This window comes from Macrotis lagotis, chromosome 8 (assembly GCF_037893015.1).
Source record: "Macrotis lagotis isolate mMagLag1 chromosome 8, bilby.v1.9.chrom.fasta, whole genome shotgun sequence".
Classification (NCBI taxonomy): Eukaryota; Metazoa; Chordata; class Mammalia; order Peramelemorphia; family Peramelidae; genus Macrotis; species Macrotis lagotis.
This window is the reverse complement of record NC_133665.1, coordinates 86,925,780-86,997,868: the sequence shown is the minus strand read 5'-3', so window position 1 is coordinate 86,997,868 and position 72,089 is coordinate 86,925,780. Positions and strand designations below refer to the sequence as shown.

The window sequence follows — 72,089 nt, the reverse complement described above, 5'->3', positions numbered from 1 at the left end:
TTCTTCAGGGCTTAAATCCTTCATTGAATCAGTCACTCTTTTCACTAGTATAGAAAAATTCAAGCCTGGGTTCCTATTTTATAAGATTCTAGTAATGTTTTACCATAAACCCTCCATAGAAGGTCTCCATATAATGAAGGTCATCCTCTTTGTCTTTTAACATTTCATGACAAAAAGCATGAAAATTTGACAGATTAAGTTGTTAAAATATAATATATTGCACATTGTGAAGACTCAGCTATTTACTCCTGTATTACAAAGAAAAGAGAACTCTGGATCAATGAATTTTAATGTATTGATGTTGAGAGGGATTTCAAAAATCCAACCTAACAGACATTTATTGAGCATCTATTGCACTAAGTTTGGGGAACCAAAAATAAATCAAAATCAAAACAAGCTTTTTTTTTTTCTCAAGGAACTAATATATTCTCAAGGGCCTAGGCTAGGGACAATATGTATACCAAGCATAAGCATAAATGAATATGTACATCTATCTAATAGATCATAAGCTCCTCAAAGGAAGGATTGTTTCATACTTGTCTTTTTGAAGTGCCTTGATTATAAGAAACACATAATAATTGCTTATTGAATTGAATTGGTACAGAAAGAAATGGGGGAAGAGAGTAAGAGGACACTATTCAGTGAAAAGAAAAAAATTTAAAGATTTATGAGAAATTTACTTATATGTTACTGGAGACAGTTGGACTTAGGAGTGGAGTGTGGATAGAATAAGAAGATGGAGTTTGCCTCTTCTAAACTGATGTATTTCCCCAGCCTGCTGTTGGACAGAGACAGATTGAAGAGATATTGTCCTAGAGAGGATTCAAAGAGGAGTTAAACCTTTAGGGTGGCTTAAAGGATTACTAGATTTTTCTTCCAGATGTTCCTTGCATCCTCCTTTCCCAGTCCAGTCTCTCCACATTAGGCTCTCTGCTACCTTATCCCTCTTCACTTTGTTGAGTCTTCATATCATTCCACTTAGGGCTGGATCTTTTGAAAAGAGTGCAAGTTGGATATGTGTAACTTTGAGTGACAGATCCAGCTGTCACTGAGAGTCTCAGACAAGAAGAAATTTTTTGCCCAAAATTAATCTAAGTTGTTGTCTTTGTGAACTTGATATCATCAACTCCACCTCTAATGTGTTTTTTTTATCCTTGACTTGATATGATTTAAGAACTCCATTTTTTTCCCATAGGTAAGATGGCTTGTACTTGTTTATCCATGTCCTTGTAGTCTGGCTAAACTCACATGTTCTGTATGCAGTGGTTGGGCCTTATTATAGTGGCTAACAATAAACTAGTTGGAGAGATCTGTGGTGAGGGGGTAGCCAGGCACTCATATGGCTAAGATCCAAGCAATCTTCTACCCCTTTTGGGAAACTTGTAAACTAACCATCCACCTTGAAATGTTGGATCTATCAAAGAGATTGGCTAGAAAGGGAGATATTAAGTTAGTACCTTTTCCTCTGAGAGAGAGAGAGACAGACATTTATTACCCTCCATCAGCTCAAGAATTTGCCTAGTAAGAAAGAAAGCAAATTCTACAAGGGAGGGGAATATATGGAGAGAAAAGAATAAACCTCCACCACACTCCAATTTTTCATATAATCTATACATAGCAACTACTTTTCAGGGCTGTTGTTAGAAAATCAAATGAGGTAATATTTGTATTATATTAGAAAATATTATATAAATATTAATTCTTTTCCTTTATGAAGGATGTTTTTACAGGAAGAATCAAGGATAGCATAGGCTAATGTTTTGTAATAATTGATAATGAGCCCCTCTCCAGAACTGATCAGCAGAGGAAGGGGTTACATTGTGATTCTGGACTTGGGGAGCAGATAATAAACTCCATGAGCAGATGAAATCTTATCTAAACTTTTTTCCCTCACATGTCTGTTATAGTCCATTCAGAAAAATTCAGCCCAGGCACAAAACTAATTGTTGGCATCTTGGACACTTGATTGGCACCTAGATCATTTGTCAGTCCTGTGTTCTTTCCACTGCTTCACACTTTCTCATAATATAAGCTTTGTTTAAGGAAAGAAGAATCTATCAAATATGAATACAAAGAGAATGGTTCTAGCAAAGAAAAAAGAAAATAAATATATCAAGGGACGTGCAGGAAGATATGTTCTAAGTACAGAAGAATAGTAAGTGAATTTGGATAAATCTCTGAACACATTTCTTTTTTGTAAAATGAGGGATTTGGATCGAATGCTAATCTAAAGTCCCTTCCAGCTCTAGAAATGTAACAATTTAACAATTCTATAACCATTTTTTAAAGTACAGATTCAGTAAAGTTATTCTTGGAATTCTACGTGTGATTGAGACGTCTGATTTTTAGGAGAGAAAACAATTTTTAAAATAACAATAATAATGAGATGATAGTTGGAAAGTATGAAATGTGAGTCAAAGTTAAAACCTTCAATAATGCTGATAAGAGGTAGTGTTATTTAAAATGGAAATAACCTAGGTCAGAAGAACTAGTTAGTCAATTCTGGAATGTCCATCTTAGAACTATGCCCTACCTGGATGGCCCCATCTTCCATTTAAGGAAAATGGCCAGGACAACCCTCTCTTTACTCTGGAATTCCCCATCATGACCCTAGTCAAATACTTTTATCTTCTCCCCTTTTATCATAAGTTCTTTAGGGGCATAGACTGTATTTTTTGCTTGTATTTCTATATTCAACACTTAATAAGGTGGTTGACACATATTAAGTGCTTAATAAATGCTAATTGAATCACTATTTGCTGACTAGTTAGACCACTTAGAAGTTCTATTATCTTGGGCAAGTAATTAACTCCTCTGGGCCTCATTTTTCTCATTTATAAAATAGAGATATTAATATTTTGCATTTCTACCCTGTGAAAACTCATAAGACAAATGGGAAACTATGATGGGTACACAAATAACTTTTCATTCAGTCAACAAATAAAATACTTGCTATGTGCAGACCACTGCATTAGACTCTAGAGGAGATACAAGGTTTAGATCAATAGTTTTTAAACTTTGTGGGGTCATTACCTATTTACATTATTTAAAATTATTAAGGATCCCAAATAGCTTTTGGTTTATTGTTTATGTATTTATTATATTAGAAATTAAATCTGGACATTTAATTTCTCTATTTAAAATATAAGGGCAGCTAGGTGGCACAGTGAATAAAGCACCAACCCTGGAGTCAGGAGTACCTGGGTTCAAATCCGGGCTCAGACACTTAATAATTACCTAGCTGTGTGGCCTTGGGCAAGCCACTTAACCCCATTTGCCTTGCAAAAATAAAAAATAAAATATAAATAACACATTTATTACATGATGACATTAATATTATTTTGTGAAAAATAAGTATATTTTCCAAAATAAAAATAGATAAGGGTAGCATTGTTTCACATATTTTTGCAAATTTCTTTAATGTCTGGCTTAATAGAAGACAGCTGGATTCACATATCTGATTTGTACTCAGTCTGTTTCAATATATGGCTTAGGTCAAAGTATATGAAGAAAAATTGGTCTCATACAGATATGTATTGTGGTTGGAAAAGAAAAGAGTATTTTAAAAGGTGAAAAATGTATTGTTGTGAAAATAATTTATTATAAATAATTTATTTATGAAAATAATTACATATTACCTGAAAGGGTCTCATGAACCTTCTGGGGTCCTCAAATGATACTTTAAGACTCACTGGTTATCATAAAACAAAGTTATTGCTCCCATGGAACTAGTAATGTGATATGACACATACACATGTTACTGTAAAACATTACTATAAAATATTTTGATACATCAACTAGTCAACATTTATTAATGTGTATTAATTATTAATTATTAATGTTTATTAATCTTGGAATGCAAAGAAAAAGTCAAAATGGCCCTTGTCCTCAAAGAGATTTCACTCTAATGGAAGAGATAAAAATATATAAATTAATTGATAGAATGTTTTGGTTGTTTGAATGAAAAGCAGCCCATATAAAATACATAAGAATACCTGAAAGTTACCATAGAAGTGAAGATACCAACAATTAAAGAATGGGAAAGGCCTTTCACAGAAGGTGGTAGATAGATTATTAAGATAATGGAATCCTGGGAGTCCAAGAGACACTGGAATGGTAGACAGGAATACAATCAGAGTGAAGGCAAAGAGATAGGATATAGAAAATTATGGTGGTCATGCTCAAGGAACAGCAAATAGTCTAATACTATGAGCCCCTTGAGAGAAGTACAGAACAAAGTGTTCCATTAAGTCTGAGAAAAAAACTCATCACTGACTGGATGAATCATATATACAACTCAACTATAATTGTTCTGAAGGAAGAGAAAGAGGATAAGATGATGAAGAGGAGTATGGAAATGACCTTATCATTAAAAATCCAAAGAAAACCACCAAGAAAAACATAATCAGCTGAATAATACATCAGAAGGTTGCTATTCTCTATAAACTAAGAGACCATAAATCTTGGTACTACAAATGCAAACCTCCAAATAGGAGTAGGGAACCTCATATATTATTGCAATTTCTGGTTGAATTAATTCCTTCTTATCATGTAGTGACCTTCTTGGTCACATAATGGTTTAAGAGAACTTCCTAGGGTACTATGGAATTGAATAATTCACCTAAAGTATCAAGTATGTGTCTGAATAAGAACTTGAACCCATTCTTCCTCACTCTGAGATCAGGATTCTATTTGCCATATTTTGCTACCTCTGATATCATATATAATAAGCTCTTAAAATACTTTGAATTTATTCATTCATATTATGAATTCTGCCTTTCAGAAGTTATATTTTGGAAACAATAGTAGTTGCCAAGTTAACCATCACCTAGTCCAAGCTCTAACCACTACAAATATCATGGATTTTTCATTGGACCATTAAGAATCTTCTTAAAGGGGCATCTAGGTGGCACAGTGGATAGAGACCCAGTCCTGGAGGCAGGAGTACCTGAGTTCAAATCCGGCCTCAGACACTTAATAACTACCTAGCTGTGTGGCCTTGGGCAAGTCACTTAACCCCATTTGCCTTGAAAAAACCTAAAAAAAAGCATCTTCTTAAGAGAATCATAACTGAAAAATAGAGATGGAGGGGATGGGGAGAGAGAGATAACAAAGAGAAAGAGAGACAGAGAGAAATAGAGACAGAAAGAGACAGACAGAGATAACTAAAATCAAACAACAGAGGCTTTGTCCCCTCAAAACTGAATTTATGGGATACTGGCAGCATTCAACATAGAAAAAAAGATAACTAAAAAAAGGGAACAAGATAACTAAGAAACTAATTAGCAAGAATAGGTAATTAAAATAGGAAGCTATAAAATGTACAGATGGATGACCAGAGTAAACTCCTCTCTGACCCTTATATTTCCCTTATCAACCACTATATGTCCTGAGTATAGTTTGTAATATTTGTCCCAGATTTAAAATTTTCTTTTTTTGCAAGCTCTATGTCTCACTTGCTAAAACTCAGGGATGGTTAAACCTTATCAGTCACATTCTTGAACAACCAACCATTTAAAATTGGGGGCAAGAAGGAGATGAGAGCATGAGGAGAGAGTCAAAGGTGGTCACTGGTAGTCACATACCACGCAGTGCAAGTGACCTGTGATTAGACTAAGCTCACAATCAACCTGAGTAGAACAAGCCCTGTGAACTTTGGAATGGGATCTTCTATGGTTTCTGTCCTAGTTTGGCTATGTCAGCCATCAGCCTCACTACCTGAGCCTTAGCTTCCACAGGGGTCATACAGAATTTAGAGAATTGTAGGCACCTTTACCACTGCTGAGAGTAATTGGGCAATAGCCTCACAGCAGGATAAGGCTCGATGTGTTCCTCAGGAAATTATATACTTTTAACCTCAAAAAAATATATAATTTGGAGGTGAATGTATTTTTCTTCAATAGTTACAGTGGCTTTTATTTCCACTAAAGGACTGAGACTGAAGCATATGTTCCCGCCCATCCATATTTGAGAAGAAACCTACAATAGATTCACCTCCAAATATAAGTTTTTGTGGAGAGACATTAATGACATTTCTGAAAATAAGAATTTTTAGTACATTTCCAATTAAATCAGTTTCTTAAAGGAAATCAATTGTTGCTTTGTAGAGAAATTTAACATTTTGCCAATTTCTCTTCCTCTTTCTTTCCCCCTCTCCCACCCCTTCAATTTGCAAGAAGATAAGATCATCTAAGGTCATAGAGCCAATGGAAAAGTTATCAGTTTTTCTTCTCTAACTTACAGCTCTAAAACCAATGTGCTCCCTGTTGAAGGCAGAAATTCTTTCTTTCTTTCTTTTCTTTCATGGGGGAAGGATGCTGACAAATCCTTTTCCAGTGAATAAAGGCAAAAAGACTTTCCCAGAGTCAGAAGCTTGTAATGTTTCAGGCCAAATCTGAACTCAGATCTCCTGACTCCACCACCAGTGCTCTATCCACAGTGTCACCTAGCTGCCCTGGAATCTTAGCTTTCTTGAAAGTTTATGTCAGATGCCATCTCCTGCATGAGATCTTTTCTAATCTCCAGTCTACCCACCCCTACTGCACAGTTTCAGTGTTTTCTCTTTAACAATAATAATAATAATGATTTATATGTATGTGTGTATGTATGTATTGCTTCATATATTATAAATTTGAAAGGTTAAATGGCTTAGGGATGATAAGGACTAGCTTAAGACCAGGAACACCAGTATCCAAAGTCACTTTTGCTCTTTACACACACAGGTCAGTTTCTTTTCAATATAAATTACTGATCAAATGCTGATCTTCAAGGGTGAATGGAGTTTCCTCACTAGAAATTTGTCTCTCATATGAAATCAAAATTTGGACAAAAAATTTTAAAATAAATATGATTTTTTAATTTAGTTGTCTGTGTAACAATATTATTGCTTCCAATATGTAAATTGACAGTAGGGATAAAACATACATACATATATACATATTTGGACATTTCATCTGATAGCCCCAGAGCCTTTCACAATGTCTTATTTACTCATATGAATTTTAAGTGATTTAAGTACAGATATCCATGAGGATGGTTATTAGACATTCATGAATAAGAGTAACATCATTGAAGTTTATATTCAGGTCTTCACTAAATTTTATCTTATCATGCATTCTTGTGCTGTGCAGTACCTAGTAAAATATTAGAAACCACTGAAGCCATGAGAATGGATAAGTTCTTTGAGGTAACAAGGATAGTGATAGGCCAGAGTTTTAGAGACTTTAGATGCTCTTACTTTATCTTTAAAAGGGCATAAAATCTTAAACATTTATAAGGCTTCTGGGGGAAAAGCTATTGAAGTTGTTATTATAGGGAAAATAACAGAGGGACAAGATTAGAGAAGACTTTGATTGCCACTAATCACAATTTCTCTTTTCAAATGATAAAGTATTAAATCAACTCAAACCATTCTTCAATAAACATTTGAGGAGTCCTCATTCATGAAACTGTCAGTAGTAAATTCTCTTTATTGAAAAGCAATGAAATTCATATGGAAATCCCAGGAGATACCAATTTTAAAGTGTCTTATTACTCTTCTGATTTCACTTTCCACATCATAAGATCCACATCATAACGGTTTAGACTTAGAAGGGCCATTTCTAGTCATTTGTCTATAACTTACTTCAAGGATCTGTTATTTGATCTATTTAGATGTTTCCTTAACTTGTTGTTAGAGAGTTTTATGATTTTTCAATGCCTAAAAGCATTTGTTCTTTGGTGGGGCAACCTGATAATCACCCTTTCTGCCCTTAGCAGGCTGGACCTCAAATAAAGGTATAGACCACTGCCAACATACTCAAAGACTTTCCTATAAGACCTTCAGGAGTCTTCATCTGCTACTATAGACTTTATGTGTGAACCAACAAGAATCAAAGGTCATTTCCATTCTAAGAGCAAGTATCAAAGTAGAATTTGATTTTATGTTTAACAGGACACACTCTTTCTTCCATGTAATAAGCCTCTGGCTATGAGTTTTAAGATCTATTACATCACTTCCAGTCCTCCTTTCTTCACATTAAGATATTTGATAGAAATATGTGTAGGTGGAAAACATATTGCTTCCAATTGAACTTCACTAGCAAGCCTCCAGTAGAAAGTAGTTTAAGATTTAAAAAAAAAAGGATCATTTGGATGCGTGGATGTGAATATGATTTATGGATCACTTCCAGAAACATTATTGTTGCTTATCATTCAAATGGCTGTAAGTAAAGACTGTGGAAAGTCATTCAAGAGGTACATTGCCTATAGAATGAGAAAAATATTAAATCTTAAAGTGGCTGATGCAGCAATTAATATTACAACTTCCATTGCTTATGCAAGGAAGAAAAGAGTAAGATTGCATCGACATCAGATTCCCATAAATAAGTGATTTTCAACTTAGAGGTAAACAACTAATCATATATGAGAAATCTAAATCCCTCTGGCATTAATGGTTTACTTTTTAAAATGCCAGAATTAATCACTAAAGCTCAAATATAACCAAATAATCATAGCCGCACACTCTGTACAGCTTTGTTTCTTCAAAGGTTTCCAAAATAACAACTATGGTTGGCTAAACTGAATATAATAATGCTTGCACTACCTTCCTACCAGGGCTGTTGAGAGGAAAGTTCTTTGTATGCCTTGGAAATAGTAGGTGTTTTTGTTCTACTAGTCTATGAATTCCACAAGGGCACAGATAGTCTCTTATCTAAATTTTGGTTTGTTTGGGGTTTTTTTTAAATCCCCTCCAGAACCTAGAATTGTGCTCACTGGAGCTTAATAGCAAACACTGGCTCTAGAGTCAGAAGTTTTGGATTTATTCGTCTGCTACCTGTTATTCTAGGAATGTATTTTATCATATCTGGGTCTCATTTTCCTTACTACATGACCTCTGAGATCCCTTCCTCTTCTAAAATATATGATCTTATTAAATTGAATTATAGAATGTTTTTCTAGCAAATGACATTCATTCATTCATTCCCTTTGTTCACATGAACTTTTATATTTCAGGAAATCAAGAAATTGTTGTTTACCTATTATATTATTATTGGGGGAAAATCCAAAATTAGGAAAAATCAAGAATTCTCCTCTCAAGGAACTTAAAATCTAGATGAGGAGGTAGAAAACAATAAGAGTCTAAACTCCTTGGAGCTCATTATAAGTACAATAGTATACTTCATGGACAGAAGAAGGGAGTTTAGGGTAGAAGAATCAAAGAAAGCTTCATGAAAAAGACTTAAAGTAGATATAGAAGACTGAATATCATAGGGTACGGATATGTGGAGCAGATGAAGCAGTCCAATTTAGCTAAGATCACAAGAAAAGTGGTGGTATAAGAAGTGAAACCCAGACTTTCTGGAGACTTTGAGTATGCTGATGTTGACCAGGCCTGGTTTTACAACTAGGAATTACACTACCTAATTCAGAGTATGGATTGTCAAATTTTTCTATTCATTCATTTGACAAACATATCTTGAGTACTTACTCTATGCAAAGCGTAACCCCTCTTGTATTTAGTTCCCCTAAAATAGTAATAATAATAATAGAATGCCAGAATCTCAGTGGTATTGATAATAGAAAGTGATAAAATTTACCTTTGCTTTGAGTCATTCTAAGGATGACTGGATCATAACCTAAGTTGTAAGCTGTCCAAGAGGAAGATTTTACTTAGCTAATAAATTTCCTATTGCCCATAGGATTAAGTACAAATTATTTTGTTTGGCATTGAAAGCCCTTTACAGTCTAGTTTTTGCCTATCTTTCCAGTCTACTGCTGGTCCCTCTAAACACTATCATCACTTTTGGTAAGGGTTTGTCAGTTGTTGACCCTAGGACTCCACTCACTGTCCCTGGAGTTCTCAGACCAAAACACCTTAGTATACAAAACTTGTAGACCACAACCACACTGATCTCTGACTCTCAATCTAAGACAGATGACTGTGCTTTGGGAAAACTCCTTGTGAAGTGTAAAGCACAACCAAAATCTGAATCTAAGGATTAAAGATTCAAAATCCCAATTTCAACAGTATAGATCGAGGTCAATGGAACCACTTGAGCCAAGATTACTATTTGAGGCAATAATTCATTCATTCCTTTATCTAATTCATTACCAAATTCCTTCTAAATGCATAATGTTGTTCCTGTGGGCAAATATAGGAAGGTCATATAGAGACATCTTGCCCTCAAGGATTTTACTCACAATATGATGGGTAGGGCAAGACAAGGCACAGACATGTTTGTCATACATTGAAATTCAAGATAAGAATTAAGTAATATTTCAAGGCAACAATATATGAGAGATCACAAGGCTGTAAATGATACATGTAAGTGTCATAAAGGTTTTCAATGCCAATTGTAATACTAGAGTTCAAAGATGGAAGAAAAGTATGTGGGTTAGAGTGATCAATCAATAAAGGCTCCCTGGAAGACATAAAGCTTAAACAGATTTCATATGACTTGTTAAAAATGACATTTCTTGATAATCCCTGTTTCTCCCTTGTTCTAAATATCAGAATTTTTCTACTTAACCTCTTGTGCTCTCCTCCTTTGCTCCAGTTTCTGAAATAAAGTTAGTGAGTCTATTACAAAGTCCAACCCTTCAACTTATGCATTTGATCTCATCTTTTTGCATCCTTGATCGTTTTCTCTTTCTCCTCTTTCCAGAAATTCTTTAGCTACTGTCTTCTTTCCTAACACCTATAAATATGCTCAAATGTTTTAAAATTTTTCACTTGACCTTGTCATTCTCAAAAGCTAAAATTCTATCTTTTTTTCTATCAGAATCTTAGAAAAATAATCTACACTTCATTTTCTTACCTCTATCATAGGTTTCTTTTAATATAATATTTTATTTTCTCCCAATTATATGTTTAAAATGATTTTAAAATATTTTTAAGGTTTTGAGCTCCAAATTCCATTTTTTTCTCTTTTCTTTCTCCCCTCTCTGAGATGGTAAGTAATCTGATATAGTTTATACATGAGCAATCATGTAAAGCATTTCCATATTAGTGATTTTTTACAAGAGGACTCAAAAAAAGAATGAAAGAAACTGAAGCAGCATACTTCAGTACTGCATTCAGACAGTATCACTTCTTTCTCTGGGGGCATGCCTATGTGATACTATTTCATGAGTCCTTTGGGATTATTTTGGTGGATGATTGTATTGCTGAAAATAGCTAAGTCATTCATGGTTCTTTATCATACAATATTGCTATTACTGTGTCCAGTATGCTCCCAGTTCTGCACTTCACTCTGCACCAGTTCATTTAAACTTTTCCAGGTTTTTCTGAAATCATCTTGCTTGTCATTTCTTATAACACAATAATATTCCATCACAATCATATATCACAGCTTGATTAGTCATTCCACATTTGGTGAGCATCTTCTCAATCTCCAAGTCTTAACCACACAACAGAGTAGCTTTAAAAGTTTTTTGTACAAAGACATACTTTTCCCTTTTTTTGTGAATGTCTTTGACATATACACCTAGCAGTGATATTGCTGGATCAAAGGTATTTTATAATCCTTAGGGCATAGTTCCAAATTGCTCTTCAGAATGGTTGGATCAGTTCACAGCTCCATCAACATTGCATTGGTTTCCCAGTTTTCCCATATCCTCTCCAGAATTTATCATTTTTCTTTTTTGTCACAAGAGCCAATCTGATAGGTGTGAGATTATACCTTTCTTTAATAGGCTTCTGATATGATCCTCTCACTAAAACTGTTCTATTCCAAGGTTACCAATAATATTTTAACTACTAAATCCAATTATCTTTTTTTTTCAATTTAAATTCTACTGTTTAATTATAAATACTCTCTCTTTCTGGATTCTTCTGCCTCCCCTGACTTCCATGAGAAGGTGTTCTTCCTATCTTCCTACCTGTTTTATTGCTCCTTCTCAGTCTCCTTTGCTGGATTATCAACCAGTTCCTGCTTCCTACCTTTAGGTTTCTCTCAAGGCTAGCTCTGTCCTGGATTCTCTCCATATACTTTCTTGTATTTCATCAACTTATAATCAATTACCATAATTATTCATAATACCCACAAAACTATCTGTACAGCCTGATATCTCTACCTGAATGTTCCAATAGTATTTCAAATTTAAAATGCCTCAAACAGATTTCCTTATCTTTGCCATTATAATTCCTTCCCCACACTGTCCTTTCTCTATTCAGGAAACCATTGTCATTGCAGTTATCCAGGTCTACAATCTTGAAGACATTCCTGATACTTCCTTCTCCCTAACCCCTCCCCCAAATCAATAAGTTATCAGGTCTTGCCAGTTCTACTTCTGCAAGTCTAATATCTATATTCTCCTATTCACATAACCATTAGTCGAGTTCAAGACTTCTTCATCTCTCCCCTATAAAAATAGTCTCCTAATTGGCCTTCCTTTCTCAGTCATTCCTCTTTCCAACTATTTACCATATAGCTAGCAAATTATTATTCTTAAACTTTGGATTTTACTATGTCACACACTTGCTTAAAAAAAATCTCAGTGGCTCCAATTTTTTTTCTAGAATAAAAGATAGGAAGATCAGAAAAAAAGATAGAGTAAAAGACATTACAACCCAATCTCTGACACAAATACTCCAGCAAAGATCATGAAAAGGCACTGGACTGAGTGATCAGGAAATCTAAGAAAAAGACTATAAAGATAGTCATTTTACTAATCTAGATTGGTATAGGGAGACAGACAGAAACTTCCAGGCACTAAGGATAAAAAAACTACAAAGAAGATTTGTGCAAAAGCCTTCCAGCAATAGGAGCTATAGCAAAATATCCTTAGACCAGGATGACCCTAAAGTTTGGTTGCTCTAAAACTGTGCAGCCTTACAGCTGACTGACAAGGGCTAACATCTATTTCTTGGACTCTAAATAGGGTTGTGTCTAAAGATGAATCACCCAGACTCCAAACTAAAGTTGGGGGCTTGCAAAACTCAGATGTTTATCAGAGCTTTATGATCATCTAAGTTTGCAACTTGTTAACCTGAGCTATCCAGAGGACCCTGAGGTCCTTGAAGATCATAGACCTCATCACTTAGAATAAACCATATAATACAGACTAATCCTGATGCAAAGTTCCATTTAAAGAAATAAGAATGGGGCAATGAGTAAACAAAAGAGGACACTAATGATAAAGATATGGATTCAAAAGCTCCAAAGACACAAATCCAGAAAATGAGAATATTGCTACAACATCAACAAGCAAAACCACACAAAAACATAGCTTGGTCACAAATTCAACTGGAATTTCTGTAGGAAATAAATCAGGGGTTTCAAAGTGATATACTATATTAAATAAGTGCTCCAGAAGAAAAATGTGGAAGGAAAATAAACTGCTTAGTTAAGGAAGTATAAAATTTGACTAAAAATTATAATAGACAAAAGAGAAATAAATTACTCTATATCAACAGCAAATATTAAAATTCAAGAGGGGTAGAAAATTGAGGAATATACTAAAAATATACTTTTAAAAACTGGCTTGAAAACATGCTAAGAGAGAAAAATCTAATCATCATCAGACTATCTGAAAATCATGACCAAAAAGAATCTGGATACTATATTTCCATAAACATAAAAGAAAATGACCTAAACTTTTTGGAACCAGAAGAAAAAGTGAAAATAAACACCTTAGTTTGACATAGAAAACTTTCAAAAACCTGGCTCTCATCCACCTTTCCAAACCTCTTAAAAATTTTACCCATAACTCTACATCCCAACCAAACTGATTATTCCCCAAATTCAACAATCCATCTTCTGTCTTTATTCCCTTATATAGTTCAATCCCTATGGGTTGAATTATACTGCCTCCTTAACTCTTTCTCTTATAGATCTCTTGTTTCTTTTATGGCTAATCTTATATGACATCCTTTCCAGATTTTCCCCTCACCTCCCCAGGTTTAAGTGATCTCTTACTCCTAGTATTGACTTATATTTACATCTGGCTATATGTTCAACTTCCCCATGTTGCTATAAACTCCTTGAAAGAAGAGGCTGTTTTTTATGTATTTTTGTATTTCAAGTATCTTGAACATTTGTTGTAGAGTTCTTTTAGTATTAGATTGCTTTGTGATGCCATTTGGGGGTTTTCTTGCAAAATTACTGGAGTGATTTGCCATTTCTTTCTCCAGCTCATTTTACAGATGAAGAAATTGAAGCAAACTGGGTTCAGTGACTCAACCAAGGTCACATAGCTAATAGGTGTCTGAGTCCAGATTTGAATTTATGAGAATAAGTCTTTCTGATTCCAGTGTTCTATCCATTGCTTCAGCTAGCTGACTTGATCATAGTGAGTACTTAATTTGTGCCTGTTAAATAGAATTGAATTGGGCTGGCTTGAATTGTACAGGTTAACAGAAAATTATGAATATCTGAAACTACTCTTTACTTAACTGAGTTCAAAGTTTCCTCCAGAAACAGCATCACACTTAATTAGGGAAACTTATGAAACAAATCATTAGGGAACAATGAAGTGTTGATATAAATGGTGCTAACTGTGAATGCAAAGTAAGGGAGGAAGTAGACCAAGGTGGGCTAGAGCAATTTTTTATAAAAGGCTTTACAAAGGAGTTAAGTTTGAGCTAAGCCTTGAAGAATGGTTAAGAACTTTCCATTTTTTCCATTTGGTTTTCATTTTAAAAAATTGTATCATTCTATCATTTGAAAAACCAATGAAAAGTTTATATGCTAATCATGATGGGCATCCTTTGATTGCAAAGGACAACTTATTATACTGTCTATAAAATATTATTATACTATGTTATGAAAATGTTTGCTTTATTTTATAAATTTAAATTAAAAAATTTTTTTTAAATAATTTAAAGTCAAGAATAAAAGAATCACTTATTAACAGTTGTGTTTCATTGCAATTTTATTTATTTTGTTGAATATTTCCCAATTACACTTTAATGAGACACATGAATAAGCATTTCTTATTTATTAATATTTATTAAGTACCTACTACACACCAAGAACTGTTCTAAGCACATCTTTATTGACATTCCTTTTAGTTGACTCCTTGAGTCTAATCAACTAGTTTTGAATCCACACACACACACATATATATGTATATTATAGCTTATGCATTTATAAAATTCAACTAGCTCTGAATCCAAGCACCCATGTGTAGCATATAACTATAGCCATGTATGTATAATCTATGTGTATATGTGCATAGGTCACTCAAGTAGTTCTGAATCCACACCTAAATGTAGCATATGCCTATAGTCATATTTGTGAATGTTACTTGTGTGTCTAAATAATTCAACTAGTTTTTAATCCACCACATATATGTATATGTAACACATGCATTACTGTTATTATTCAGACATCCAAACTCTTTGTGACCCCATTTAGGGTTTTGTTGGCAAAAATACTGGAATAATTTGACATTTCCTTCTCCAGATCATGTTATAAATGAGGCAAATAAGGAAAATAGATTAAGTGACTCACCAAGGGTCACACAGCTAGAAAGTATCATAGTCCAGATATGACCTCAGTTCTTTCTGACTCCAGGCCTGGTGCTCTACCTACACACACACACACACACACACACCCCACATACACTCATATGTCACATGACTATAATAAATATAGTATTTAATATTGTTATATTATGATTACATATTTAATACATTTAATAATCAAATGAAAATTATATAATAAACATAAAATATATGAAATCAACTAGTTCTTAATTCACATGACTGTGTGTGTGCACATAAATATATGTATTTACAAGGAAGTGCTGTAATTATTTAACAATCAACAGTCTGATTTTAAAATGCTTGTATAACACTCACTCTTATGTTTAATGTGGATCATTTTGCTCCATCATTTTTTTAAAGTCTTGAAGTCAACAAAACGATAAATACAGATCTAATTTGTAGATTTGTCAATTTCCAAAGTATAATTACTTACACTGAAAATTTAATAATTGGCCCTTACGTGAAGATTCAAGTTGAATCTATCACAGTCCTGCAAACAATCTAGTCTGAATGGGAAGGTAGAAATTACATTGGGCTCAGAAAACAACTTGGTTCACATCCTCACTTATCCAGAAAAATTACTTACCTCCTTCCTTGTCTTAATTTCTTCACTTAATTACTTGACCTATTTCACAGAATTGTTATGACAAAATACTTTATAAACTTTAAAACTCCATATAAAAATGAATTATAGTTACTATCTCATATCTCATGATATCTCATATGATATCTCATAAAGATATTATAAAAAATTATTAAATTTTTTGCTGAAATTCAGATAGACCATGAGTCCCCTTGTCTAATAATCTCAACCAAAACAGTCTGCCAAATCACTTTTTTAAATAAACTCATGCTGTATAAAAATGTATGTATATTAGACTCATAGCTTTAGTGCTGGCTCTTCCTTTGAGATCATCTGATCCATTTTGCATATACAAAAATTGTAGATGGAGAAGGTTGGCACAAAGTCACATAAATAGTAGAGGATAAAAGTGGGATTTGAATCTGCATCCTCTAATTTTATATTTGATCTTCTTTTCACTGTACCATGACTAAATTTTATTAAGTAATGATTTTAACCACTGTTATGAAATATTACCTCCTAATTTTCTCTCAAATAAAGATGTTCCATTTATATTGTTAAATACAGTAAAATAATCCAGGTTGTTTGTAATTACCTTATTCACTGTCTATGTACTCAGAAATTATACCTTTACAATCAATGATCACTACTAATACTGTCCTATAGGTAGAAAATGTATCTTCCTTTTTGGAAAAATGAAAATGAGGTTCTCCATTTTGCTAATGACCACTTCCTTCATGGTCCTATTGACAGATTTGTTATTGTCAATAATAGGTTAGCTTTTTGAACAGTATAGAATAGATGACTAAACTAGGGCAATTATAAAGTGCAATATAACAATTTAGGGAGAGTAGGTTGACCCTACAGTTTCTGCAAGGACTCAGCAGTAGAATATTAGTAAGTTCCTGTCTGTGCACAAAATAAAAAGTACTTCAGCCTACAGAATTCTCAACCCTTTATCCTTGACTGGTACACTGGAGGCTGACATTTAATACCCTAAGGATATAGATGTTTGAAAGCTGGTTATTGTAACAAAGGAAGCCATCCAAACTCTTCAAGACCGAATGGATCAGATAAAGCTGACACAGAGATAAATCTGTTTTACATCTATTCTTGCACAAGTTTTGCTAATCTATGTAGTTATAGCTTTCACACTGAAGAGAAAAAAAAATAACCTACTGCATTTTGGCAAGTCAACATCTTGTCCCTATTTTTAATCTCCAAAGTTACAATATTCTAGGCAAAGACCAGTTTTATGCAGGCTTTTAGATGAATTTCATTAAATATGGACTGAGAGAAATTAGAAAAGAGGAAGAGAGAGAGAGAAAGAAGAGAAAATGGGAAAGGAAAAATTCTTGCATGGCTGCATAAATGTAGATTTGTGTTCAAAAGATTGAATTTTCTGCTTTTGTTGACATAGGCTAGCTTATCTTGCAGTCAGTCAAACAACTAGTCTTCATTAGCCAGTATTTATGCTGCCAGATTGGACTTTCATATGGAAGCCTGAAGCAGGAATGGTCCAGATGGCAGGAAGACTCTCATGAGATTGATGACTATGAAGAAAGATACAGTATTAAGTCAGAAGGTACCCCTGTTAGAGTAGATGATTCCTGGGTGAGTACTCTTTTCTAAAACTATTCTTTTCTTCCCTTATGTTGTTACCACTCCCCACCCAAGGAGTATTTTTTCCTATTCACTTACTTTAATTTCTTTTATGTGTCAACTAATTTTGTCTTGGGCACTTAACCTTGGTTTTAGAAATATGGTTGATATCCTAACTGTGGAAGGGAGTGAAAGAGGAAGAGAGGGAGGAATGAAACCAGTATTTTAGTAAATGTTTCCTTTAACAAAGGCATCAGTAGGAGAAAGTCCAGTGGTAAAAATCTGAATGGTATTTATTTGTTTCAGATTTCAGGGCTTCCTTACATCTGCTGCCTGTCAAAGGCAAACACTGTATTCATAAAACAAGTGGCCTGCCTGAAAAGTTTTCTGGGAGGTTCAGCCTCCAGGGTGCAGAATGGTTGGTTTCCTAAAGGAAATGTTCCTATTAACTGTGAGACTAAGCAGCGTGAGCAGTTCTCTGTATTCAGTGAAGGGGAAGAAGGAGGAGCAAAATACACCTCTCAGAAAGAGAAAATGTGAATCATTTGTGTGTGTGGTAGCTGGCTAAGTAAGTTATTTCAAGGAAAATACCAGTCCTGCTGGCTGATTCCATCTGGCTAGGCATCTTTCATGGGTTCAAAGGAGGGAATTTGGTCCCTCATTCCTCATGATATCATGGCCCCTCATGACAGTAACCTGATGCCACATCAGGAAATGAGAGGAGGTGAAAAGTTCTCTGGCAAGGATGAAACGTGAGAAGGAAATCTTTTCTACTAGATTGAAGGGAGAAACCAAAAGACCCAGCCTAAGAGAAGATGACACAACAGGATTTACAAACAAAAACACAATTGGAGAATTTGATTTTTCAAGCCTGTCATTTATTATCAAGGACAATCTACAAAAAGCGTGCTGTTGAAAACAGAAAGGGGGGATGGGAGGAGTCTACATCAATGCCTCCTTGGTGGAAATTAAAAATTCATTTTGGAATGTGAACACTTAATTAGCCCTGATCCTATTACAAGAACTTCCGGCATGTTAAAACTCTCCAGACAACTCCCCCAAACCTGAAAAACCCTTACAAAACTCAGAACTTCAAATTTCTTAAAGGATTTTGGAAGTGTTTTAATTGAAGAGCATTCCTATTTTTATGTCTATTTGATGTACCATCAACAATTTCTTCCCCACATATATACACAGAGGGACAGCTAGTCCAAATAACTGGTTTAAATCAGTAAATTATAGCGATGCTTCAAGGGAACTTTGAAGGTCGTTTTGTATCTACAGAAAAAGCAGAACTCATCATAAAATTTTTGGAGCTAATCTCATCCTTATATGTCAAATTCATTGCAACAAATGAGCCATGGTGAGGGGCCTGCCGCCCCTCCCGCCTTCTTCTTGTGCTCAGATCTCCAGTTTTAATGACTGCTCAGATAACATGAGGATCATGATTAGTCAATGACAGGGTTCTGTCTCTGAGTTCTTCTTCTGACTCATTTCAGGAAGTCCACGCAGCAAACCAGTCACAATGGGAAGAAAAGGGCATTGCTAAGTACAGTTAATTTCTGAGTTGATTGTATTTATACTCTGGACACTAATCCCCTCCTGCTACTCCTGTGCTTCTTTCTTCTCTTAGATTCTGCCACTGGGACCTCCTCACCACATTTCATTAATTGCCTCAGCTTCAGTAAATTACAATACTTTGAAGCTATTGAGTTTAGCATAAAAAAAAAGAAAGAAAAGAAAAGCAAGAGTTTCTGTACACTGCCCTGGGATAAGGTGTGATGAAAATCCTGTACAAGCTGAACTGTACTTCCTAATCAAATGGGTGTAACAGATGGCTGCTGGAGCAAGCCATCACAATGGAAATATCTGCCGTTCTCATGGTAACGGAATCTGCCAGGTCTGAGGGATTTGCTGTTTTCCAGGACATCTGAGCTGCAATCTCTTTCCGAGCTGTCTAGCAGTCTCAGTCTCACTCTCTCAGCATGATGGAGATAGAGTTGAAAGGTGGAGCTTGATTTCGCATTCCAGCTGTGATTAAAGACACCCGCAGCCCGGGAGCGCGCAGAGGCGCGCACACCCCTACACACACACACACACACACACACACACACACACACACACACACACACCCCAAAGCTGCATATTCATGATGCTATCTAGAACCTCTTTAGCTGTTGGGGCAGAACTGCCAGAAAATTACAATATTCCTTCTCCAGGACAAAGGGAGGGGGAGACCGGCTGGGGAGGGAGAAGAACAACAGAGGAATTAAGATGCATGAGACGTACCTTGTAATAAAGATATGGAGCAATATTAAAACTAGCAGTTGTTTCCATTTCATGGCAGGATGTCAAGATGACTTAACATAGCAGGGTAAAACATCTGGCCTGGAAAAAAAACAGCCCATGATGGTGAATTTCCAAAGTATAATATAGACTATATGGGGGGAAGAAAAAAATAGATAAGCAACTATGTGTCTTAACACTAAGTGAAAGCTTGTGGCAGTTTTCTTTTTTAACTCTGCAATCAGAAAGATGAGCTGTCTCCTAAGGTGTAGGTTAGTATATAGACAGTGAGCTTTAATTATAAATCTAAGCTTTGGGTTTAGACCCATAGGACTACATTAGGAAGGGGTTTTTTTTTCCCTATATTTCCCCATGCTATTCATAACCTTCTGATTTTGTAGCAGTCCTCAAAAAGGGGAAAAAATAATCAGTCACAATTCTATTTTATTAAAGTATTTTCCTCCAAATCCCTATCGATTTAAAGAAATAAGGAAAAGTATACTGTCTTCTTTGCTATAGTACCTGCCAGAAAGCACACAGAGAGTTGATTCACGGCTGCCTATTCTCTTGGGTATTTGAGCTTGAAGATCAGACAACATATAAGAATTCAGCCATGACTCAAAATGGAAACAAAGAGGACCATTCTTAGCAAACTAGGCAAGGAGAAATGAAAAACTACAGGCTGTAGGCAGTCGCCCTCTAGCATGCTGATCCACCACATTGTCCTTGAGGGCACTACTGTTAAATACATATGACAGCCAAAGAGATGAGGAGAATGGTTTCCAGAATAAAATGATTGGATCTCCCTTTTCATGAGGTAGAATAGGCAGGGGCTATGTAAGCCTCCAAAGTACCACTCAAGAACAGGTTCTGTGAGACGCCATTGTCTAGCCCTCATGGGGCCAGTGAAGAACATATTATATTATATAACCTTTTTTTCCCCCTGAAAAAGCTTACCTTGCTTTGGCTGGGGCTCTTGTGCCTTTGAATCAAGTTAATGGCAACTTCTGGGTGACAATTTCATTCTTAACCCTCTGGATTAGTTAGTTTAAATCAATGAACTGAGGCCTTTTATGCTGACATGAGGAAGGGGGGTTGGGAGGGGGAAGTGGGGAAGACCCACATGCTTCCATTTCATGGAAATATGGAGAGGTACATGCTTTAGGGTTTCTTCTGTGTGCCATTGCTCAAAGACATATGGAGGTCTTGGAGGTCAGAGGGTTATTAAAGCTACAGAAGAGGGCTTTCTATTGGACTGATAGCATGCAGCTATAATTATAAAAGGGCAGCCAGCAGGAAACAATGTCAGGAGCTCTGTCTTCCTTGAAACTGTTTTTGATTCTCCCCCCCAATTATGGCTTTAATATTCAGGTAGCAGTTAACTTAATGAGAAGGTTGAGAAATGTCAAGTAACAGGAATCAAATGAATAAAGCCCTCAAATATATAATTGTCTTTTCCCACTTCTCTTCTCCTCCCCAAAAAAAAATTATATTAAGCATGAGGGAAGACGTGTTTGGAAGAAAGCCTTGCATTTTAAAGGGTGATTGTCAGTAGTTATCAAAGTCCAATCATGGCTGACTTTTTAAAAATTTTACTTCACTGATGGAATAAGCTCAGAACATCAAAAAAAAGAGGCACAAAAACCCAACCATTTTATCAGTTTGTCTACAATCCCTCCATAACACAATTAAGAATTTGATTCATAATGAAAGAAATGTTTGATTTTATTTTAAATACTAAGAGAAAAACAGCCCAGGATTAGTGTTTCATAAGAGTACTCACTATATTATATTTGCACAAATAGAAAAGGAAAGAGGGCATAAAAGAAGATAAGAGGAAACAAACAATATTAACAGCCCATAATTGTATATCATGTTAAGCTTTGAAAAGAGCTTTATATATGTATATATATATATATATATGTTTTCTCATTTGATTCTTATAACACCTCTCTGTGATGCTGAGCAAATTGCAAACTTATTTAGTCTTAGTTTCTTCAACTATAAAATTAGATCATAATAAATAATAATACCTGCCTCACTGGTTTGTTGTAAGGTTCAAATGAGATAACATATAAACACTTTGCAAAATTTGGGTCGCTACATAAATGCTGCTTATTATGATTATTCTCAGTTTACAGATTAATAAAAATGAGATTCAAAGTAGTCAAAAGACTTGCTCAGGTTCACATATCTGGAAAGTGTTCAAAGTGTGATTCAAATACAGGTCTTCCTGACTCCAAGTATTAGGCTCCATCTATTGTACCAGGATCCTTCTAACAATAAATGAAAGAAAAAGCAGTGAAAGTTTGAAGATGCAGAAAGAGTGCTAGCTTTGAAGTAGCAGGCCTGAATACAAATCTTATCTGTGCCACTTAGGGTTTTGTGATTTTTTTTTCTATGGATCTTTTACTTCATCTGTAAAATGAAGTTAGAATAAATGACTCCTAAAGTCCCTTTCAGCTATAAAATTCTATGATCCAAAAAGACTCAATAAATAAAAGATGCAAAACATGCATATGTCCCCACCATACACACACACACACACACACACACTCAAAAGTCTCCATCAGCTTTACAAATTATAATTGCCCTACATATGTGTAAAGTTATTATTCCCTTACAAAAAGCCCAAAAACTCCTTGTGAGATGACCTAGGTGGAAGAATTTGATATGTTATTTGGAGGGAATGGTAAGGACACATTTTTAATTCATCATTTGAATATTTGAATACATAACCAGGGCATAGAAAGTCAGAGCACTGTGAGAATTTACTTTCCAAAATGGGTAGTAAATTTATATAATAAAATAGTTCAAAGAGTTTAATTGGGGTAGCTCTTTATTAATTTTTAAAGAAACCATACATAGTTCCCACTGCTCCCTCTCTACCAGTACAAGGGTCAACCAAGTCATTTTGGAAATTTTGATTAATAAACATTATGAACATATTGTTTATAAATCAAAAGAATTAACAGAAACATTGTTTCTGATAACAAATTCACTTTTTTTGGATCTAATCTAATTAGCATTTATTAGGAGCTTATCTGTATAGCACTGAACTAGTTTCTTGGGATACAAAGATAAAACAAAACACAGTCTCTTCCTTCGAGGAGCTTACATTCTACTGGCTTAATTATTCATGAACTGTTATTTTAGACTATGCAACCTCTTGGAGCATCTTAAGTTTACTGCCCATTTTGGAATGTAGATTCTCACCATCTGCTGCTTATGTATTCTAATCCTCAAATGATGAATTGGAAATGTGTTCTCAGTTATTCCCTCCAATAATGCATATCACAACTCACCCATGCCTAATAATTCTATGGATTATTGTTCAAGAACTACCATAAATTTACTGCAGAGCATCCACCAACATACCAGAAATTTTCATCTTTCTCCTATATTGTAAGGATACAAATGGATTATTCAAACTATTAATTATCCCCCATTCCTTTGTATTATTTTTGATTTAATATTTTACTTCCTCCCTATTACACGACAAAACCCACTTTAGAATTTGTTTTTTAAAATTTTGAATTCCAAATTCTCTTCCTTACCACTCCCCCCCATAGAGAAGATAACTCATTTAATTTAGGCTATGTTTGTGTGTATGTGTGTGTGTGTAATTATGCAAAATATATTTCCAAATTAGTCTTGTTGTAAAAATAATAGACAAAAAAACAAGAAAAATAAAGTTTAAAATGTATGCATCAATCTATATTTAGATTCCACGAGTTCTTTCTGTGGAAATGGATAATAGTTTTCATTATAAGAATTGTCTTGGATCACTATATTGCTGACAATAGTTAAGTTCTTACAACTGATCATCTAACAGTACTGATGTTAGTATGTACTATGTTCTCCTGGTTCTACTCAATTATTTTACATAAATTCATCTGAATCGTTCCAAGTTTTTTTCTAAAAGCATTGTGCTCATCAATCCTTAAGACCAACTTTTAGTTTTATTTATTAGTTCAATAGTTTTTTACTTTAAATTTCAATAATTTTCCTTTGATTTTCAGAATTTCTAATTTGATATTTAATTGGAGAGTTTTAGAATTTGTTCTTTTTATAATTTTTATAGATTTATGTTCAAGTCATTGATCTCCTCTTTCTCTATTTTTTTTCATGTATGCATTTAGAGATGTAAAATTTCCACTAATGACTGCTTTGGCTGCATCCCACAAGTTTTGGTATATTGTCTCATTATTGTTATTGCCTTGGACAAAACTGTTGATTATTTTTACAATTTGTTATTTAATCAATTCTTTAAAATTAGGTTACTTCATTTCCAATTAAATTTTAATCTTTTCATGCTCTTTATTAAAGATAATTTTATTGCATTATGATAAGTAATAGATACATTTAATATTTCTGCTTTTCTGCATAGGATTGTGAAGTTTTTATGCCATAAGACATGATCAGTTTTTTGAGAAGGTATATTCCTTTCTATTCTCATTCAGTTTTCTCCAGAGGTCTACAATATCTAACTTTTCTAAAGTTCTATTCACTTCCTTAACTTCCTTCTTGTTTATTTTATAGACAGATTTATCTAATTCTGAGAGAGGGGGTGGAGATCCCCCACTATTATAGTTTTGTTTTCTATGTCTTCCTGTACCTCATTTAGCTTCTCCTCCAACTGGATGCTATGGTACCTTTAAGGAAAATGTCATTTCCTTTCTCATCCCTTTTAATTAGATCTATTTTTGTTTTTGGTTTGTCTAAGGGCAGCATTGCTATCACTGTTTTTTGTATTTCAGCTGAAGCATAATATATTCTGCTACAGCCTTTAACTTTTACTTTGTTCATATCTGTTTCAAGTATGTTTCTTGTAAACAATATATCATAGGATTCTGGTTTTTAATTCACTCTGCTATCCACTTTTGTTTTATGGTAAAGTTCATCCCATTCACATTCATAATTATGACTACTAACCTCTGTATTATTTTCCATTTTATCTTTCCCCTCTTTCTCATTTGTACTTTTCTTTCTCCTTTCTCCTCACCAGGGTTTTGCTTCTGATCACAGATTCCTGCAATTGCCTTCCCTTCTAAGAATTCACCTCTTTTTTCCTTTATTCCCTCCTACTTTTACCTCCTTTCTGTCCTCCCTTCTCTCAGTTCCACCTTCCTTCTATTTTTTCATCTTTCTCCTCCTAAGTCCCTACAATAGGGGTGGGAAATCTTTTTTTCTGCCAAGGATCATTTGGTTATTTATAACATCATTGGCCTGCTGTATTTGGTCAAACATTGAATTAATTTACTCCTCAAAAACTCCTAGATTATTGAATTTCAAGTCCTGTCTGCATTCACTGTGGCAGCAACAGTTTCACGGTTACCTGTGACTTTTGGGTAAGATAAATTACTAAACCCAATTGACTGTATATGTTATTCCCTCTTTGAACCAAATCCAATGAGAGTAAGATTCTAGTGATCCTCACCACCTCCCTTCTTTCATTCAATTGTAATAGATCTTTTGTTCCTCTGCATGTGATATAATTTACCTCTCTCTCTCCTCTTTTTTCTGTATGATCTTTTTTTAATGTCTTATCTTTTTTATATTATCCCATAAAAAGCAATTTAAAACCACACCCTCTGAGTATACTCTTTCTAAAGTTCTCAAGAGTCACAAGAATTATCCTCCCACACAGGGATGCAGCCAGTTTAATCTTATTAAATAACAATTTTTTTTTCTTTTCCACTGTTTACCTTTTACCACTTGAGTCTCATACTTAAGTCTCATATTTAAGATCAAATTTTTAATTCAACTTTGAACTTTTCATCAGGGAAATTTGAAAATCACCCATTTTGTTGAATGCCCATCTTTTCCCCTGAAAGAGTATGTTCAATTTTGCTAGGCAGTTGATTCTTGGCTGTTATTCAAACTTCTTTGCTCTCCAGAATGTCATATTCCAGTCCTTAGATCAATTAATGTTGATGCTGCCAAGTCCTGCATAATCCTGACCATGACTTCTTGGCATTTGAATTATTTCTTTCAGGTTGTTTGTAGCATTTTCTCCTTGATCTGATAACTCTGGAATTTTGCTAGGATATTCTTTGGAGTTTTTATTTTGGGATGTCTTTAAGGAGGTGATTGGTGGATTCTTTCAATTACTATTTTACCCTCTGGTTCTAGGATATTGGGACAGTTTTCCTTGATGATTTCCTGAAAGATGTTGTCCAGTTTCTTTTCTTTATCATGGGTTTCAGGTATTCCAATAGTTCTTAAATTAGTTTTCCTGAATCTATTTTCCAGGTCAGTTGTTTTTCCAATGGAGCACTTTGCATTTTCTTCTAATTTTTTTTCATTTAAAAAATTTTCTTTACTGAGTCTTGATATATCACAGCATCATTAGATTCCACTTGCCCAGTTGTAGTTTTTAAGAAATTATCTTTTTCAGTTAGCATTTTGTATCTGCATTTTCATTTGCCCAATTGTATTTTTAAAGGTGTTGTTTTCTTCAGTCAACTTTTGTGCTTCCTTTTCCCATTTCTCTTGCTTTTCTTTCCTCAATTTTTAAATTTGATTTTAAAAATCCTTTTTGAGCTCTTCCATGAAGTTTTTTGGGCTTGAGATCAATTCATATTCGCTTCTGGGGTCTCACGTGTAATACTTTTTCTGTCAGCCTCTTTTGAGATGGTGTTGTGATCTTCCTTACTAACATAGTAGCTGACTATAGTCAAGACATTTCCCTGACTTTTCTTACTCATTTTGAACTCTGCTACTTGTCACAGGAGATGCTGTCCCAAGTTTCTTTTGTTGGGGGTTGATGGAGTTTTGCTCATTGTGCTCATTGTGTCTAGTCACACTGAGGTTCTAGGACTCTCAACTTGCTGTTTGCATTCATGTTGGAACCCTTGTAGGTGGCCTTGCTGTCACATTGGGTTGCTAATCCAGGACCCAGAGGCTTTGTTTCCCCATCTTTGTAGTGGCTGAGAACCTCCCCACTGGCTTCCTCCATAGCCCACCTGCACTGGGCTCTACTCTCTGACCTGAGCAATGCTCCTCCTCCACCCAAGTAAGACAGACCTTTCCTGAAGTCCCTCCAAGATATCTTTCAGTTGAAAAATGCTCCACTCTGTCTTTTTGTGGGTTCTATCACTCCAGAATACATTTAGAGGCTTGATTAACATTGTTTCTGAGGGAAACTTGGAAGAGCTCAGGGAAGGTCCTAACTACTCTCCACCTTCCAGCACATCATTTCTTATGCCACAATAGTATTCCATAACAATCACATACCATAAATTGTTTAGTCATACCCCAGTTGATAGACATCCCTTCAATTTCCAATTCTTTGCCATCAGAAAAGAATAACTATGTACATCTAAATGTTTTGATTTTTATTTCTTTTTTTATATCCCTCTCTTATCAGTTGATAAGTTCACTTTCTTCTATAAATTTATTTTATGACATCCTTCACATTTCTTCCCCTTTATTATTCTTTGTTTATAATTCATTGCCTTTTGGGTGATCCTCCACTTATATGTTGCAGAGATTGTTGTGTGCCATGATACACTATATATCAAGCCTGGAAAAATAATGTTATTTTAAAAGATGAAGCTTTATTTTTGATGAAGAATTTGAGATCATTCAAGAACTTTGAAATTCCCCAAGGCAATTCATCCTGTTCTATTCTTCACCAACTCATTATCTATTTGCTGAGTCTGCCCAGGAGAGATATAATGGCAGATAAATTGTACATTCAGCTACATGTTACAAACTGGAAAACAAGCCTTCTTGACCTACTTGATTTTTCTGATGTGAGTGGCTAGGCCAACATTTTTAAGTGGTTATGGATCTCCTCTTATAATATTCTAAATATTATATGGTTTTATGTGACACAAACAAAGGAATTAGTAAATAGAAATATCTAGTTAATTTTACTATCCATACAGAATTATTCCTCAATTTGAACTCTGCCATGGATCTTTTCTATGACAGTAACAAACAGCTTTAGTGAACTTTCTTCTTCCCATTTAATGGTTTTTTCCCTACTATTAATTATCAGAGGGTCACTGGAAAAGGTTATCTCAATTGTTATGGCTCTCAAGGAATGTTGGGTAATTTTGATATGTGAGCTCCTCATTATAGGAGCACTTCCAACATAACATTTTGCTTTGCTAAATCCAATGTTTTTTCACCATAGTTGACCAAAAAAATGCACATTAGGATTTTGTATTCTTTTCATTTTTCAATCAATTGTATAATAGTAAAGATGTTATCTACTGTGGAAAATAATCAAGAAAAGATCACCTGTTCATTTACTATTCTATATCAAGGATGGCTTAAATATGTAAAAAGATGTTTTACATTTAAAGTTTGTGTAGATGGGAAAGAAGTCATTCGCTGATCTCTGTTTCATTGCTTCTATTTAGTCATTGCTTTGACAAAAATCTCTGAGATTTTTCTCTGAATCTTTATATCACTTTTTTCAGATACCTTGAAAACTGATTATTGATATCTCCAAAACTGTACTGAATGCAGTACAGACCTCAGTCCAGTTACTTTTCTCACCTTCACCTTACTCCTTCATCACCATTTCTATTTCTTCTACAAGCATATGAAGAAATGCAATGTTACAATCTATATATAGAATGGTAGTTCCATTGTCTTGGATAATGAAAAAAAAGGATAGAAAGTTGTCATCAGAACCCATTTAATGCAACTGAAAAAGTACCCTGATACCATAACATGTGAGAATTTCTCAACCAATGAATCGAAAACTTCATATTAAGTACAATATGTCTCATAAAAACATGGATAGTATTGATAGGAAAAGAGTTGTATTGGGAGACAAAGCAGATAAAACCTGGGTGGGGTCATCATTAAAACAGACTGATGAAAAATAAGAGACAGAGTTTTGGAATCATGAGTGACTTTGGAAACTAAAAGGAAGAAATAGGGATCTCCAGACCAAAACCAGAAAAAATAGTAGCCCAAGTCCAAGCAAAGAGAAATAAGAAGTAAGATAGAGCTGTAACAGAGGGGAAAAATACTAAGTGAACCATCAACCCTACAGGCACCTAGGAGCAGAAGACTCAAGCTCACAATTCTAGTTGTACCTACATCCTCAAGGACTAAGAAAAGTACCAAATATTTACTCTTCCCTCAAACTCCCCTTTCTGCTATTTTTCTACCAATAGACATAGTAAGTCTCTCTCTCTCTCTCTCTCTCTCTCTCTCTCTCTCTCTCTCTCTCTCTCTTTCAGGTTTTTTCAAGGCAAATAGGGTTAAATGGCTTGCCCAAGGCCACACAGCTAGGTAATTATTAAGCGTCTGAGGCTGGATTTGAAATCAGGTACTCCTGACTCCAGGGCCAGTGCTCTATCCACTGTGCCACCTGGCCACCCTATATGTCTGTTTTTTACCTAAATCACAACCACAATGAGGGTAGAGGTTAATTAGTGATAGATATAAATGGCAATTTAAGCCAGTGCCTAGATCTTAGATATTTTCTTTTCTTTCTTTCTTTCTTTCTTTCTTTCTTTCTTTCTTTCTTTCTTCTTCTTCTTCTTCTTCTTCTTCTTCTTCTTCTTCTGCTTTCTTCTTCTTTCGGTTTTTGCAAGGCATTGGGATTAAGTGACGTGCCCAAGGTCACATAGCTAGGTAATTATTAAGTGTCTGAGGCCAGCTTTGAACTCAGGTCCTCCTAGCTCCAGGTTCATTGCTCTATCCCCTGTGCCACCTAGCTAGGGAACTTTTCATCTAATACAAAGTCCCTAAAAGAAACAAAGAGAACCATATGGACATGAGATGTCATTATATTACTATAATCTTAAAATGAGTTTACTATGATAATCGTGTCATACTTACTGTTGACAGTATGCAACAACCCAATATACCCTAACCAGTTTCTTGATGGACTTTTCTTCTTAGACCCACCTTTAGGCTTCTCGTTGGTCTTTAACATTAGGAAAGTGTCAGCTTGCATCTCATAGGTCTATGCTGCTTTGCTCTGTTAGTATACTCCCCAGATCTTGAACTCATCAAATGCTTCAACCCCCTCTCTCAGAGCAAACTCATTCCAAGGTCACCCTGATCTTGACAAAGAAAAGAGAACTTTCCCCAGGGTTCCTGCCAGCTTCTCTGAGACACACTGTGTTACCACATTGTATGTCTCACCACACCAGAGTCAGAGATCTGAACCTAACTCCCTTTTGATTGGCTGAGGACTTCGGAGGTCATAGACAGTCCCTTTGAAATGGTCCTTACCTAGCTCTCAGGAGCAACAACCCATTTTCAACTGCTGTCCATTTCAGCCTTCAAAGCTCTCATTTGAATAATTTATGCTACCACCTGTGATCCTGAGAAATTAATTTAATATAATTCAGCCTCAGTGACCTCATCTGTAAAATAAGGATAACAGTACTTCACGGGTGATTGTGAGAATCAAATGAGAGAACATATAAAAGAGCACTTTGTAAATCCTAACTTTCTATAAAAATCAGCTATTACTGTTGTTGTTCTACAGAGAAGAATAGTAAGAGTTATATGAACTAATTCAAAGTCAAGAAAGCAACTATGTGGAATAGTGAATAGAGCACTATTCATGGAGTCAAAAAAGGCTTGATTTCAAATCCTGATTCAGACACACTTTGTGCAAATCTGGAAAAGTCATTTAAATTCTCTCAGCCTCAGTTTCCAAACTGGTAAAATGAAGGTAATAATATCACCCTTTAGAGTTGTTGTGAGCATTAAATGAGTGCTTTCTAAAACCTAAAGTGCTATATATATATATATATATATATATATATATATATATATATATATATATATATGCTATCTTTTTGTGGAATACAGAAAAGATTGGAAATACTTAGATGAAGTAATTCAAAGAAAATAAAGCAGAGCCAAGAAAAGCAATATTTTCAATAGTTCAAATACTCTAATGGAAATATGATCTCATCAGTTTGGGATTAACTCCAAAGATGCAAATAAAAACTCATGTATGTCTACCAATCCTGTGTACCCTCCTCTAAGTTCATCAGGGCTTCTTCAGTCTCCTGATATTTCAAGGATACCACCAAAGCATTCAGGTTGTCTACTTATAATCCTTCATCATTGTCATATGATCAGTCTTTCTTTTTTTCTATCATACATTTCCTTAATGACATCTTTTGTGCATGTTTTTCTTTGAAAATCCTCATTATTTAGATGCAACAATCTGCTTACACATCTCTTTCTGTTGCCATGTGCAATTTTTTTAATTTTTCAGGCACTGTTGTACTTTATCTCTTGTTGCCATATGATAATACAGATAGGATATTGGTATATTTTAAATAAACATTTGTTAGCCTGGAAAGCTTGGGATCATTAAAGGGTCTTTGGATTTTGCTAAAAACAATCAAACTTGATCTATATGGCTATATGGCTCCTTTTCAACTTCAGGGAGAACTCATTCTCTATTTGTATTTTTGGTTGGATAAACTCTATAAGGCATCCATCCAAATATATGTTGTAATCAGAGAAACAGGCATTCTTCATCCACTTGGCCTTTCATATATAAATTATAAAGTCAAATATGTTTAGGTGGATACAAATATATTTTCTTGTGCTTCTATTTCCCATTTTTCATGGATAATTATTTGTTTAAATAGTTCAAACTCAAGTTGTTCAATGATGTATCATATCTTTTTCTTACTACTATTTATATTTTCTCTTTCCACTATAGATCTTTTTTCTTTATAAATTGTTGATCTAACTTTTCTCAGCCTATTATGGGATTACTCCATCCTCATTAACAAAGCTTTACTTCTCTATTAAGATATAATCTCTTGTCTTTTGTGATGATATCTAATGCTCATCATATCCATTGCTTACCAACTTTTTTCTCAAAAAAAATGTTTATGATATAAAGCTCTTTGTCTTGAAGTTCTTAGTCTTTGTCAAGCTGGTGAATCCTATAGACCCTTCTCTGAATCATGTTTTTAAAAACATAAATGCATGGTATTACAAAGGAAATCAATCATACTGATTTTTTTCCATTTTTAACATTTTACTTAAAGTTTTGCATTCTTAAATTCTATTCTTTTCTTCTCTCCTTTCTTTCCCCTCTCTCCAAGATGGTAAGCAATCAGATATGTATTACATATTAGACATATATAATTAAGTAAACTATTTTATATCAGTCATTTTGTACCAAAAGACTCAAACAAAAGGAGAAAATGAAAGAAACTGAAAAGTAGCATGCTTCAGTCTGTATTCAAGCAATATCAGTTCTTTCTCCGGAGGATGATAATATGTTCCATGATTAATCCTTTGGTGTTGTCTTGGATCACTGTATTGCCGAGAAGAGTTGTCATTCGCAGTTTTTCATCAAACAATATTGATATTATTGTGTATAATATTCTCCTGCTTCTGTTCACTTCACTCTTCATCAGTCCATTTAAGTCTTTCCAGATTTTTCTAAAATCTTCCTGCTTGTCATTTCTTATAACACAATAATATTACAATTCAATCATATGCCACAGCTTATTTAGCCATTCCACAAATAATGGGCATTCCTTCAGTTTCCAGTTCTAGAGTTGTTATAAAAATTTTTTGGTACAAATACTTCCTTTTCACTTTTTTGGATGTCTTTGGGATATAGACCTAGCGCATATTTTTATTAAGATGCAATTTTTACATTTTCTTCTACAGACTCCCAAGAAATCTATCCACAGACCCCCTTGGGGATACATGGACCCCCAGATCAAAAACAGATATAAAGGCATGGTGTTTCTATAAAGTCTATAAGTCATTGGCCCCTCTCATTTCATTTACTTGACCTTTCTTGACATCTTCACCTTTTCCTACCATTGCATTGACATCATCAAGTCTCAAAGGATAGTCTGGTTTAATCATTAAGTTCCTTGAAGAATTTCTCTACCTCTTCATCTTCAGAAACCAATGTTGATACATAATTTGTAGATGTTTTCAGGATGGTCTCTTTGCAGATACTTATTATTAGAACTACAATATAAAAAATATACTATGACATATTTCTTTTTCCCACTGGACATTCAATAAAAGCAAATTTGCAGCCTGCATCCTTTGTTTCTTCAAGGACCTTTGATTCATCCTCCAAATTAGATACATCTTCTTTCTCTCCTCTGGTTTCATTTAGAGTAAAATGTCAAAACTGATATGATTTAGTTCCCTAGGATATTAAATTCATTGGTCACAATTAAAACATCAATAGCTTAATAATTACTTGTAGCCTAAAAACTGTGATTTTTCTGTCCCTTCCCCCCCTGCCACGTTTCCCTATTATGAACCTTTATTTAAGAAGAGAACATAGTTAAATTCCCTTTTTATCTCTTACATGACTTACATTACTGACTTCTCCCTCCTATACCCTTAGTTTTCAGTTTCTTTTTGTATATTGTTTTCTTTCATTAGATTATAAGCTACTTGGATACTGGCTTTTTTTCTGTATTTGAATCCCAAAAGTTAGCACAGTGCCTAGAAAATAAAAGGTGCTAAATTATATTTATTTATGGATAAACTGCCATCATCATACAGAAGCTGAAGTGGATTGTGCATGACCAACAGACATGTTTTGTTTTGCATTGTTTCATGAGTTGCCATAACTAAAGAACTCATCACTCAATGGTCAACCTATTGGTGATGAGATTTTCCATATTTAGCCAAGCTAGTCTTTGGAAAGCAAACATTCTATGGTTGAGACCTCCACTCAAAGTCATTCCAATGTGATAGAATCTGCCAAAGCTTAACTTCCACTGGCATTATCTTTTGAGAATTTTTTGTTACTTCCATAACACATTGAAAGATCAGAGTAGAAAAATGTGGAAGACTTTGCATGTACCTGTCACATAGAATGCTGAAAAAGGATCTTACAAATTTGAAGTGCTTTCCACAAAAGTTGTTAGAACTCAGTTGCTATTTCAGACCTTACCCATGATGTAGACATAATAGATGAAATGGAATAACCTGTCCCTACAGGTGCAGCATTGTGCCCACAGACCTGGACCTGAGAAAGTTCTTTTCTTTCCCTTGTTCTAGGTCATGTAATTGCTATGGGATTGTTTGTTCACCTGTTAAATGAAGAAGTTAAACAGGGTGATTTCTAAGGTTCCTTCCAGTGACAAATAATAATTCTATGAAACAGATTAAGTTGCATATGTAATAAAAGGATTAAATTTGCAGTTAAGGGAGGCAGCTTGGCAGAATGGACATAGTGTTTTACTTGGAACCAGGAATATCTGTGTTCAGATGCTACACCTCTGACCCTTATTAGCTATGTGAACCTAAGCTGTCAATTAGCCTTTCCAAGCTTCAGTTTTCTCATCTGTAAAATTAGAAGATTGAACTGGATGGAAACTAAGGTCTCTTCCAGATCTAAATCTATAATTAATCATATAGTTCTATGACCTGAATTCAAGTCCCAGCCCTTCCATTAATCAGTTAGGTGACCTTGGATGTCCTTTCAACCTCTCTTATATCAAATTCCTTATGTAAAAAATGAAAGTTTTAAACAGGATGATCTCCAAACTCTTGTAGTTTTAATGATCTAATGAGCCATTCAAGCCTCCATTTCCTCATCTGTATAATCATTAAATCCATAAGGTACCTCATAGTTTTAATCTCCTATAAATCTCTGTTATTTCATATTTCAGATGGTTGATTTTAAAATGTAGCTTCATTAAAATCCACTGCTTTATTCCTAAGGTCTATGAGGATTCCCAACAAAAGGCAACAGAAAGAAGTGCCTAAAGCCCCCCAGGAAATTCAGAAATTTTCTCCTCCCCATGAAAGAAAAAAAAAATCATTACCTTTCAAAGACACCAAATGTTAAGGAGTCCAAGCTGCAAGTTGAAAACCATGTCCTATTTTTTTCCTCTCCTTTGTAATAAATAAAAAAAACCTTTCTATTTCAATATTTGGCATTGTGACAGGGCCTAAGAGGAACTGGAGAGATAATTAATAAGGGCAGGAGGGGAAAGTGCAATTAAAAATGGCAAGGACTACTCCATAAATAAGTATTTCATACTGAGCAAGATTATTACAGAGACCTACAGATTTCAAACCTGAAATCAAATCACTCTGAATGGATAATTTGAGCATTATTGGCGGGGGGAAGCCATCATGGTTGCTAGCCCCTAAATTACAGGAAAAACAAGATTTTATTCTGACCTCACCTTTCTGTCAGTTTAAATCAACAGAATAATCATGGCTTAGTCCCAGTAGATCTAACCTTCCATAACCTAAAGATTTAATGTTCTTCATCAGATCTCTTAACCAGAAGAGAATGTAAGAGCTAAGATTGCTGAATGGTCCAGTCCAGAGTCTTTTCCAGGTGTTCTCTTCTACCATCCTAGACAACAGGGCAACATTCTCTGCCTTTTCTTTCTGATTTTTTTCATCTGAATAAGCTTCTTTAAAGGAAGTAGAAACTAGTTTGTGCACGTCTGAAAACTCAAGCCCCACCAGGACTGGAGCTGTCTGCACTTCTGGACCAATTTACCAAGCCCACTAAAGTATTTATGTTTCTTTCCATCTGAAAAGCCGTCCACACGGTTGTCACTCATAGGAGAGCTTTTGGCTCCTGCCAGCTTAAATGGAATGATTCAAAACTGAATCATTTCCTGCAATTTAATTTCATAGCTGAATGCAAAGTATAGAGAGATAAGGTCACAAGGACACAGATCTATCTCCAAAAAGCTATCAACCTCCCCAGGCTGCTTTAAGGGGAGACTTAATTGGACACAGTAGGCTTGGCTATTGTTACCACATGAAAATGAGGATGGCTAGTGACCATCACCAGCTGACCCAGCCCAGTGGTGATAAGTATGCCTGGTTGTCACATATTCATAAGGATGAAAAGGACATGACATACCACTTTCAGCTATTTTGAGTAAGTGGCACTACTCTATGGACAGATAAACAACCAGAGAGAGAGGAAACTACTGAGGGATACCATACTAGGGCATCAAAAAGATACCACTAGATCTGGAAGGGACTTTGGAGATATTAGAGTCTCACCCATTCATTTTACAGAAAGAAAAACTGAGGTCCAAAGAAGGGAAATTTGTTGCCTAAATTTTTTACTTCAGCAATTAACAGAGCCAAGATCTTGGGATTTGTTATCTACTCTGTCTCTTTCAGAAACCCTAACAAAACAAGAGACCCAGGGCTGTTTGTCTTACCCAAGTCAAACAACTAATAAGTGGGATTTAACTCTTTTGCTCTTTCCCTGAGCACAGGACTGGAATCAAGAAGACCTGAGTTCAAATTTAGCCTCAGACTTTTACTAGCCATATGATCCTGGGCAATTCAATTGCTGTCTGTCTCAGTTTCCTCAATTGCAAAATGATATAAATAATAGCATCTACCTTCTAGGGCCATTGTAACAATCAAAGAAAATAATATTTATGAAACACTTAGCACAGTAAGCACATAATCAATGTTTATTTCCTTTCCTTCTTTCCCTCTCTACTCCTTTCCTTCTTTCCTTTCTTCCCTCCTTCCAATGAAAACAAAAGAGCAGATCCTTAACCACAAATATTTGTTTAGCATTTATGACCTACCAGCTTTCAAAGTACATGTTATTTGGAGCTACTGATCTCTTTTGGAAAGTAAAGGCAGAAAAACCTGAATTCTCCAGGAGGGATGCAGACATCATGTTGACCACATCAATGAAACCATAGAATTTTAGAGACTGAAGCACTATTAGGGGATTTTTTTTTCAATAAATGGCAAAAATGAGGTCCAGAGATTGGAACTGATTTGTCCAAGGCCTGGAAGATAGGAAGTGGTAGATCCATGACATTCAAAGAAAGATATTTTGACTGAAAGTGTGATATAATTTAAACTATATCACACCAGCCCTTTAAAGCTGTAGGTAGGATATTGCTCTTGCTTTCAATGGTGCAAAAGCTGAGAACTGTATGTTCTCTGTTCTGAGGGATAAGAAGACATGAAGAAATTACCTTAACCTATAGCCTGAAGGATTTGGTAAGATATAAGGAAACAAATACAAGAGATGTTAAGCACTAATGGCTGGAGAATTTCATTAACTGTCTAAAAATTTTCATAAATCCAGAATGGAAATGAAGAAACTAAAGAATATCAAAGAAGGGCCAATTAATATCCTCAATTGGACCTCTATTTGAATTGGGAATCTATCCATTTTTTTGTTCATTTCAAAAACTAGACCACCTAGCTATTTACCTCCTTCAAGATATTTCTACATCTTTCTATATATAAAAGATTACGTTTGCTTTGAAAACTACATAGATACCGCTTGCCAAAAAAGAAATTAATCCTGCATTAATAACACAAACTACAACTAAATTATTTGGAAAGACAAAAAGGTCTTAGTCTCTGTAGAGTTTTCATTCAATTATGGAAAGAAAGATAAGAAGGGTATTGTATCCCTATTTTAAAGATGGAGAGACACAAAGCTGGAGTTCCATCAGTATACAACTCTGCTGGTGAGGAATTTCCTTGAACTTTTTTTTCTTAGAAAGTTACCTAGAAGTAAACAGAACTGTCCTTTGAATCAGGAATACCTAAATCCACTAAATTATATAGAGAAAAAAATAACTTCTCTAATTCTTCTAAGAGGATGTAAGCTCCTCAGCAGAATTTGTGTTTCTGGAGGACATGTATTTGCATCCCCAAAATCTAGTGCAATGCTTTATACATAGTAAGTCCAAAACAAATGATTGGTGAATTGAATTGAAATCCCCTTCCAGCCTGAATATAAAATCAAATGCAGAAATCAATGCTAGGAAAAGGAAAAGAAGAAAGGAATAAGTATTTATATAGAGTGCCTGCCATGTGCCAGACAAAGTACTAAGCACTTTCAAATATTAGCTAATTTGATTTGCGCAACAACCCTGTGAGATAGATCCTATTATTATCCTATAATTGAGGAAACTGAGGCACATAGAGGTTAAGTGACTTGCCTAGGGTTATCCAACTAATAAATGATTGAATTAGAATGACATGAAATAGAGAATGGGGAATGAAAAAGAGATAATGAGGTAGAGCAAAAGGAACCAATATAAGAAAGCAAGCAGTGAAACAATACGACTCTAAACCTGTCAAAAGGGTGAAGCTTTGGTCCAATGTAGTGTGCCTTTAAAAAGTACCATGTCTACACTGCTGTATTGCTTACTATCTGACGCTAAGCCAGAGGGATGTACATAGTAAGATCTTTGTCTCATTTCAGAGAGGATACAGGATAAAGATTCTGTGCCAGTAATCTTCCTTGGATTAATGGTTTCTCTTTTATCTGCTGTATTTCTGCTCAGATGTCTTTGCTCTGAATGAGTCACTGGAATGCAAATGATGGGTACAGTCACTCTGAAATATTTAAATCTAGCTTTGCAATGCACTGCAGGTTTGAAGAAAAAATATATATATACATGCTGAGGGAAGGGTAGATGAGAATTATAGATATATTAGAAATACAAAAATGTGGTGTTCCAATTTGACAATAAATTCATTTTTCTTTCCCCTTGCTTCTTTTTTCCCTTGAGTTCAACATTTAGATGCTTGATCTAAATAGAAGGACTGTGCAACATTCTTTTGTGAGCCCCAGAATCTCATCAAGACTGTATCTGACTACATGGAAAACTGATTTTATTTTGGCTCCTAAATGACAAATCTTCATTATACAATGAACATGTCCCTAGAGAAGACATTCTCTACATCCTGATAAAGAAGAAGCTGGGCAGGCTGGGGATGATTTGTTTGGACTTTCCTCATTTCTTCTTTCATTGATACACTCCTAATTCTTGCTCTTTGCCTGTCGAATTTCTGTCAGTGTCTCATGATGGGGGTTAACAGGATACCTTCTAAAAGGAATATGGAATGGCATTAATATTCAAATCCTTTGGTTGGATCAGCAGTCACTGCTAGATTGATCCAGCACAGTGTCTGAATAGAACAAACTGAACGACCATATCCAGCTTGCAAGGAGATCTCCCAAACGATAATAGGGTAAATTCGAATTTTGCTTCCCTTGCCCAGATGCTGCATTTCACCAGAAAACCTCATGATGAAAGCTCTCCTCCACAGAGCAGTGATTGCTTCAAGAATGAGCTCCTGCCATGGGATCCCAGGAGTATTGGTTAGCTCTTTCTCATTCTCCTTTTCACCTCACACAAGAATGGTTTCATGCTTTTGTCATTGTGGCTTCTTTAGACAATAAAGTAGAATACTCTAAACATCCACAAACATGGCCCGACCCTAAGACTCCTGTTCATAGATTAATAAGCAAGAGCATTGTCAGGCCTGAGAAACTGGTCAATATTGGCATTCTCTAAACACACACACACACACACACACACACACACAGAGAGACACATAGAGAGTGAAATTCAGGCAGCCTAAGTATGAAATGTGAAACTATCCCTTGCTCCTGTTATGTTATGATTGATGAGTTCCTGGTGATGTTTAAAACTTCCTTCGACTTCACTTGAATGATTTATGACTACTGTTCATGCAGTGATTTCTGAAATTTCTACAAACATTCACCTGAACCAAGGACTGAGAGAGTTCTTGGCAGGAGAGCTTGAAGGCATACCTATGTTTTGCAAAGTGCTTCCATAAATGGTCTACTGAAGGACTGGGGAAAGTCTCCTATACCATTGCCCTAGTCCTTCCTTGATCCCCCAATTACACATAAAATTACAGTTACAGTAAGATCTGCCAAAAATCGCAAGGTGGTATGCACAAAGACATGAAGTTTTGTGGTGTTCATTTATCCAGCATTTGAGGGTTGCTCTGTTGACAAAAGGTCTGTCTCTGAAAATTCATTAATACAGTTGGATTAGAATCTCTAGAGTGAGTTGTTAGTGGTCTTAAACCTTGCCCTGGAATAGTTGACCCTTCATCATCATTGGCTTTCCAGAAAACCATTTGAGATATGTACATAAAGCAAATAAACATCTTTCTTGTTATAGGTTGCATACCAATAGGTTATAGGTCAATTTTAGGACCCAAAGAATGAAGAAATTGAGGGAATCCGGGAAAGGAAAAAGAGGATGAGATTCAAAAGCACTTGGATTAATAACTGGCACTGAAAGGATTGCAGAGCACTTTGCAGATTTTATCTCACATGAGTCTCACAGCTATGCAATGGAGGAGATTGCTATTATTATTCCCATTTTACAGAAGAGGAAATTTTGCCCCGGCCAGGTTAAATGCCATCTGCTTCACCTCCACTGCTTACAATTCCTAGTTTCTTTCAAGGTGCATACACAACACTACACTTTCCCTGCAAGGTGACATTGTATTGATTTCATAAATACATATTATCTTTCTAAAGGAAGTTAGCTCCCTGAGGGTCAGAATTTCTTTCTTTTTTTTCTTTCTTTCTTTCTTTCCTCTTCTCTTCCTCTCTTTCTCATGTTCTTTCTTTTTCTCTTTAATTCTTCCTCCCCTCCTCTCTCTTCCTTCCTCTCTTTCTTTATTGCTTTGTTTGTCTTTCTTTCCTTCCTTCCTTCCTTCCTTCCTTCTAAGTAAAAAGGCAGAGTGGTATAATAGGTAGAGTGCTGGATCTGGAGTCTGGAATACCTGGGTTAGAATCTTGGCTCAGGTGTTTAGTAGTTATGGCACCCACTCTTTATTTATTTGTTTGTTTTTATTTATTAAGGATGGAAGCTAGAATGGAAGGAAGAAGCAAGCAAAGAAGGAAGGGTGGATGGAAAGAAGGGAGGAATAAAGGAAGAAAATATGGAAGGAAGGAAACAAGGATGGAAGTCAGGATGGGAGGAAGGAAGGAAGGCAGGAAGACAGGAAGACAGGAAGGCAGGAAGGAAGGAAGGAAAGGAGGGAGGGAACAAGGATGGAAGCTAGGATAGAAGGAAGGAAGGAAGGATGGAAAGAAGGATGGGAGGAAGGAAGAAAACAAGGATGGAAACCAAGAAGGAAGGAAGGAATGGAGGGAAGGAGACAGGAATAAAGGGAAAAAGGAAGGAAAGGATAGAAAGAAGGAAGCATTTATTAAGTGCCTGCTCTGTGCCAGTTATATCTTATAAGATCCTTCTAATAATCCTTCAATATAGGTCCTTTTATTATCCCCATTTTGCAGTTGAAGAAACTGAGGCAGATAGAAATGAAGTTATTTGCCTTAGATTAGGTAACCAGAGGAGCAGCTAGGTGGTGTAGTGGATAAAGCACCAGCCCTGGAGTCAGGAGTATCTGGGTTCGAATCCAGTCTCGGACACTTAATAATTACCTAGCCATGTGGCCTTGGGCAAGCCACTTAACCCTGTTTGCTTTGCAAAAAAAAAAAAAAAAAAACCTAGATTAGGTAACCAGTTAGGGTCAAAGACCTAATTTGAACTCAGTAACTCTTCCTAACTCCAAACTTGATACCCTCCACTGTGCCACCTAGCTGACTCTGACTAATAGCTGACTCTGACTAAAGGCATAGAAGCAAGTATTTCAGTAAAACAGGGAAATATGTTACCATAGAAGAATGTCTTGTCTTTTTGGAGACATAACCATGTTCTCTATAGTTCATCACCCTAAGCATATGACTTTTTTATTAGGAGTGATTTGAGTGGTTTTTTTTTAACCACAGGGACCCATGAAAGAACCAAAATGTATTCTCCAAACCATTCTCTCTCTCTCTCTCTCTCTCTCTCTCTCTCTCTCTCTCTCCCCCACAATCTCCCATCAGAAACATTTAATAGAATTTAAACCAATGGAGACTCATTCTTAGAACAGTCATCCCAACATAGGTAATTCACTTTTCATGTCTAGGTGAGTAGTTTCTGAGGATAGTTTTAAGTGTGAATACTTAGTTGATATAGAAGCTAATTCACTATCTGAAAAGATCTCATAGCTCTGGGTCTTACAATGTGAAAAATGAGTAAGACCCTTCATGCATCAGACAGGATAATTCTGGTAAAGTTGGTGCTGACAGGATTAAAGAACAATGATGGAGGAGTCTGGCCTTGCTGTTGTCGTCATTCTAATTGTCACCCTGAGTGACGAAAAATGTGTTTCCTTTTCCAGCATCACTTATCTTTCAGTTCTGTAATACCTAAATTGTGCTCTTGTGACTTGAGAGTCTGATAAAAATAAAAAGGGAAGGGGAGAGAAAATGTATGTATATATGTGTGGAAGAGAGAATGAGAGGAAGAGGGAGAAGTTGGTGGATACCCAGAAAGACAAGCCATGATTGTTTGGGAGAGTTCTTTCCACATCCCTAATAGTGAAAGCTGTTTGTAATTATAGGGAGAAAGCTGGTTTTCCTACCAAATCGAAAAACAGGCAATGTTTCCAAGATCCACCCTGAATCTTTAAGCAAGATAGCCCAGAATTTCTTGTTAAAAGCTTAAGGGCTCAATTTATGCTAAGCATTCAAGGAAATGTCTCATCCAAACAGGATATCATTTTTCATATTAAAGAAGCAAACCGATCTTGGTGCATAAATGTTGTTATTCACAGTGGCAAAGGAAAATAGCATTTACTTTCATTTTTCATATGAATGGGGAGGAGGGAGAAAGAGGTCCTACCTCCTTTGAGGCTAAAGGAAGGCTCAGAAAAAGCAGTCCTCTTTCATGGGGGGAATGAGTACATGTATGTATTTATGTGTGTGGTATATGTTTACAAATCTAATAGATAAGCCCATACACCCTCTGTGGCTTACTTTCATTTATTGCTTTGATGGGTCAGTATACAAGATGTGTATGTTGCCTTTTAAACCTTTCTCAAGGAAAGAATCAAAACTAATTTCAGCATGTGAAAAGCAAGCAGATTTCATTACTGATTGTAACTTTACTTCAAAATGATAAGGCTGTAGGATGAAGGTTCTCAAAACTGAGTGTCCAAATGGGAATTTATGATGTAGACCTTCCTGTTTATCACCCACAGACTTCAACACAAAAAGAAGTGTGTATGTGTGTGTGTATACATATATAAACATATGAGATATATAGATATATAGATATATAGATTTATATATATATGGAGCATCACATGAACCTCATCAGATGGTTGATGCAGAATTCCATCATTAATTCAAGTTGGGTCATATTACAACTGTATAATTTTTCCAAATTGCATTCATAAGAGTTCATCTGTAAACTGATGAAGTGCCCACTATGTAGCAGGGAACTATACTGGGTGCTGAGAAGACACAAAGGGCCAAAAGACAGTCCCTGTCCTTCACAATCCTAACAAGCAACAAAAATGTACAAACCATCTTTATACAGGATAAATCAGGAATAATTGAAAGGGAAGGCATTAGAATTAAGTGGGGTTAGGAAAGACTTCCAGAAGATGTGATTTTAGTTAAGACTTAAAATCAAAGAAGCCAGTAGGCAGAGATAAAGAGGAGAACATTCCAGGCATAGGGACAAAAAAGTAATGTGTAAGACAATTAAAAAAAATAGAACAGGGCTAAATTATAAGGGCTCTGAACCCTAAACGGAGGTTTTTTTAAATTTGATCTTAGACATGAAAAGGAACCACTGGAGCTTCTTGAGTAGGAGGCATCACATGATTGGATCTGCACTATAGGAAAATTACTTTAGTCACTGAATGGAGGATAAATTGAAGAAGAGAGAATCTTGATCCAGGCAGATCCACCAGCAGGCTAATGCAATAATTCAAGCATGAAGAGATAAAGGTTGTTACCAGAGCAGTGACAGTGTAAGAAAAAAAGAAGGGGATGTTTCCAAGAGATGTTGCAAAGGTGAACTCAGCAAGCCTTGGTGACAACTTGGATATGAGGAAGGGCAGTAAAAGAGAATGAGGAATCCAAGATGACAATAAGTTGAAAACCTAAGTGACTGAGAAGATATCCATGATGTGGCCCTCTCCAATAATAAGTAGGAGATGTGGAGGGTCCGGAGGAAAAGATAATGAGTACAGTTTTGGACATGTTGCATTTGAGATATCTATTGGAAAACTAGTTTGAGATATCTGAAAGGCAGCTGGAGGTGCAAGATTGGAAATCAGCAGAGAGGTTAAGGGAGATAGGTCGATTTGAGAATCATCATCAGAGAGACAGTAATTAAATCCATGGGAGCTGATGAGATCACCAGATGAAATAAAGTAGCGGGAAAAAAAGAACAGGACTCAGGACACCTAGAGTATATGATCTGGAAGAGGATCCATCAAAGAGAAAGCCAATATAACCCACAGGTTTATAGTTTGGGTCCTACTATCCAATATTCTGGAGCTTCAGTGGATAGAATTCCAGGCCATGAACTCAAGAATATTTACCTTCATGAATGCAAGCACTCCTGAATAAATCATTTAACTCTGCTTCAGTTCTTTATTTGTAAAAGGAGCTAGAGAAGAATAGAGTAAGCCACTCTAGTATCTTTGCCAAGGGAACCCCAAAATGGAGTCATAAAGAGTCAGACATGCCTGAAAAACACATGCACAAATATTCAAAGATATTCTGCATTCTCTTAAAGTATATCACAGGAATCCTATTGGTGGATTTGCCTTTAATGATCAGCTGATACACACATTAGCTCAAAGAAAAAGCACAAAAGAACAGTAGCTACATAAACTGGGAAGTGCATGCTCCCAAAAATACATGGATCTGGAAAGCACATGTGGTTAAAACAACTCATGACTCCACTATTGCTGAGCACCAATGTCATTTCTCTTCTTGTGGAGTTCTTAAGCTTTTCCCCTCCTGGGTAAATTGCTCAGGTGGGTTCCATGGGTCTTCTCTCCTCTAAACTGCTCAGGTTTATCTTTTAAGGGCCACCTGGGACATGGCCATTCTTTCCCCATCTAGTGGCCAGAGATCTCCTTCCAAATCAATCAGAGAACTTTTTCATACTTCATATAAGTATGACAGGGCACAGCTACTATCCTTACACTATATTAGCAGATGCATAACTCAATGCCTCTATTATCTGTCCCTTTCTTTCTGTTGTGAAGGAACAAAAGCTCCACTCCTTTACTACATAAAGTACATCCAGTTTCACTGAATCTTCTCTTCGAATATTCCTCCGTAGTATATTCTGATAGTATGTACCCAAATCCCAGGGAGATCATATGATACCTATGTAATGGTAAAAGAAAGGGACTAGTTTGAGTATTTAGATTTGTTCGCAAGTTCATTTCAACTTGATCATCATTAATTTTCTCTTTCTACCTCAGTTTCCTCAACTATAAACTCGGGGAATTTTTGTTACATTTACTTTTAAGGTCTCTTCCTACTCTCACGCTACAATTCACCAGAATTTAAACCCCTTTTGTCTTGGAATTTCCAGTATTTAGTTCTTTCTTTTACACATTAGGTACTTAAATTCTTGTTGATTGGTTAATGGATTCATGTGCCATTAGTCAAATGTAAGTTTAACTTTTCTGAGCCTTGGTTTAACATTCTGCAAAATAGGGATATTAATTCCTATCTCACAGAATTATAAGAAATGTCATTTATAAAGTACATAAAAAATCTTAGCTCTTTTTATTTAATGTGTAAGCAGTACATAATTTTTATTGCATTTGAGCTGCACTGAGAGCAGAAAATATAGATATACAGTAATTACTCTTGCAGGTGACCCCAAAGGCAATAGAAAGATGCATGATGAGTATAAACAGACTGCCATATATTACAAATAATGACTTATATGTGAAAAGTGGAATGAAAAAATCACAAAGGACAGGTTTGAATGACAATAGATGTAGCCCAGTCAGGTAGCAAAAGTGAGGAAAAAATGAACAATCTTAATGTTGCACCAGTATCCACAAAATATTAAAAGAACCAAGAGAAGGCTTCCATTGTATTGGATATAGATTGCCTGTGGAGCTTTAATGGAAAGCCATGGATAAGAACACAGGAGGAGAAGACAGGGTGTAAAGGTATAAAGGACATCCCATATTGATGGGATCATAGAGCCATCAGTGAGTCAAAATACAGCCTTTGTAGAAAAACAGTGAAAAAAGGAATGATATAATTCCTAGACAGACTGATTATTTAATCAGTAATCATCTGGCTTAGCCAATATTACACTCTACACTGGTTTAGCTTCTGGTATGCATACTAAAATGTTATCTGTAGTGAATAAACTTTTCATTTCTCTCTAAGCTCCAGACCCACTGGACTTAGTCTACCTCTTCCCCTTGGAATTTTGATCTACCCCAGATTTCTCACATTGGAAATATGGTCTTTCCCTCCAATTGACTGATTCCTTCCAGAATCTCTGTTCTAAGGACACTTGGGCCAACCCTGTCATTATTCCTCTCCAGGCCATACTCTTGATTCTCTAGACTTTCTCTATTCCCCTTTTACCTTCCTTTATATGGTTTCCTCTTCCACTAAATAGAAGGTCCTTGAGAACAGGGAATGTTTTCCTGCTTGTATACCCCACCCTTGATAAAATGTCTTACACACAGTAAATACTTGTTGACTTGACTTGTTTACTCTTACTTAGAATCGTGGATTTTTAAGATTAAAAGTAATTGAGCAACCATTTAGAAACCAGTCCTCTTTGGGGTTAGTGAGGAAGAAGACTAGAGAGATTGAGTATTGAGTAGTGGTTGGAGAGCCAACCTCATGGCTAAGAATACCTAGGTTCAAGAGATGCTTCTGACACATGCTAGGTGACCCTGGGCAAGCAACTTACCTCTTAGTACTCTAGACAGTTGACTTTTAAAGGGGAGAAGGTATCAACTTGTGTTTATTAGAAGGAGTTTCTTCTATCTAAGAATTCCCTAAATCAATAAGACCGAGTCCAGCCCTCTACCTCTCTAGACCAGATGACCTATAATCATAAATTTAGGACTAAAAGATACCTAAAAGATCCTCCCTCCATTTTACAGATAAAGAAACTGAATTCTACAGAGCTTACATAAGACTAATAACTAACATTTATACATATTATACATAAATTATATAATACATAATTTATATTGTTTTGCAGGCATGTGCTAAGGCTTTAAAAATATCTCATTTTATTATCACAACAAGCCTGCAAGGTAGTTGCTGTCATTAATCCCTTTTACAGATGAAGAAACTGAGGCAGAAAGAGATCCTTAGTCAGCATTCCTTTCTTAGTAAGCAACTGGGGCCAAGTTTGAACTCAGGCCTTCTGACTCCAGGTCTTCTACCATCTATCTGTCCCACCAAGGTCGCACACCCAAATATAAAGAACAGAACTGAGGCTTCAACCAAAATCTTCTATTTTTTCCCCTAAAATTCACTTCCTTCTTACATACCTATCAAAAAAAAACCCCTTTCTAATTCTAATGTGCTATAATTCCATCAACCCTTTCATTTTCTCAATGAAGAAGTCTAGGTAGAGGAAGGCTGAATGGTTTGCCCAAGATTCCTTTACTCACTATGGAACATACCAGGTCCTGACTCCAAGTCCCATGCTCTTTTCATTAGGGCAGAGTAGACCTTTTGTTAGTTTGTTTTTTTCCATTTTGTCTTTGCATCACCAGGACCTAGTATATTACTTAGCATTATAAATTTTTTTGAATATTCATAGATTATATTGTTGATACATTTTGGGTATCTGATGTGGGGACCAATTGACTCAGCTATTTACACAACTCCTAAGTGGATGAAATCTACCTCACCCTACCCATCTTTTCTTTCTTCCATCTTCACCATTCTCCTTTTCTCCAAGGTGAATACATGTGGGCACATATACACAAACACACCCATATACACACACACACACCCATGTACACTATTTATCCCTCCAATTAAAAAAAGGGAATAGACAAGAGAAAGGATCATCTTGATTTCCCTAGTGGTTCTAGTCTGGTAGAAGCCAGTCCATTCAACAACTCCTGCAAAACTAAACAGTGTGAGAGACAATGCAAGTGAGCTGTTGACACAACAACCCATCTCCTCTTTGTTTATTTTTTCTTTCTTTAAAGCTCTTACAATACTCCTAGCGTCTACCATCTGCTGGAGCGCGATGAACAGGTAGCTTTAAAATGATGATAGCTCTGGGAAATGATAATCACTGGGTCATAGAAAGCGGCACTGCAGTGTATAAATAAGATAAGTAAAACTGCTGAGGAGAGCATGTTTGCTTTAATAAAATGTGTTTTCCCTTTTTTTGTGTAGAATACCTCTCTTGAATGCCTGGGGAGTAGTGCTGAACTGGATACCAGAAGCAAGCGGGCAGTTCTAGAATCTGTAAATGAGGATGGGATTAGAGAGGAGAAGAAGGAAATAGTACAAACTGAGACCCAGGGAAAATGAAGAGGAAGGGACTCAAAAGGATCAAATCAGCATTTCGCTCATAGTAGGCATCCATCCATCAGTCAATCTACAATCATGTGTGAAGTACCAAATATGTGCAAGAGAAGACAAAGACCAACACCCCCCCAAAAAAAAACAAAACACAAATATAAGATGCTGGGAGTTCACAGAATGCCCACAGAAAAATAAATATAATATACAAAATAAATCAGACTATTGGGGGGGGGATGCTGGCAACTAGAGGGAAATCAAGAAAACCTCTTCTAGTATGTCACATTACAGATGAGGAAGGAAAAGGAATCTAGCCCTGGACAAATGCATACATGGAGACCTCACCTAGGGGCCTGAGCTACCTGGGAATCTTTGTTACATTTTAAGAAAATAGAATCTATTTATCCCCAGAGGAGGACGTGTCCTGTGAGTTCTCCTAGGGTAAGGTTAACTTACAGTCAAAAGCCTCTCTGCATTGAGCCTTTGAAAAGCACTTCCATGGTGATCAGCCCTGGGCTATGCACTTGATTTAAGTGAACAAGAACACTTACTGAATGCTTATGAAAAACAAAAAAAAATGAATTTATCATCCTTTAACCCAGGTGGAGGTTTCTAATCCCTGCCCCCTTAGGCAACTCCCAAAATTGCTTTATGACATTTGCAAAAAATATCTAATAATCACAGGAATATTCTGAAAATGGGGGGGGGGGGGCAACTCCAACCTTCAAAGAAGATTATTCTTCATTTACTTTAATGTTAGTAATAAATAAGTGCTACAACAAACTTGGTGTGGAATTTGTCATAAAACTGAACCAAACTCAAATGAGTAACTGCAACCCATTAAAGGAAGGAAAAAGTCAAGTCTATGAGATTCTAAAGCTCCCCCAAAAGACTCTCATAGTCCCTAAAATTTGGGCCTAGTCTAACAGTCAACAATTTGATGAAGCATCTATCTTTATTGATTTTTCTAATTTGAGAGAGGATCTGACTCCAAAGGATGCTTCTATCTCCTACTACCTGTATGACTTTAGGAAAGTCACTTAACTTCTCTAACCTTCAGTTTCCTCATCTGCAAAACGAGGGAGTTGAATTGGGTGCTTCTGGCTTCCCTTCCAGCTTTAAATCTATAATCCTAATGATCATATGATGTTTCATACATCATTCTACTCCTTTGTTAGGCATCTAAAGCCCTTCCCAGGCTTATTATGCATTATTCCTCTTTGTTCACCCCATGGACCAGCCAAATTGGGTGGTTTTTCCTATTCCACATAATAATGACTTGCCTTCCACAATTCTTCCTGTTAGCTACCTGTAATGTCCGCCAAGTTCAACTCCATGCCTCAGAATCTCTAGTTTCCTTCAAAACTCAACTCTAATGCTACATGAAGATTGTTCTGATCCCCCAAGCTGATGCTCCCTTCCCCAAAACTGCCTTGTGTTTATGTTGTATATTATACTTGTGTGTATATATACTATCTCTCCAGATAGAATGAAAACTGATTAAAGGCAAAGAGTGTTGGATTTTTTTCTTTATCCTTAGTTCCTGACACTCTATTATTCTTTCTCAAACTGGGAAATTTGAGTATTCACAAAATGTCCCAATGTCCCAATGACCCCTAATGATAAGCTCCAGGAGAGCAAGGGTTGTATCATTGTTTTCTACCATTCTATCCCCAGTACTGATCACTGATCACAAATGTTTATTGAAATGTTTATTGAAATAAATTGATTATAAATTGAAATGAAATAAATTTATTAACATAAATGTTTATTAAATGTTCAGTGAAATAAATTGAATGGATTTGAATTGAACTGAATTAGTCTTCAAACTGAAAATCAACCAAGACATAGGTTGATGGGAAAATGTATTAATCACATAAGATTTGCAAGAATTCAGGAGTGTTGTCAAACAAATCAGATAACAATAAATCACACAACTCTAAAGAGTCTTATATCTTGTCTGAACCAACCTTCTCATTTTACAGATGAAGAAACTGGGGTCCAGAGAGCTCAATGATGTGTCCAGAATCACAATAATAACCCTTATCAAAAGATTCAATTCTGGAGAGATTTATAATCTACCAATCCAAACGAAGCACTTTTTTTTTCAGTTTCTGACCTAACTCCATGGAACCTCAAATCTATAACAATCTTTTTGGTTTATCCCTTCTGTTTGGAAATCTAATCTGAATGTGACCCTGGATCAATGACCAAATTCAGTTTTATAATATCCATCTGTCGCATGCTCTCAAAAGATAGTTTTGTGTTTCCATATGTGAATGATTACCATAGAAATGAAATGGCTGCATTATTAGGGTTCAAAAAGTCCCTATTCAGGAAGAAGTGTGGCAACTTCATTCCCATCTTCAAAAGAATCCTGAACAAAGATATTGAGTGATAGGAACTCCAGATCAAGGAACAGGAAAGGCTGAAAGGAGAGATGAGATAGCTGGCTCCAAGTTCTCTATAAGGTTATGGCCAGATCCACCTGTACTGATGGGTGGCCCACACCTAGACCCCAGCAGCAATGGTATACTTTATAAATCTTTTTAAAAGTCTACCTGCTCCTAAATCAGTGTCATATAGAAAAAAGAATAATGGCTTTCAAGTAAGAGGATAATGGGTTCAAATCGTGTTCTAATACTGCCCACATAATCTGCAGGGACTCATTTTCCTCATCAATAAAATAAGGAGACCTCTTATAATGGCTTCTGAAGTCCCTTCTGGTTCTGGGTCTGTGGTCCAATGATCTTAATATTCATTCACAGTTGTGATTATTCAGTCATGTCTTACTCTTTGTGACCCTATTTGGGGTTTTCTTGATAAGAATACTGGAATAGTTTGTCATTTTCCTTCCCTAGCTCACTTTACAGAAGAAGAAACTGAGGCAAACAGGGGTTAAGTGACTTGCCCAGGGTCACACACCTAGTAAGTACCTGAGGATAGAATTGAACTCAGGAAGATGAGTCTTCCTGACTTCATGGCCTTTTGTGCTACCTAGCTGCCCCATCTTCACAGCGCACTTAAATTTATAATCAAATTCAAGTAATGAAAAGAATGCTATATTTAGATTTAGGAGGCCTAACTCTAGCAATTTCTTGTGGCCTGGCCCTATGTAAGTCACTTAGCCTCTTAAACATCTCAGTGTCTTCAACTGTAAAATATGCATAATAATGCAGATTCTGGAGGCAGCAGTGGATAAATTACTGGGCCTGGACTTGGGAAGGTATGAGTGAAAATCTCCCCTCAAATCTGACTTACTGTGTGACCCTGAGCAAGTCAATTCATCACTGTCTGCCTTGGTTTTCTCATCTGTAAAATGAAGCTAATAGCACCTACCTCACAGGGTTATTATGAAAATCAATTGAGATAATTTCAAAGGACTTAGGACAATAGTAGACACATGGGAAGCATTATTATAAATGTTAGTTATTATTGGCAATATCAACACTTTCAAATTGTGATGCTGGAGAAGAATTTTTGAGAGTCCTTTGGACAGCATGGAGATCAAATCAGTTCATATTTAAAGAAATTAATTCAAGCTATTCACTAGAAGGTGAAATACTGAAACTGAAGCTTAAATACTTTGACCTCATAACAGGAAAACAGAACTCATTGGAAAAGACCCTGATGATGGGAAAGATTGAAGGAAAAAGGAAAAGGAGATGACAGAGAATATGACAGTATCATGGAAACCATGTTAAGAGATGGTGGAGGAGAGAAGGGGAGTTCAAGGGGTCCCAAAGAGTTGGATATGACTGAACAATTAAGTAACAGCAACAGTAGTATTATCCTCATCAGTGCCAACACAGCCTTCCTCAAAGGACTGCAAGAAGGATAGTGCTTCGTAAACTTCTGAATATTACATGGATTGTTACAATCATAATTATTCATATTTTAGGCAAGTCTCTTTTAAGTATACATTAAATCATAGATTACAGTATCTTTCATGTATACTCAAACCAAAAATAGGTTCATTCAGTGGATCTGAGCCTTTGTTGGCTTTTGATTATAGCTTACTTATTAATGAAAGCTTTCTAATGGAGAAATGTTGATAAAAATCTGAAGATTTCCCCTAATGTGCAGAAGCCAGAGCAGAGTTGTAGTCTGGATCTGTAATTAATATGCATATGTGTGTGTATATGTATATATACATATATATATATATATATGTATATATACATATATATACATAGTTTCTTCTTTCTTTGTTTATATATTTTATGCTCTTTTTTAACATCATAATCACTTTCCAATCACTCTCTTTCTCTCCCAAAAGAGTTCTCCCTTGTAATAAAGATGTACAGTTAAAGAAAATAAATCAATATGCTGGCAATGATTGACAACATATCTCGTTCTACAGAAGAGAAGGAAGGCTTGCTTCACTGTCATTCCTCTAAAGATACCACTAATCAATGCACTGCTCAGACTTCTGATATCTTTCAACTTTTTCCTTAAATATTATTGTGTAAATTGCTCTTTGGATTCTACTTATTTGGCTCTGCATCAGTTCATGCAGGTCTTCTCAAGTTCATCTGAATTTTGGTATTCATCATTTAATTTGACACAATAATATTTTTAAAATATCAATGTACAATTCATTCAGACATTCCATTATTGATAAACACAACTGTTACCAGTTTTTTGCTAGTGCAAATAAACTGCTATATTTTTCCTGCCCTTTTTTCCTCATTCTATATAAATATATATGGTATATACATATATAATAGGACCTAAGTAGTATGATGTATCGATATCAGTCTCCTGAAATGAAATGACTTTCTCCCTAGCATCATAATTAGTGTGTGTGTGTGTGTGCACAGAATTCAATTATTGAGAGTTTTCCATCTCTCCAAGTTGATTTCCCCTATATAATTTCAGTCCATGGGATCATAGCAATTTTCCCTTGAATTCTTTGAAATAATGTTCTCCCAGGGGCAGCTAGATGGTGCAGTGGATAGAGTACTGGCCCTGGAGTCAGAGTACCTGGGTTCAAATCCGATCTCAGACACTTAACAATTACCTAGCTGTGTGGCCTTGGGCAAGCCACTTAACCCCATTTGCCTTGCAAAAAAACTTAAAAAAAAGAAAGTGAATGAAATCTCCTTTTATTAATTCCTCCATCTTTTGAAGAATGAAATTATCATTAAAAGAAGTTAAGAAGAGGAAGAGATCAGTTCAGCTGTTAGTAGAGTTCCAGTAGATATTCAAATGACTGAAGTCTCTCATCCATTTTATATAACTCCTCTGTACCACAATTTTTTTCTTTTTTCTGTAACTTTTTGTAGAATACAATATTAATATTACTGCCTCATTTTTCTGCTCCCATTGATCTTCCTCAGAATGTTTCCTACTAAACACTCAGGAAATGACATTTCATTGCTGGTGTGAATGTCTCTCCCTAATTAAGCACTTTCTTCCTCATTATTAATTCTACTAATAAATAATATTTATATAGTACTGCTTTTGTCAGTCACTATCTGAAGTATTTTATAAACATTATCTTATTTGATGCTTGCAACAAGGTAGGTGTTATAATTATCCCCAGGAAACTGAGGCAGATAGCAGTAAAGTCACTTACCTAAAGTCACAGACAGGAAGTGTCTGAGGTCACATTGGAACTCAGATCTTCCTGACTCCAGAGCCAGTTCTCTATTTTTTGTGACATTTATAATCCTCTGTCTACTCACTTCCAATTTTGGGGATCCTTGGTTCCCTTCAAGGATTAACTCAAACACCAACCTGTATAAGAAGTCTTTTTCTGATTTCCCCCTTTATTAAGGCTTCCCTTTCTTTGGAACCCAGCTACAAAATTACTTCAGATTTTGCATTTTATATTCACTTATCCATTTGTGTGTGTGTGTGTGTGTGTGTGTGTGTTGATTCTTCCATGAACATGGAAGTTCCAAGAGGACTGGGACTAATTTTTGGGTTTTGGCTTTGTATTCTCATTGCTAGTACGGTGTTTGGTTCATAGTAGGAATTTAATAAACATTTCTTGAGTTGAAATAAATTGAATTTAGTATATTTGGGAACTTTCCCCTTTGATTTTACCTTTGAGCTATAAGTCTAATAAAAGTATGACTGGGTCAAAATACTTAGTGACTTTTTCAATCTACAAATTCATAACTACAGAGTGCTACTTTACTTGTTTTTCACATTTACCATTTTTTCTCTTTTGTTCATATCTGCCATTCTGATGGACCTGAGGTAGAACTTGAGAGATTGGTACATTTCCCTGGACTCACACTGACCAGTTCTAAGACTCCTTTTCCTAATAATGCCAAAGTAATTTCATTGTAGCCCCCCTGGTGGGTAGATGACACTACCAAACAGCTTAGACTGAATAATTGTGCCTGCCTTTATCCCTCCATCTTAGACTGAGCATTGGCAGGTTAAAATAAGTTAATTTCTTCTACATGGTTTCCTACAGATTTGCTCCAAATCACATTTGACTTTATCATTCTTTAGTACATTTTCCCTCTCTTGTATTCTTTGCCCCTATTTTATCTTGTCTCTTTTTGTGACTTCTCTTTCTCTCCTCTCATCTTTTCTTCCATCACTCTTCCTCTCCTCTCATTCTCTTCAGTCTGTTTTTTTCCTGTCTCTGTATCTGTCTCTCTGTATCTCTCTTCTCCCTTTCTTTCTGTCTCTGTGACTCTCCTTGTGTCTCTCTTTCTTTTTCTCTGTGACTATCTCCCTTTCTCTGTGTATCTCGAACCCTGCTTCTGTCTCTCTGTCTTTGTCTCCTTTTCTGTCTCTCTGCTCTCCTCCTCTGACTCTCCTTGCTAGATTTATTATTTTCCATTTTAATACATTAACTGCTTGTTTCTGTCTATTACATTGGTGACAGTGAACATCAAGTTAACTCCTGATGACTTTAATTGGATGATTCTTCATATTCCTAAATTGTCTTGTCCGTGTGCTTTAGGAAATCCCCAGTCATGTGCTCTAATCTATTGTACAGTCCCAAGTAGTGTTGATACTCAACAAGTAAAGGATAATAACTGTTATTATCTGCTATAAATAAACTCAGCATCATTAGCAAATGTTAGCTTATAGTCATCATTTGTATCTAGAGCATTTCTTTACATTATAAGCCACATCTTAAATTTCCTTTACTGGCAAATTCTCTAGCTAAAGAAATCACATCTTAAATTTTATGGCACTCTGTTGTGCTGGGACATTTCAAAGGACTTAAAGGTAACACTAAAGTTTGAAGTTAACTCTTCCTGTAAAATTAATAATTAGGTAAAAAGCAGCTAGCAACAAGGAAAATAAGTATGTCTAGAGTTGAGAATAAATTGATAAAGGAAAAATATCAATAGACAATAAGGAATTCAGAAAAATTAATGTATAATTACTTATTTTGTGTACATGAATACATATGTAACATGTATGTACATATATATTTTCACATACATATATCCAACTAACTCCTACATTGGGTGAAAGAAAAAAGTAAGGAAACACTTTTTAACACCATAACTGGTGACCAGCAAAAAGTCCCTAATTCAAAATCCAGTCCCTAATCAATGAGGGAATTTGGGAACCAGTCTATATAATCATATCTAATATGAATTTTGACAAATAACCAATGAGACAAGTTCACACATGAACTTCCATGTGCCAATCAACCTACAAAGTTTACCCCAATTGATGCCTTTTAATCAAATGAGTTAGGAGGGTCAATTCCCTGCCTAAAACATTCAATTCAGGAACATAAGGATGGGCAAAGATTTCTCTGCTGGGGAAATAAAAGTCTATTTCTCAGAAACATGCGCCATTTGATTTCAATTATCCTTACAACCTACTAATATTCCAGAAGATCTCCTGTGAGTGTATGCTCTTCACTTTGTATGCCTGCAAAACATAAGCTAGCAGGTCACATGTGAACATCTAGAAAAAAAATCTGTTTTTCAAGGACCATTTATTTATTGTTAGATGGGATCTCAGATAATGATCAAAATAATAATATTATTTATATTAATAATATTATTTATATAGTACTTATGTTTTGCAAAATATACTGCATAAACATTATCTCATTTGATCCTCACAATAGCTTGGGGATGTAAGTGCTATTCTTATCTTCATTTTACAGATGAGGAGATCAAGGTTGAAAGAAGCTAAATGGCTTGTCTGAGGTAGGATTTGAGCTCAATTTCTCCTGGCACCAAAGCCAATATTCTCTCCATTGTGACACCTAGTTCCCACTAGAGATCATCTAAGTTAAACCCTTATTTTATAGAGGAGGAATCTGAGTCTCAGAGAAGTGATATCACTTGTCCAAGGTCACACAGGTAACAAGCAGCCAGGTCAGGATTTGAATTTAGAGATTTTTAATTCTAAAACCATATAACTTGAATCATGATATGATATGAATATAATGCCATGCCATGCTCTGAGTTCCATGTAAGGAGGGCCTTTGAGTTACAGGTACAATGATCTTTGTTTATGGTAAATAAATTGTGTTTCTATTTGCATATCAAGTACCATTTTGCCAAACTCCATTGAAGTTTCAAATGCTCTCTAAGTTTCATTAACCTATAACCAAAATGTAATAGCAAATAGTAAATCAAGAAAACAAATAGGGTGGGGCAAAAGAGAGAGATGGGAAGGCATAATAATATAGCACACCTACTATATGCTTCTGAGAACATGCTAAGCATTTTATAAATATTATTTAATGCAATACTCACAACAACCCTGAGGGTGGTGCTATAATTAATCTCTATCCTATAGTTGAAGAAACTAAGGCACACAGAGGCTAAATGACTTGCCCAAGATCACACTTCAAGTAAGTACCTGGGGCTTTTTTAATTCAGGTCTTCCTGACTCCAAACCCAGTGTCCTAACCAATGTATCACCTTGGTGTTATGAATAAAGAGACTAGAAATGTGAAACTTCAGAGATGGCACTATAAAAAGGTCCCCTCCATGACTTAGAAGTAGTCAAATGATTCTGAAAGAAGTGGACTGTTAATCTGCCCCTGCAGAAATTAGTCCTCACCATAAAACCTCCTAAGAAAACAAATGTAGTAGAGGATGAAGCCAAAATGGTGCAGTAAAGGCAGGGACTCACCTGAGCTCTCCCAATTTCCCCTCCAAATAATCTTAAAATAACACATCAAAATGAATTTTGGAACAACAGAATCAACGAAAGGACAAAGGAAACAATTTTCCAGCCTAAGACAAATTAGGTCAACAGGAAAGGTCTGTCTAACTAAGGTGAGAATATAGAACAGTCAAGCAAGGCTGTCCTGGCAAGCCAACATCAGGTCTTGGGGGGCAACTGAATTGGTAACAGCAGCTTTCAGAGTTTTTCAGGCCACAGACAATAAAGGAATCAGACTATTGATTGGAAGAAAATTAAGAGGTATCTTTTGTTAGTACTGGATACAGAACTCTGCTTCATTGCCCATACACAGTGCTAAATCTCAGGCTCAAGGTGAGGAGCACTAGTATGCTAGAGCATGTGTCCACAGGTGAAAAGGACCCTGGTCACAGTTCCTGGGAAGAAAAGAGTGTTTCAGGTCACTCACAGACCAGAGCATAGACCAGGAGAGCAGTGATCACATCTCTTCTTACATCTCACCACTTTGGAAGAACTAAAACTTTTCAGATCCCCAGGACTAGTTCTGAAAAAAGCAGCTCAAAAAAACCTGAAGCTTAGGGCAATGCCCCTCCACCTCAGGAGCAGCATCCAATTATAACTTAAAGTCAAAAGTTAATAAATAGGCAGGGAATATGAGCAAACAATAAAAAAGAACCTGACCATGGAAAGTCAAAACAAATTCAGAAGTCAACAAAGTTAAAATAGCTACATCCAAAGCCTAATAAAAAATGTGAATTGGTCTCAAACCCAACAAGTATCCCTGAAAGAACTCAAAAAAGATTTTTAAAACAAATAAGAAAGCTACATTAGAAACTGGGAAAAGAAGTGAGAATAAATAGAGTCAACACTTTGATAAAGGAAGTGCAAAACATTACTGAAGAAAATAACACCTTAGAAATAGACTAGGCCAAATGGTAAAAGGACAAAAAACTTAAGAGAACTTTAAAAAAAGTAGAATTGGAAAAATGGAAAAAGAGATAAAAAAATTCCCTGAATAAAACAACTCCTACAAAGGACTGGCAAAATGGAAAAGGAGGTACAAAAGTTCACTGAAGAAAACAATTCCTTAAAAATTAGAATTTCACAAGTGAGAACTAATAATTCCATAACACATCAAAAAAATAATAAAACAAAATTAAAGCAATGAAAAAATAGAAGAAATTATGAAATATCTCACTGAAAAATAACTGACATGGAAAAAGAGATTGAAGAGGAAATAATTTAATAATTATTGGACTGCCCAAAAGTCATGATCAAATAAAGAGCTTTGATATCATATTTTAAGAAATTAGCAAGGAAAGCTACTTGATCACCTTCTGAAAAAGATGCCAAAATAAAAATCAAGGAATAGTACAGTCAAATTCCAAGGCTCCCAGGTCAAGTAGAAAATATTGCAATCATTCAGAAACAATTAAAATATTGTGGAATCCTAGTCAGAAAAGCATAAGATTTATCATTAAAGGATTGGAGGACTTGGGATATGATATTCCAGAGATCTAAGGAGCTGGAATTATAGCTAAGAAACATCTACCTAGCAAAAATTAGTATAATGCTTCAGTGGGGGGAATTGGATTCTTAAAGAAATAGAGGACTTTTGGGGCGGCTAGGTGGCGTAGTGGATAAAGCACCAGCCTTGGAGTCAGAAGTACCTGGGTTCAAATCTGGTCTCAGACACTTAGTAATTACCTAGCTATGTGGCCTTGGGCAAGCCACTTAACCCCATTTGCCTTGCAAAAACCTAAAAAAAAAAAAAAAAATAGAGGACTTTCAAGCATTCCTGATGAAAAGACCAGAGTTGAATAGAAAATTTGACTTTCAAAAACAAGACTCAAGAGAAACATAAAAAATTTAACAGGAAAGAGAAATCATAAGCGATTCTATGTGATTAGACTGTTTATATTCCAAATGGGAGAAAAATACTTGTAACTCTTAAGAACTTTACCATTACTAGGACAATTAGAAAGAGTATTCATAGTCAGAGGGCATGTATGTGAGTTGATTAGGATGATAACTAAAAAAAAAAATAATAGAATTAAGGGGTGAGCAACCTATGGTCAGATGAATAAATGCTCTAAATCACTGTTGTTTTGAGAAATGCAAATCAAAACAACCCTAGGGTATCGCCTCACACTATCAGGTGAGCTAAATCACAGAAAGGAAAAATAACAAATGTTGGCAGGGATGTGAAAAAATTGGGGACACTAATGCTCTCTTAGCAAAATGGTGAACTGAACTGATCATTCTGAAGAACAATTTGGAACTATGCCCAAAGGGTTATAAAACTGAGATTCTTTGACCTAAAAGTACTACTGTATATACACTGGTCTATATATCTCAAAGAAATTCAAAAAATAATTAAAAAGGAAAACGAAAAAAGGAAAAGGACACATATGTACAAAAAATATTAACAGTAGCTCTTTTTCTCGTGTCAAAGAATTGGAAATTGAGGGGATAACTATCAATTGGGGAATGGCTAAGTAAGTTGTAGTATATGAATGAAATAGAACATTATTGTTTTGTAAGGAATGATCAGAAAAATATTCTAGGAAGGCTTATATTGTCAGGCAAAGTGAAGAGAACCAGATGAACATTGTACATAGTAGCAATAATGTATAATGATCAATTGTGAAGACTTAGTTATTCTCATCAATACTGTGATCCAAGATAATTCCAAAGAACTTATGATGAAAAATGCTAACCATCTCCAGAGAAAGAACTTATGGAGTCTAAATGCAGATTAAAGCATAATTTTTTCTTTACTTTTTGGGGGTCTGTTTTCTTTCATAACATGATCAAGATGGAAATGTTTTGTATGATTGTACATGTATATAACCTATATTAAATTTCTTACTGTCTCAGGAAGGGAGATATGGAAGGAAGAAGGGAGAGAATTTAGAACTCAAATGTTTAAAAAAACATAATGTTAAAAAATTGGTTTTACATATAATTAGAAAAAGTAAAATATTCAAAGAAGAAAACAAATGTGGGCATAGTAACTTTGGAATGCCTTTTGGCTAATACTCTAGCCCTATATCATCCTAATGAAAATCTACTCTTAACTGTTAACTAGTACAGGGCATTTTAAAATATCTAGCATTCATATGATTATTTTAAGGATTGCAAAGCATTTTATAATGTTACACCATTCAGGCCTCACAACAGCCCTATGAAGCAGATGCTATTATTATTCCCATATTACAGATGAGGAAACTGAGACAAACAAAGGTTAAGTGACTTAGTCACCTGGCTAGTGTGGATCAAAGGCAGTCCTTGAATGCAGATGATCTTAATTTCTAAGGCCCACTCTCTACCTGCCTCTCATGATTATAACTATAATACAAATTGTATAAATTTGATATATTAGATGCATTGTTGTATCATAATGATCATCAGTGTAAATGACAGTTATAAATTTTAGTTTGCATAGAACTTCACTATCTTATTTGAGCTTCAGAACAACATTTTGCCTACTGTATCCCATTTTAAAAATGAGTAAATAGAAACTAAGAGAAATAAGTAATTTGTCCATGGTCACACAGTAAGTATAATAGACAGATTTAAAACTCAAACTTTCCTACTTCCAAATTCAGGCTTTTGTCTACTAATTACTTAAACAAAAGTCAATTTAAGAGCACAAAATAATACCTTATAAGGTCACTATAGGAAAGATCAAGGAAGACTTCTCAAGGGAGGATTCTTTTGAGATGGACCTCAAAGAGTAGATAGCATCTTGACAAAATAGGAAGGGAATGGAAGACATTCCAGGCATAAGACTAGCATGAGCCAAAAGACAGAGACACAAGACCACAGATAGTGCTTAGATGGCAGAGAAGACTCCAGTTTGACTAAACTAAAACTATATAGTATATCCAAGAGAATAAAAAGAGAAACAGCTGAAAAGGTAAAAATTTAACCAGATCGTCCCTACAAAATAAGCTTTAACTTTCCTCAAATGGCAGTTGGAAACCATTGAAAGTTTTGAACATAGGAGTGATATGACCAAGTCCATGGTAAGAAAAATTAATCTAATATTGAAATGAAGAATGAATTGTAGAGGGAAGGCAGTAGAAAAGGGAAGACTTACTAAGATAGTGCTTTTACTAATTCAGATAGGTAGAAATGAGAACCCATGCCAGGTTGGTGGTTATGGAAATAAAAAGGATAAAGCAGAGGTGAGAAATGTCATGGAGATGGAGTTGAAAGAACCTGATAAGCGATTAATTATGAGTGATATGGAGGAAAGGGAAGAATAAAGAGAACCGCAAGGTCATTATTTGGTTCAAGTTAGTTCCCCGAGTGAGAGGTACAACTCACAATTTTGGTATCTGGAGCAAGCCAAAAAATCTCCCTCTAATCAACTTTTTAAAAATAAATTCAGTTGACTGAGGAGACACATCATATTCAAGACTCTGTGAGGGAGAAAGTCTCCAGTACTCCATTCTATGGGGAGACATAGACTAATACTCGAAAGGCTATAAGGGGGAAAGAATTGGGAGGAATTCATCTGGAATATGACTGCTGAGAGGGAAAAATATGCTACCTAGTAAATTCCTATTTGAACTAATTATTCTAACTATATGCTAAGCTCATTTCTCTATGTAGTTGAATTAATATTAGTGCCTCAATATCTTCTAAATTTCAGAGATAAAATGCTGAGTTCTGAGAATAGCAAAAAGAAAAGCAGATTGAGTAAAATGTAAAGTTCTTGAAGTGGAGGAGGCTGAAATAAATTTGGAAAAGAAGAATGGAGAATGACTGTTAAGGGTTTTAAATGTCAAGCTTAAGAATTTGTGTTTTATCCTAGAGGCAATAGAGAATGATTGAACCATTCTTGAGCAGGGGAATGACATGGTCAGACATATTAGGGAGGCTGTTTTTGGAAAGGGGAGAGACTAGAAGCAAGAAGATCAATTGAAGGATCTTAAAATAGTCCAGATAAAAAATGATGAGGTCTTGGACTAGAGTGAGGATCATGTAAGTGTGACAAGGGGACAATGTGGAGAATGACTTGGCAATTGATTTTATATAGGGGGAGGGAGGGAAATAATGGGGAATAGGGAAGAGTCAAGGATAACTCTGAGCTTATGAATCTGAGTGATTGGGAGAATAATGATGCTCTCAATAGAAAAGTGTGTGTAGAGGGTGGTTAGGGTATGGAAAGAAATAAAGAGATCCATTTTGTACATACTAAGTTTGAAATACTGATGGGAAATACAGGTAGGTGGTTCAGCAGGAGGCAATTGAGAAAGGTGTGGAATTTAGAGTAGGAGACAGATTATGGCTAGATACATACATTTTGGAGTCATTTAAATAGAGATGATCATTGAATCCATGAGTCTCAAGGAAGAGAAAAAGATTGTAAATAGAGAACAAAAGAGAACCCAGAATAGAACTTTAGGTGATATCTATCCATGATCTGGATCATGGATGATTACTAAGCAAATGAGACTGAGAAATAAGAGTCAGATGGGTAGGAAAAGTAGCAAACTAAGCCACAAGAGAAAAAGAGTATTCAGAAAGAGATAGCTGGCAGTGTCAACAGAAGCAGAGAGATTAAGAAGGATGCCAATTTTTAAAAGGTGTTTATCAATTTGTAAACTTGGAAGGAGCATTTTCTGTGAAGTGTTGACATATAAAGTCAGATTAAAAGAGGATGAAAAATAAGTGGGAGATGAAGGAAAGATAGCTTTTATAGGAATTTGGCTAAGAAAGAGAAAGATATAAATTGATTGCTAGAAGAGATGTCAGGGTCAAGTGAATGTTTTGTTTATTTATTTGTTTGTTTGTTTGTTTGTTTGTTTTAAAGATCAGAAAGTCCTAAGAACATTTATAGGAAGTAGCCAATAGATAAGGAGAACTTGGGGGGGAGAGGGGAAAGAAGGAACAAGCTCTTTAAGGAGATGGAAAGAGATGAGATTAAAGGTACAAATAGAGGCATGGGACTTAGCAAGGAAAGCAGACATCTCTTCCCCTGCAACAAAGCAGAATAAAATGGTTTAAGGAGAGAAACTACATTCAATTAAATATTTGTAAGACTGTTCTAGGAACCAAGAATACAAAGAAAGGGATGAATTTAAGGAATCTAGAGACTTAGAAATTGTTTGAGACAGTCAATATCAAGTGGTATCAGGAGACAAGGTTGTTGTTCTTGTTTTGGGTTGTGTTTTGTTTTTCCTAGGCAGATGCTTGTTCTGGAAGAGAGGGAAAAGGATATGTCAGTCATAGGATAGGGAAATATTTCGCTGAGACTTGCAGTGATGAAACATAAGTGTGCTCTTCAAATACCTGGGAAGAAGATGGACTGGGTCAGACATCTGCATCAGTAAATACCTACTGATAAGGTTACTAGTCATGACTAAACTCATCTTCAATTCATCCTCTTTGTCTGATCCTAATAACACACAGTTGGCTCCTCCCTGCTCTCCCTGAATGGGTAGTTAGACTCCAGAATCCCAAGTATCCACTTAAGCAGAGACAAAATAAGATTGTAACCCTGGCATCAAAATTCAGTCCTTTCAGTGATGATCTTGGGGCAAGTGAATAACCTACTTATCATTTCCTCAGTCATGATATGAGACAAAATAATGGATGTAAAGCATTTGACAAACCTTAAAGCACTATAAAAAAAATGCAGTTATTTTTATCAACTTACAGTCACCCACCAGTTTAGAGTGATGACTTCTTTCTCTGAGTCTTCAACTGTACTTCTGCTGAATCAAATAATGTTTATGGAGCAATGCAGGTACACAGATAAACATTTAACAACCAGTTTCTCCAAGAAAAAAGAAATTATACAATACTCTTTTAGATTTAATCTATATTAGCAATACTTTTTAAAGTCTAAAAATGAGCAAAACAATAAAATCAATCCATGAATTTTTGATGTTTTTACATTTCTGAGTTTTAAATATTTGCACTGAAAATATAAAAATCGACTTGCCAATTAGAGCTAGTTCTAGCAGAGCCCTATATTTCTCCACTCCTAGACTAAGTGCCAAGTAGATGACAGCATCATGGAGCAGGGGCAGCCTGGACTTGGAATTCAAATCTCCAGAAGTTGAGAGGTTCTTTGGGAAATGGTTAGAGAAAGAATTTCCTGTTTATTGTTTGTCCCTGATTATTTTACTCTGAGTTTCTATTTTAAATAAACTGTCTGTAACTTGAACAAGGGTTGTACTGATCTGACCAGGATATGCCAGAATTACAAACAATTATAAGGCTCACTTAAGTACATGTTCCTACCTAAATGGAGGTTACATGATTTAGAATAAAGTACCCTGGTCTCGGAGTTTGGAATCTCACTTTTGTTTCCAGTTCTCATACTTATCAGCATGCTGACCATAGCTAAGTCACATAAATGTATAAATTGCTGTTTTCTCCTCCTAACTTTACTATTTCATTTGAAGTCAATTACACTTCTCCCAGCTATCTAGGTTTGTAATTTTAGAGTCATCACTGACTTTTTTCTCCCTCTTGTTATTCATATTAAATCACCTGCCTAGTCTATTGATCCTATCTGCATAGCATTTCTTATGTATAGGACAGTTAGGTCACACAGTGGAAAGAGAACTGGTTCTGGAGTTAGGAAGACTTGAGTTCAAATAGAGCCTCAAAAGCTCACTAGCTTTATGACCTTAGGTAAGTCACTTAGCCTCCATTTGTCTCAGTTTCCTCAAATGTACATTATTGCTTATAATAGCACCTATCTCTCAGGGGATTTTTACATTAGATCAAATGAGATAATATTTTTAAAGTACCTGCCACATATATGTGTTAAATATTATTATTATTGTTGTTGTTGTTATTGTTATTATTGGTATCAGTATTATTACTTATGTCTCTGTATCTAGATTTGCAGTCACCTCTGTTATCATCTTTGGACCTCCTAATTATTTCCTAATTGGTCTCCCTGCTTCCAGTCTCTTCCAACTCTAATCCATCCTTAATAGTGCTGCCAGAATGCTTTTTTTAAACATAAGATCATATACCTGAAAGTATCTAAGAAACTATGTAGTCCAAGCACCTCATTCAAAACCTGGAGACATCAAGGGCCAAGAAGGTTAAATGATTTTTACAAGGTAACACATGTAGCAAACATAAAAATCCAGGGTGGATTATGTCCATTTCCCTGCTCAAAACTGTTCAATGGCTCCCTATTTCCTTTCACAGAATTAATATTATAATGGAGAAATCAAGTACATAAATATTTTTTAAAAAATAGAACATAATTCTCCAATTGATAGTCAAAGGCAGTTTTCATATGTAGAAATTAAAGCTATCTATAAGTATATGGAAAAAGGTTCTAAATCATTATTGATTAGAGAAATGCAAACTAAAACAACTGTACTTTCTCACACTTATCCAATTGGCTAAAATGACAAAAAAAAAGAAAAATGATCAATGTTGGAGAGGATGTGGGAAAAAATGAAACTAATGCATTGCTGATCCTTGTCAATGATCTGTCCATTCAGGAAAGCAATTTGGAACTATGCCCAAATAAATATAAATATAAAACTGTGCATACCTTTTGATCTAGCAATACCACTACTAGGTCTATATCCCAAAGATATCATTAAAAAGGGGAAAGGACCCACATGTACAAAAATATTTGTAGCACTCTTTTTGCAGTGGCAACAAACTGGGAATTGAGAGGATACCCATCAATTGGGGAATGCCTGAACAAGTTGTAGCACAGAAATGTAATGGAATATTATTGTAAGAAATTATGAGCATGCATATTTCAGAAAAACCTGGAAAGACTTATGAACTGGAGAATATTGAATATAGTAACAGCAATATTGTGTGATAATTAACCATGATAGGTTTAGCTCTTTTCAGCAAAACAAAGATCTGAAACAATACCAAAAGACTCATGGTAGAAAATACTAACCTCATCCAGAGAAGTCTAAATTCAGATTTTCACTTTTAAAAAATAGAACATATATAAAGTAATTCAATACAAGGAACCTTGGGAGGGAAGGCTCTAAGCAATTAGATGGATTAGGAAAGACTTTATGAAAAAAAGGCAAGGCTTAAGCTGGATCATGAAGGAAGAAATAGTATATTAGGTGGAGATGAGGAAGGAGTAAATTCTAGAAGTGAAGATAGCCACTGAAAAGAGGATATGGAAGATAATGTGTCATTAAGAACAGAGAACAGGCAAGTTTGACTAGATTATAGCGTGCAAGAAGAAGAATAGAAAGAGTATTTCCTGAAAGCAGTAGGGAGCCACTGAATAGACAAGCAATGTGATTAAACCCACACTTAAGAAAAATCATTTTGGCAGTCATGTGCAGGGTAGAGCAGAGTACTGCAATACCTGAGACAAGACAATGCTGTTGTAATAATCCAAACAAAATATAATGAGGGTCTAAGCTAAGGTAGTAGTTGTTCAAATAGATCTAAATAGTCAGATATAAGAGTGAATGTGAAACTAAAAATGGGATGATTTGGCAACTGATTAAATACTTGAGTTCAGGGAGATTGAAGAGACAAGGATCTTGCCAGTGTAACAAAAACATGAAATGATAATGTGACCCTTGAAAGAAATAGGGGAAAAAATAGAAGAGGGAAAGATTGGGGGAGATAGAATCCAATTTTTGGACAGTTTGAATTCAAGATGGAACAAGGACATCCATTATGAAATGTCCAAAAGACAACTGGTGATGCCAGACTACAGTTCAGGAGAGAGACTGGTGATAGATGGGAGTCATCTGAATTGATATTTTAGGGGCTTATTAAGAAAAATAGTGTTAAGGGGAAATAAAAAATGACCCAGACCATAGTCTTGGGAAATATTCACAATTGGGGAACATTATATGGATGATAAGACAATAAAAGCAATGTAGAAGGAGCAGTGATGAAAAGTCAAAGAAGAGAGATTCAGGAGACAGAGGTCAGTAATGCCCTATAGGAGGAAAAGGATAAGGGCTGAAAAGATATGACATATTGATAATTAATTGTTAACTTTGGAGAAAGCTGCTTCATTTGAGTCTTCAGGTTATAAGTCAAAGGGTTAAGGAGTGAGTGACAGAAGAAGTAAATGTAGGGAGTGTGGAATGTTTTTTTCTAGTAATTAGTCTAAGAAAATAATGGGAGATAGAGAGGAATAGCTTGAAGGTATAGTAGGGTCTAGTGAAAGGGTTTTGTTATTGATGTTAGAGATGGGAAACCTGGTGCATATTTAATGTCAGTGCAGAAGAAATTTGAAGATACAGAACATAAAGATTTACCAAAAAAGGGGGTTACTTGAGGTTGCAATCTTCTGAAGAAGTTGAAAGGAGATGAGATCAAACATAACAAATGTAGAGGGATTGTCCTTAGCCAGTTGTTGATGTTCTCCTGTCTTAAATTTCATTGTATAGATTTCATAGAATCATAGAATTGGAGAGAAGAGTGTGGGAGGAGGGAGAACAATACACCCTGCTCCCTTAATAGGATCTGATCTAAGGGCACAGCAGATCTAGAGTAATGACTGCTGGCCATGATGGTCATGGTGGCAAAAAGCCATCAGGGCCATCTGGCAGAGCTAGACTATATGAGGTGACCTGTGAAGAAATCCAATAAGTCCCTAATGTTGGCCAATCAGGTCAAACCGGGAATTGGGGAAGTTACTTTACTGGAAGCAGAATGAACTTAATAACAGGATTAGCATTAGGGATATTGAGAACTCTGTAGAGTAAAAATATAAAGTGAAATAAATAGGAGATTGTGAACCCCCCCCCCGGGAATTTGTCATCCAAACAAATAAAAAAATTTCTGGGAAGGATTCCTAACATATCCTACATTATCTGAAAATCTTATGTAGCTTTTCTTAGAGCAGACTCATGGAAGTAAGTTAGTGGTGCTTGGATTGGGTGGCAGAAGACATTCATCATCTGTGCAACTATGGACTGGGTGGGAGATCTGCTTTACTGTTAAATAAAATCTTCCAAAAGAAGTTATAACTGCTATAAGGGAACTCAGGGACCAGTGAGTAAAATCCATATCCAAAACCAATCTCCTACAAGGTGAATTTTTCCTCTTGAAACAAACTATTTCATATTTGGTTAGTTCTAAATGTAAGGAAGATTTTTTTTTCCCTTTCAACAAATCTGAAGTTTTCAATTTCAATTTTCAATGAGCAGTTCAATTAGTAGCTGCTCATTCCTAATTCTGCCTTCGGGGACCTAACAAATTCAAGCCCTCTTCCATAAGACACCCCTTCAAATATTTAAAGACAACTATCATGTCACCTTTCATCAGCCTTCTGATATTCTACAAAGAACTCAACAATACAAACCAATCTGCTCAAAGAACTTTGCCCCGCCAAGATTGTGTTAATGCCATTATCAGAAGCAATGCTCCTATTGACCTATTCCCTCCATGGAGTCATTCCTAAATAATTAGCAATTTTACTTTCCCAATCCCAGGAATACTGAATTGGCTGCCTAAGAGAAAGCTACTTCCCTCCTCTCTCCCTGCTGCCCAATGACTTATCCCCATTCATGTCAACTCTCTTCCTCTAAAGTCACACTCCAGTACCCACCATCCTTTCCACTGTGCCCTCTATATTCCATAATTACTAAAGTGCCTTTCAGATCTCTTCCTCTCATGTTTCTTCCCTCCATTTTCTGATACTCATAGAAATTTGACTATCTCTCCTCTACTGAAATGATGGCCAGTATTGCTTATACTTTCTCTCAGCACAATGGTTCTAATGAGGGACTCAGAATAGTCCTTGCTCCCCATTGTCATGTAAAGGTTCACCCTCTGTTACTATTACTCAGCAACCTCTCTCCTTTTGAAGTTCACTTTCTGAAAATATATCAGCCTGTCTACATCCTTGGTGACCACAATCTACCACTCATCTGGGCATTTTCCCTCCTTTCTCAAAGAGTTCAGTGTTTTGTTCCCAATCTATCCCTCCATCCCAAATCCTGTTCTTTTAATGGGGGTCATCAATACAGACATAGATGAAGGCAGAAATGAGATAAAGATAGAGTTATATGATCCTTCAAGTACCCTAACTACCCTCCTACTCAATCTCTTCAACTCACAAGCTACCCCTCCATCACAGATACACAAAGGAAGGTTCACATCATTGATCTTGTCACCACCAATATGTGTTTCAATAGCAAAATGAAGAACAGCAGTTCCTTTTATTCATTTATAATCTCCCATCATTCAAACTCTCCTTATGCCTTATTCCTCCTGATTATACTTTTTTCCATCCCTGAGTACTTTCCAGACCATCATCTCCACTTTGATTACACTCTCCTCCCTTCCCAATCTTGAACTCCAATTTGCATTATCTTATATCATCCAGTTCCTTTCTCCCTTGACCTACCACCACTCTAATTTGTGAAACCCAAACTCTGATTCTATAACCATCCACCTTCTCCATTCATACTCCTATGCTGCTGAAGATAACATGCATAAAACCATGCTGACTAGTTCCAGTTTAAATTTGTTAGCATATCTCAAATTGGGCTTTAGTTCAGAAAAGCAATACTTTTGCCCCCTCCCAAATTGATTCTGTATATTATTCATCATAGCTGTTGCCCCAAATTTTCCCTCTCTTCAATTTCCCTCCCCCTAAGCTCTTAGCTAAGATGTCAGTTCATGTCAGAGAAACTGAGACAATGTAATGTGAGCTCCTTCTTCCTCTCTTCTCATCTCACAAGTCATTAACATCATTTCTCTCTCTCTCTCTCTCTCTCTCTCTCTCTCTCTCACACACACACACACACACACACACACACACACACACACACACACACACACACACAAACACACAGTCTAACTCTTCATTAGAGAAAGGCTTTCACCTCACTAAGGCTCACACCATCTATATTCTTGAATTCATATTTTCTTGTCTTTTCTAGATTTCTCATACTATTACCACCTACCTCTCTCTAACCTTCAATATTCCTATTTCTACTGGCTCCTTCCTTCCTGCCTACACTTTTAAGTCTTCTCAAAAAAATTCTTACTAGCTTCTCTCTCATTGTGTATTATTATCCTATATCCTTCCTTCTCTTCTCAAACTTCCAGAAAAAGCTCTCTCTACTTATTACCTACACTTTCTCTACTCTCACTCTTTTCTAAACCCTGAGCCATCTGGTTTCCAAGTTCATCAATTAGTTCAAAATATTCTTTCCAAAATTGCTAGAGACTTAATAATTGTCTAATTTAATTACCTTTTCTCAATAATTTTCTTGACCTCCCTGAAGCATTAGACATTGTTAATCACCCTCTCCTTCCTAATAGTCTCTTTTTTCTGGGTTTTCAATGACACTTTTTTCTCTTGATTTTCCCACTCCTTATATATCCATTCCTTGTCAGTCTCCTTTCTTCAATCATCACCTTTATCATGACACCTAACTGTGGCTGTACTCCAAGGATCTGTCTTAGCTAGGCCCTCTCCCCTTCTCTCCCCCTAGCAATCTTCTTGATAATCTCAACATCTCCCGTGGGTTTGGTTATCATCTCTGTGAAGACTACCAGATCTTTATAACCAGTTCTGAACTTTCTCCTGAAATCCAGTTCTGCATCACCAACTGCTTAATATATATTTTGAACAGGATGCCCTATAGGCATCTCAAAGTCACTCCGTACAAAGTAGAATTCATCATCCTTCCAAAAAAAATCTATCCATCTTCCAAACTTCCCTAGTTCTGTAAAGGGAAATGCCATCATTATAGCCACCCACCTTCAAGACTTCAGAGTTATCATCAACACCTCACACTCTCATCCATCAGATCCAGTTAGTTGCTCAATCCTTCATTTTTACTTCCACAATCTCTCTTATATCTAGCTGCTTCTTTCTACTCATGTAACCATCACACTGGTTCATGCTCTTACATCTTGTCCAGTCAATTTCAACAGCCTCTTTAATTGATATCCCTAACTCTTGTCTTCCATATAGATGCCTAAGGTTGTTTTCCTAAAATACAGGCTTGACCCTTTCGCACATACATCCCTATTCAATTAACTTCAGTAGATCCCTATTAATTCTGGGATCAAATCTATATTTACAATTTAAAGCTCTTCCCAACATAGCCCCAATCTGCCTTTCCATTTGTTTCACATTACTACTGCAAATTCACACTGCATATTTCCATTGGTCTAGAACCAATTATCCAATTTTATACAATTATAATTATAATAATTATATAATTACAAATTTGGATACATTCAACTATGTAAAGGGATTCATTATCCAGACTTACCAGAGCTTACCTGTACTCTGTAATATAGTTAACCTAGTCTTCCCTTTGTTCCTTACATGCATAAAATAACAATTGATTTTCCATCTCTTTTGGGCTTACTTTTGGTTGGAACGAAGTTCCCTAACCACCTCCACCTTAGAATATTTAATTTTGTTCAAAACTCACCTGAAGCACAACTTTCTGGGTGAACCTTTACCTTGTTCTTCTAGTTACTTTATTTCCAAGGTTACCTTAAATTTTGTGTATGTGTTTTGCATATGAATTATAATCAAGTTTTCTCTATGAGAATATAAGCTGCTCAAAGACTGAGATTGTTTTAATTATATAACCAATGCCCACAACAGTGACTAGCAGATAATAGCAGCTTAATAAATGCTTAATGATTGATTGATTTCTCAATAACTGGCACATGGAACAATATTACTATTGTTACTATTACAATGTTACTATTGCGAAATTTTACTGTTCTGCAAAACTTTACCAATAAAAATACTTAATTCTTAAATTATATAAACATTCAAAATTAACTTTTAGTGGACAAGGTGGCATATCATAACTAATGATCATTGGGGGAAAACCCTTATTTATGATGAATTTCTTAAAAAGAATGTAGACTATGTGCTCTCAAAAGATCATAAATTTAGAACCATATGAAAGAATGTAGTTTTT

The 72,089-nt window shown here is 35.6% G+C and overlaps 1 long non-coding RNA gene across 1 annotated transcript; it reads right to left on the bottom strand.

Annotated features, from left to right (window-relative positions):
• Positions 1 to 15,680: 15,680 nt before the first annotated feature.
• Positions 15,681 to 34,782, bottom strand: LOC141494877 (uncharacterized). The gene is made up of 3 exons (XR_012470570.1): positions 34,718 to 34,782; positions 19,947 to 20,045; positions 15,681 to 17,608 (listed from the first exon to the last, which is right to left on the bottom strand). It is a non-coding gene; the product is annotated as an uncharacterized LOC141494877 (long non-coding RNA).
• Positions 34,783 to 72,089: the final 37,307 nt, after the last annotated feature.